General features: G+C 38.2%; 1 protein-coding gene and 1 pseudogene across 1 annotated transcript; both read right to left on the bottom strand.

Moving 5' to 3' along the window:
- Positions 1 to 45,136: 45,136 nt before the first annotated feature.
- On the bottom strand, positions 45,137 to 46,267 carry LOC127137912 (secreted RxLR effector protein 161-like). Its single transcript, XM_051064319.1, has 2 exons — positions 45,712 to 46,267; positions 45,137 to 45,237 (listed from the first exon to the last, which is right to left on the bottom strand). The coding sequence occupies exons 1-2, from the start codon at positions 46,265 to 46,267 to the stop codon at positions 45,137 to 45,139; spliced, it is 657 nt and encodes a 218-aa protein (XP_050920276.1).
- Positions 46,268 to 56,158: 9,891 nt separating this feature from the next.
- Positions 56,159 to 56,258, bottom strand: LOC127077269 (uncharacterized; annotated as a pseudogene).
- Between the last annotated feature and the right edge of the window lie 15,831 nt (positions 56,259 to 72,089).

Raw genomic sequence — 72,089 nt, 5'->3', positions numbered from 1 at the left:
ATTAGGACCTAAATTGCTAAGGGCCCATGAAGCCTTTTCTGAGATCTTTCCTCCTTATTTTCTAGGATCTTCTATCACAAGTGACCCTGGCATAGAGTCCCCTCAAGTCAGTTTTGACTCTGAAGGTGGTGACAAGGTTCAGAAGGCTAATGAAGATGTTGAGATGGTGGCTGAAATACCAATGAATAAACAAGGCATTTAGGAATTTTCATTAACTTCTAGTGATGATTGATCAACTATCTTGTATGTTTTGGAACTATAAGGGACATGACAACAAAGTTTTCTTTCGTATGTGCAACGTATACGTAAAAGATAATATTTTTGATATTCTTGTTATCATGGAGATCTAGGTTTGATCCTAGTAAACTCCAAGATTCATTTGGTCGTATGGATTTTAATGGCTTTTCCAACATTGAAGTTAGAGGTTATGATGGTGGCATTGCGATGGGGATGGAAAGAGGATATGGTGCATTTTCACATCCTGAAGCTTCATTTCCAATATATTCACGTTGTTGTCCGAACTAAGGATGAGCTTAACTGGAATTTAACAGCGGTTTATTCCAGCCCTAGGGAGGATAATAAAAAATGCTTATGGAAAAATCTTGCTAATATTGGCCATAACATGTCTAATGGGTGCCTTGTGGCACGTGATTTCAACGATATTTTACACATATCAGAGAAGCGCGTGAGAGGGAGGGGGATGTTGATGCTACTAGACGCAATTATAGAAATTTCCAAGATAGAATTAACGCTTGCTCTCATATGGATCTTGGGTCCATAAGTTAAAAATATACTTGGCGTGGCCTGATTGATTGGGGAGGTAGAATAGTTTTTGATAAGCTTGATAGATGTCTTACAACGACATTTGTAAAAACCATGTTTCTTGATGCTCATATTAAAGGGCTTCATCGGCTTGATTACTCTGGTCACTATCTCATCTTCATTCATCTTCTGGATAAAGATCTTAGCAGGAAGAATAGAGACTTCAGGTTTGAAAGTGTCTAGATGGTGGACAAGTCCTTTGATATTTTGCTCAAGGCGGATTGGAATAATAGTGTTAAGCTTAGTGAAAATCTGAAGACCCTTAAGGAGCAATATGCTGAGTGGAATTTGCACAATTTTAAAATCATTAACAAGGAGAGAATAGGCTTTTGGAGAAAACCAAAGGGACTCAAAAAAATATCAAGGAGGAAGTGACCAAGATGAGCTGAGGAAATTGGAGAGGATTATCCAAAATAAGCTTGACAAGTTGTTGTACCAAGAAGAGCTTATATGGTTCTAACACACCAAAGTGAAATGGATGGTTGATGGTTATAGGAACACTAAAATTTTACCATGCTAAAGCTTTTCAGAGGCGTAAAAAAAAGGTGGTCAACATGATTAAGGATGATGAGGGAAGGTGGATTAAGAATAGGGAAAGAATAATAGAATTTTTCAAAACCAATTTTCAAAATCTCTATACCACCTTAAGATCTTGAATGGGAAAACACAAAGAGCTCCTTGAGGCGGACCTCTAGAATTTGGAGATCAAGCAAGCTTTTTTTAGTATAGTGGCTTGGAAATTCCCTGGGCCCCAACGGCTTCCTAGAAAGGTTCTATTAACGTACATGGAATATAACAGGGGATAGTATATGTTGTTTCCTCAAGAGTTGTGGTTGAAAGAATCTAGTATTACTAAGATTAATTTTACACATATTTGTCTGATTCCAAAAACTTATTGTCCCCAAATGGTTAATCACTTTAGGCCTATTGCTATGTGTAACTCTGCCTACAAGTTTTTTACAATAGTGATTGTGAATAGGATGAAGCCTATTATAGACAGTGTGATTACTCCTAATCAAATTGGTTTTATTCATAAGAGAAAATTTTATGAAAACATGGTGGTGGCGCAAGAGATTCTTCATAACATGTGTAGAATCAAAGGAAAAAAAGGTTACTTCGCCATAAAGATTGACTTCGCTAAAGCCTATGATAACCTCAACTGGTTCTTTGTGGAGCATATTTTAATTGAAGCTAGTATCCATGAGATTTTGAGAGATCACATCATGGAAGTTATCTCTACTAACAAAATGCGTGCCCAGTGGAAAGGGGAAAAATGTGAGTATTTTGATGCTAAAAAAGGGCTTAGACGAGGAAATCCCTTGTCTCCTTATCTTTTTGTTATATGCATTGTGATCGGTCACCATTTTACTTGATTTTCATCATGTTCTCGGCCAAAATTCATCAATGTGGTAACCCTTTATGTTGAGTTTTAGTGTTTGAATTTTAAGTATTTCATAGTTGAGTAGTTTTATGCTTATTCTGCTTTTGGTGTTAATTTAAGTTTTTAGATGCGTTTGATGTCGTTTCCATGGTATTGTGCATGTTTCAGAAGTAGTTGAAGAGTCGGAAGTGCCAAGGCAACAATGGAAGAGTGAAAGAAAAAGAAATAAAAAATAGAAGGAAATTCCTGGAGCCAAACACGGCCCGTGTCTCCTGACACGGCCCGTGCTGCAAGAAGACCTTCGTCCCATACAAAAACCAGGGGGCTGACACGGCCGGCCGTGTTGCTTGGCACGGCCCGTGTCAGCAAGTCTGAAGGAAAATCAAAAATAAAATAATTGAAGAGCCAACACGGCCGGCCGTGTTGCCTGGCACGGCCCGTGTTGGCAGATGCGCTGAAGTTTCTGATTTTTGTGTTTTCACTCATGTAAGTGATCCCGGAGGGCATTTTTGACTTTTTGGCTTGGTTGTAATGTGTACTACACTATTTAGACCTAATGGAAAGAAGAACCGAGAGGACGGAACAAAGGGAACGAGAGAATCAAGATTATTGGAGAACGGAGATCATCAAGCGCGGAAGCAATTGAAGATCGAAGCTATCTAATCTCTTGTAATGTCTAATCTTATATTTGTTCTTTCTTTAACTATTATGATGAGCTAAACCCCCCAATGCTAGGGGGGTGTCCCTGAATTGCTTTTGTAATGAACCTTTTTCCTACAATGTTATGAATGTCTATGTTTTTATGAAATCAATTTGTTATAACACGAGTGTAATGCTTGCCGTATTGGAAAATTAGGTATTGAATTGGAGGTAAAGGAGGTCTGACAAATCCCTTTATCACTATGTGTATAACAACATCGCTAATTTCTCTTAGGAATGAGGATCTAATAGTGATGATGGGAAATTCTTGATATTCATACATGGGATTAATATTCTTTTGAATGACTAAGGAATTGGGATTTAAAATTGAATGTTAATGGTTTCTGGCTAAGGAATTAGGGGAAACTACTCTTGAGAACCATATTGAATCATTCGAACATAGATATTATAAAATAAGGATTAAGTTTATTTCAGAGCAATTCATACACCCTTGATCTAGCATGTTTAACTTTTCTGCATTCAAAAATCTCTATTTTGCCTTTATATTTTACAAAGCAAATTCACTCTTCACTTACCAACCAAAGGTTATTTTGTTTAATTGAATCATTATCAACACTGATAGTTCCTACGCAGTCCTCGAGATTGATACTCAGGATAATTCCTTTTATTACTACATCGGTAAAATAGTACACTTGCTATTTTCCCGATCAAGTTTTTGGCGCCGTTGCCGGGGACTGCCAAACTATCAGTTAATAATTATTCAATTGGAATTTTGTTGCTCTGCAACTAAAATTTTACTTTATTTTATTTTATTTGTTTCTTTTCCTTTGCTTATCCTACCAATCGTCTAATATTTTTATGCGAGGTAAGGCCTCAGCTGAATTTCTTTTTGACGCAGAACCAGAACGATCGTTGCGAGCACAAATCAGAAAAGCCAGACACGACAGACTGGAAGTGACAGAAGAACCGCTGATAGTTTCTGATTTTGAGAAAGAGGGAACCGTTTCAATTCATTCGGAACACTCTGATTCTGGAAATTCTGATACCGAGCCTGAAACTATGGCAGATGACCCACCTCTTGTGGAGAGACTATTAGGTGATTACGGGGGAGCAAATGCCCCGCCTGGAAGGATGACAATCGTGAATCAACCAGTCAATGTTGCCCACTTTCAACTTCACCCCTCAACGATACGGCAACTAGAAAGGAGACCTTTCGCAGGAAAAATTAACGAAGATGCCAACAAGCATTTGCAAAGGTTTCTGACTATGACTACGTCGTTAAAGATTGAGGGACATTCTGAGGAAGCTAAGAAGTTGGTCATGTTTCCGTTTACATTGTCAGAAGATGCTGAAGAGTGGTTCTACTCTTTACCTGCTGGAAGCATCACAACTTGGCAACAGATGGAGACAACTTTTCTCAACGAGTACTTTCCGGCCTCTGTGTACATCCGAAAGAGGTACGACATAGTGAATTTTAAACAGAAGGAAGGAGAGTCACTTGGAGATGCGTATAAGAGGTTCAAACGATTGTTGGTTGCATGTCCTACTCATAATATGGATGCAACGGAGCAAATGCAGAATTTTGTAAATGGTCTTCGGCTGAAGACTAAGCAACTCATTGACACAGCAGCTGGTGGCTCAACGAATTTTACAACAGCAACTGGTATTAAAAAGATTATCGAAGCCATTGCAGCCAATGAGCACCTGGAGTTGTATGACCGCAGTGTTAGTCAACCCGAAGGGATAATTGACCTGAAATTGGCAAACCAAGTGGTGAAGATGGAAGATCAAATAGCAGCTGAAGTAGAAAGGAGACTGAAGAAGATGGCTATTGATACCCAAACTGTTGCTCAGGTTCAACAGGTTCAACCAACTCACACTAGTAATTGCGAAATTTGTGGAGGACCTCATCTTACCATACATTGCGTTGCTACCGCACAACAAATTGAGGAGATCAAGTTTCTTAGGCAGAACAACCCTTATTCAAACACATACAATCTGGGTTGGAAAAACCATCCTAATTTCTCATGGAAGGATCAACAAGGAAATGTGCAACAACAACCGCATCAACAACAGTTTCAGCAACAGGTACCAAGAAAAGCTGATTGGGAGCTTGCCATTGAGAAGATGGCCGCTCAAAGCTCTCAATTTCAAGAAGAGACTCGGAGTAATTTAAAGAACACAAGTGCTTCAATTAAGAATCTTGAAATCCAGATGAGTCAGATAGCCCAACAACTAGCGGGCTCTCCACAACAGGGAGTTTTACCAAGTTCTACGGTTACTAATCCAAGAGAAAATTATCATGTGAATGCGGTGACCACCAGGAATGGTAAGTCAAAAGAAATACCTGAGAAGAATTCTGAAGAAGAAGACTTATTGCTTGAAGTTGATCTAGAGATAAAAGAAAATGAGGTTGCAAATAAAGAGGTCACTCATGATGAACGAGTGGTTAAAGATAAAGTGATTGATAAAAAACCAGCCGTCAAACTGCCATTCCCAACAAGAAATAAGAAGAAAGGGCAGCATGAGAAAAACTTTGAGAAGTTCTTGGAAATGTTTAAAAAGCTTGAGCTAAACATTCCTTTCTTGGAGGCGCTTGAGCAAATGCCTACCTACGCGAAGTTCATGAAAGACATCATCTCGAAGAAGCGGACCATAGAAACTAATCCGATTATTCTAACGGAAACTTGTAATGCCATTTTGCAGGGTATGAAGGTTCCGGTGAAAAAGAAGGATCGAGGTTCTCTGACCATTCCGTGTGCCATTGGAGATAGATCCTTCAAGAAAGCTCTAATTGATTTGGGAGCGAGTGTAAGTCTGATGCCGCTGTCTATCTATAAGAAGTTAGGGATAGGTAAAATTCAAGATACGAGAATGACACTCCAGTTTGCTGACCGCTCTGTGAAGAGACCCTATGGGATAGTAGAAGACGTGCTAGTAAAGATCGACAAGTTTGTGTTTTCGGTGGATTTTGTCATTTTGGAAATGCCGGAAGATGAAGAGATACCAATCATTTTGGGGAGACCATTGTTAGAGACCGGGAGATGTTTGATCGACATAGAAGAAGGCACGATGACTTTGAAAGTGTATGATGAAGAGTTAAAAATTGATGTGCGAAACACCATGAAGTACAAGGATGATGTTGCCACTAGTCAACATATTGAGATAATTGATCAAATATGTGAGAAGAAAAATTGCTTGACAACACAAAAATTACCTTTGGAAAGAGTGTTGAGTTTATCAATTTTTAACGAAGAGGAAATAGTTGACGAGAAAGATATGGAAGTAGTAGCCATGATGGAAGCATCACCACCTTTCAAAGGTTATCGACACAACCAGTGGGAAGATTTAAGGCAACCCTTAGTGGAAGAAAAGAAAGATGAACAAAAGAAGGGGACCGAATTGAAACAACTACCGGAAAGCCTCAAATATGTATTCCTAGACACAGAGAGTAAGTGCCCGGCCATCATAAGTTCACATCTAGAAGTTCTTCAGGAAAATAAGCTTGTCAAAGTTTTAAAAAAACATAAGAGTGCTATTGGCTGGTCTATTGAAGATTTGAAGGGAATAAACCCTACAATATGCATGCACAAAATTCTCATGGAAGATGATCACAAGCCGGTTGTCCAACCTCAACAACGACTTAACCCAGCAATGAAGGAAGTAGTCAGAAAAGAGGTGCAACACGGCCGGCCGTGTGAGTTAGCACGGGCCGTGTTGCTCAATTTTCAGAAGCCAATACATTTTCCAGAGGAGCAACACGGCCGGCCGTGTGGTCTAGCACGGGCCGTGTTGCAGTGCGTAACTCAGAATTTTTTTTTAAATTTAGAGACGTTGGAGTGGGGCCCACATGTTTTTAAATACCTTTTACCTCTCCCCCACTCACTTTTCAGCCACTTCATCTCCTCCAACCCTATTTTTCTCTCAAACCTCTCTAACTCCATAACCACCTTCACTTTAAACCTCAACTTTCATCATCATCCAACCAAATTTTTTCAAAGTCCCTTCACAAAAGTTGGGCCGTTTCTCGCACTCTACACCGTGACGGTATTATTTTTCTCTATCTCCACTATTTTTTTCCGCTAACTTTTCAAGTGACCATTATGCCCCCGAAAAGAGCCGACCGAGGAAAGGCCGTGGTAGAGACCTCAAGACCGAGACAAAGGTCCCGGAGGATGCCAAATGCACACGGAATCATTTTTGAGGATGATGATCATGTTGAAAGGTACAAGACACACCTTAAAAGGAAGCTTGTACCTACAAGGTATGTTTGTGATGATACTATGAGTGCGTTAGGAATTCTAGATGATGTATCCCAAATGTTCCACAATTTAGGTATTTTTGAATTTATGCATGCTGATGTGCCTACCTATGAACGCATCACTCTAGAGTTCCTAAGCACTGTTAAATTTAAATTGGAAAAAAATTGGACTGGTCATGTCTATGAATATTTTGGTACTATGAGTTTCCGACTTTATAACGAAGATTACTCGATGTCGGTTATTCAGCTTGGGCAATGCCTCCGGTTACCATTGGTAGGATCCGGGGCAGTGCCAAATGACTTTTCTGCAGGTTCCTTTTGGTCCTCTATTATAGGTTTACCACAGTACGAACCCCGGAGTGCAAAGGCATCATGGATTCAAAACCCGTGCTTCCGATATGCTCAAAAAGGGTTAGCGTTCACCTTGTTCGGACACGGAGATAGTACAGGTGTAGCGGCAAAGCGGGAATTATATTTGATGCATGCCATGGTTAATGAGGAACCAGTGAATGTGGCGGCATTCGCCGCCGACCATTTAGGTACCATGGGGCGTGCCAGCTCAGGAGCCATTTCCGTGGGTGGTATGATAACACAAATTGCTGACTAGTGTGGGTGTAGGCCGGTGTTGGACGGAGAGACCCCGATGCAGGCGTTGGGTAAGCTTGACCTCAATGTCCTGTGCACGCAAGGCATGCTCGAACAAAGCCGTCATGGGTATGTGTTGGTAAGCCGAACACACCGGCTGTTCCGCTTACCGAACACTGATAAAACTAATGTTGATAACAGTGAGAATTGGTTGTATACCTCTGTTAACCCCGAAGAGGCGGGAGAAGATGATTTTCTTGCAGGTGATACGAGGGAGGAAGATGCATCGGCAAGGGAGATGGGTGTTCCTCACCCTCACACCTCTCACCACAGAGGTATGGGAGCCTCCTCTGCTGGATGGACACCCATGGACATGGATCAGTTCCGTGTCGAGCAGGCTCGCCAGGGAGCGGAGATTGATCGGATCGTGACAGAGCAGCTCCGTCAAGGGGCTGCCATTGATGATATTCAAAGGATGATGCAACATATGATGTTGCAATTTCCACAGCACCCTCCTCCGCAGTAAGCACTGTAAGTCCCTCTTGCATTTGGGTTTAAACATTGAGGTCAATGTTTAGTTCAAGTGTGGGGGGGTTCCTTTCATTGTTTTAATTTATTTTCCGTTATGGTTTTTCATTTTTTTAAGTTAATGTTTCTTTGATTTCTTTTATTTTCAACTGTTTGGATGTTGGGTTATAGATTGATGGATAAAAACCAGAGGCGTGATGGAAGGATGGTTAGTGGATGAAAGACACAACCCGAACTTACGCTCCCGAGGCACCCTGGAAATTTATGCAGTCGAAGAAAAACTAGTGTTGGACACAGTGGGATGAAAACTGGATTGAGATAGAAGTATGGTACACCTGAACCAAAAAGAAGCTACATTACACAGAGAGTGCTTTGGAACCTGCAAGTTTACCCACATGGTGAGATTACAAAAAAGCCAAATACTAAGAGATCATCATGAGAGTTAATCCAGGTATGACTCTATCGCTCTGGTTTTGCGTACGTTCTACTGACATAGCACTGCATTATGACACACACTGAGGCACATTTTTGTTGTTTAACCTTGAGCCTTTCCAGCCACCCTTGTACGTTTTATCCGTTGCGAACCCCTTTGAGCCTTTAACCATTTTGTTTGTTTGTAAACCGTTTATGTTACCCTATGGCCAGAAAAAGAAAAAATATATAATAATCTCTTCTACCCTTGCTCGGCATAAATGTTGTGGATTTTGGAAACTATGTCAATTCTAAGTTTGGGGTGGTAAATCTAATATAAAAGGGACAAGTGTGCGAAAAATTGTTACAAGAAAAGAGAAAAGAAAAATTGGAGGCTCTTTGAATGCTCCGGAAAAAGAAGAAAAAAAAAGAGAAAAGAAAAATAGAACTCATCAAAACGCACTTGTCCCAATTAAACGACTTGATTACATTTGAAATACTCAATCAGTTGAGTAAAGTTAAATAGTCGATGTCGAACACCTGTATATCAAAATAAGCACAGGTACAAGAAACATAACAGGAGTGCCGAGCCCAAAAACCCCTTGTGTATCCGTTTGTTGTTTATCCCACCTGTCCTAAGCCCCGTTACAACCCTAAGTCCTCCTAAAGTGTGTGAATTATGTTTGTGCAATAGAAGTAGAATTTATTCAAAAACTAAGAGTCGATATTGCATATACTGAGTCTTTAGTGCTAACCCTGAGAGATTGTGTGAGATGTATGAAAAGCTTGCAGGTAAAGAGGTGCTGGACTGTGAGGTGTAGCGGATAGTTCGGATCGGGTGGCCAACGTCTTGACCATGAAGGTAGGAAACTCGGTGCGAATAACATCGGCTGTATAGTGGTGAAAAAGGAATTTTGGGGTGACCTCTGTTTGTTGTCTCTTGCATCACTTGAGGACAAGCAATGAGATAAGTTTGGGGTTGTGATCGGTCACCATTTTACTTGATTTTCATCATGTTCTCGGCCAAAATTCATCAATGTGGTAACCCTTTATGTTGAGTTTTAGTGTTTGAATTTTAAGTATTTCATAGTTGAGTAGTTTTATGCGTATTCTGCTTTTGGTGTTAATTTAAGTTTTTAGATGCGTTTAATGTCGTTTCCATGGTATTGTGCATGTTTCAGAAGTAGTTGAAGAGTCGGAAGTGCCAAGGAAACAATGGAAGAGTGAAAGAAAAAGAAATAAAAAATAGAAGGAAATTCCTGGAGCCAAACACGGCCCGTGTCTCCTGACACGACCCGTGCTGCAAGAAGACCTTCTTCCCATACAAAAACCAGGGGGCTGACACGGCCGACCGTGTTGCTTGGCACGGCCCGTGTCAGGAAGTCTGAAGAAAAATCAAAAGTAAAATAATTGAAGAGCCAACACGGCCGGCCGTGTTGCCTGGCACGGCCCGTGTTGGCAGATGCGCTGAAGTTTCTGATTTTTGTGTTTTCACTCATGTAAGTGATCCCGGAGGGCATTTTTGACTTTTTGGCTTGGCTGTAATGTGTACTACACTATTTAGACCTAATGGAAAGAAGAACCGAGAGGACGGAACAGAGGGAACGAGAGAATCAAGATTATTGGAGAACAGAGATCATCAAGCGCGGAAGCAATTGAAGATCGAAGCTATCTAATCTCTTGTAATGTCTAATCTTATATTTGTACTTTCTTTAACTATTATGATGAGCTAAACCCCCCAATGATAGGGGGTGTCCCTGAATTGCTTTTGTAATGAACCTTTTTCCTACAATGTTATGAATGTCTATGTTTTTATGAAATCAATTTGTTATAACACGAGTGTAATGCTTGCCGTATTGGAAAATTAGGTATTGAATTGGTAAAGGAGGTCTGACAAATCCCTTTATCACTATGTGTATAACAACATCGCTAATTTCTCTTAGGAATGAGGATCTAATAGTGATGATGGGAAATTCTTGATATTCATACATGGGATTAATATTCTTTTGAATGACTAAGGAGTTGGGATTTAAAATTGAATGTTAATGGTTTCTGGCTAAGGAATTAGGGGAAACTACTCTTGAGAACCATATTGAATCATTCGAACATAGATATTATAAAATAAGGATTAAGTTTATTTCAGAGCAATTCATACACCCTTGATCTAGCATGTTTAACTTTTCTGCATTCAAAAATCTCTATTTTGCCTTTATATTTTACAAAGCAAATTCACTCTTCACTTACCAACCAAAGGTTATTTTGTTTAATTGAATAATTATCAACACTGATAGTTCCTACGCAGTCCTCGAGATCGATACTCAGGATAATTCCTTTTATTACTACATCGGTAAAATAGTACACTTGCTATTTTCCCGATCACATTGACAAACTTTCTCACCTGATTTTGGATTCCGTTGAGGCCAACCAATGGGATTATTTGAAGATTGTTAAGGGAGATCCTAAAGTTTTCCATCTCATTTTCCTGAAGAATTAATTCTCTTTGGAGCGGAAACGGAAAAGCAAAATTATATTTGGTTTGTAAGACCCCAATTTTGACACTAAGATCCCTCATTCCATCTCATCATTTGCATTTGCTTTGGGGTCATACCTTTGCATCCTCCTCACCCTTAATTCATTGGGTTTGAATTGTGAGAGATCACCAAGCATTTGCGATTGTATCATACTTTATTTTTTCTTTATTTACTAACCAAAATACCAAAAATATGTCTAGTGTAGTGTTATTTCTTTTGTAGGTAGTGTGTGCATCCACCCATGCCTCATCAAGCTCACATCTAGGGCTTGAGACCCTTAGTGAAAGATATCAATCAAAGAAAGGTTCAAATTGGTTAAAAGCATAATATATGGATCACATTGTTCTTTATTTGTCACTTTGATCAAGAATTCATCAAGAATGTGAAACTTGTTTGTCATGGAAGCCCTAATTCATTTGGGTATCTTGTGTGCCTTCCTCAGCAAGTTTTCTTAACAATTGGTCAAGTACATCAAGGTATACTCCATTTTACTCCATAATAAGAATATATGATCCTCCATGAGACCCAAAGATCAAAATAACTTCAAGTTTGCAAGTTGGTTCAAGGAAGGTTGACTAGAGAAGTCAACTGGTCAAATCTAGGGTTCCCTAGACCCTATCTTCTACAATATTTGTCATATGAAAATGATTCCAAGATAAACGTTACCCTTTATGACATCCCAAACAACTTTCATGTTGGCATCAAGAGCTAATTTTTCTTGGAAAGTCATTTTTTATGGTGAAAGATTATAGGTTATTTTGTTTGTGCCCTAGATAGAAGGTTAACTTCCAAGAACCATACCTTTCGCAATTTGTATGATATGAAGATCATACAAGTTTCATGATCAATTTAAAGATGTATTATTCAACTTTTCTTATTTGAGAAAGGTCAAATTCCACTTGAAAAGGCATGTACTAAGAGGAAACATTTATAGGTCCATTTGGGTCCTTATCATTGAACAAACAATTTTCCTCAACTTCTAAAATCCATAAATCCATCACGCTAGCTCCAAATGGTGTCAAATTTGTTAATAAATTGAAGAGTATTGAAAGAGATATAAGTTTGAAGAAGGAACCAAAGTCATTTAAAGCTCATACCAAAAGTTATTCAAGGTGGGAAAAGGGGTCATTTGACTTTTAACTTAGAAAATTTTCAAATATGTTTGATTCCTCCAACTTCCACACCAAAATTCATCATGATCCAAGCTCCAAATGGAAAATGTTCCAACATAAAATTATTCATGCTAGCTTTCCAAAGTGTCTAAGATCATGACATTTGGATTACAATTGAGGGGCTTGCGCATGGTTCCTTTGCATGACCCTATTTGGTAACTTTTGAACTCAATTTTCAAACAACTTTGCATGGCTTCATGAAGTGATCTCCACATTAATTGTGCACGAATTTGGACATATTTCAATCATCATTTGGGCCTAAATTCATGCTCATATACCCATGCACATGACTTGCTATTTTTAGATTAAATTTGCAATGGTGTGATTATCACTTTGCATTGCCTATATAATGAGCTCATTGGCCTCAGAATGAAGGAAGGCCCTTGCCCAAGCTTTAATCAACAATCCCAAACCTCCATTGAAAGAATACCTTGAAGGTTTCACTTGAAATAGAGCTTCTAGTTCTCTTTCTGTTTTTGAACTAGAACTCCAAGGATTCAAAGTCATTTGTGTTCTAATCATCTCCTGCGAGCAAGAGGAAGCAAGTCCAGTTCAATTTACATCGAGATCCAGCTTAGAATTCATCACCCAAAAGTGAAATTTCTCAAACTTCAAGTCTCTGTTTCTTTTTCATTTCTCCATAATTTTGCTTGATTTGTGGTTGGCTGAAGTCCTACCAATGTAGACAACAAGATTGAGTTGTTTTGAGGTTAAATTGAAGCAACTCAGTTTCCATACCTCGTTTTTCAATTCCACATATCTTTTTATATAGTGAGACTAGGAATAAATAGAGGTCAGATTCGAGTTCCCCTTGATTTTCTCTTCAAAGCCATATATGATCCATCCATTTTGGTGATGCTTTGGTCCTGATAGTCCAACGAGGTTGACCGGAGAAGATGACCGCAGCTAGGGCTCTAGTGATGCGCTGGCTTTTCCCAGGCCATTTGATCTGGTCCCCAGCTTCTAATCTTAGCCATCCAATCTGATTACCTTGTTTGCTACGCATTGACTCGTGACCAGGGTGGACTTGATGCCCATGGCCATCAGATCTGCCACCTTAATTAATGAGCGAGATCTGATGGCGCTCCTTTTTTCTGATTATTTGATTTTTCGTTTTAGTATTTTAAATAGCTTCTTCTTATTAAATTCATATTAATTTCAATTTTAATCCAAAAAATATGGGACTTTCACCAAAAATCTTTAAATGATGTCTTCTTTCATATTTTGAATTAAAATAATTTTTTGGGTTGGATTTGATATTTTATGTGAATTTAATATTTTTTACTTATTTTTAATTAATTTTAAATACTTCTGACTTTCCAAATATTTCCAAAAATTTTGTCTAAGGTCCTTTGGCCTTGTTTGACCTAAGGTAAATCCCTTGGTCATTTATTTGGTGATTTGAAGAGATTTTAGTTTTTTACTCTTTTAAAATGCATTTTTATTCATTTAAAAATTAATTTTAGTTTGATTAATGGTTTAAATATTATGTTGAGCTATTTGGTTGACCTTGTGTTCTTTCATCTTCTGTTTTGCCTTGGTCATGGTTGATTTGAACTTCCATTTGATCAATACTATTGGATTTTGGGGGTTGATGAAGTGTAAACTTCATCCCTCAAGATGAATGGATAATATTGAAATTCCTCCCTTGATCAAGTTGGGATTCTAGTTCACTTCATCTCTTCATCTTCATATCCTTATTCCCCAATCCATCATTGACCAATGACTTCTCAAATATTCAAATGCTAGTTTATTCATCAATGACCTTATGTCAGATGAATCAACATGAGCCTGATTGAGATAGGTCCATCCCATTTTTATTTTTGTGTGTGGTATGCTTTAGGAGCTTGGTCACATTACCATGTATGCATTAACACCAATATTTTTATTGCCCGACCTCAGATAGTTGTGACTTCTACATAAGTCCAATTATGATTGCTTAACATAGAGCTAAATTTGTTCCAAAGGCATAACATTTTTGTAAGTGAGATTGTAAGTCTACCATTCCTCATGGTATTGTGTGAAGACTTAACCTTTTTTCCATTTGTGAGAGCTAGTGGCATACTTGTTAATTTATCCAAGTTTGAGCCCTTCTCATGGATGATGTCTTGGTTCATGTCTTCATGCTTGTGAGTGGATGGTTGAGTGTTCTCCAAAGAATGACTTAAACGATTTTCTTCTCCCACTAACATTTGACTAACTTCTCTTTATTATTTCTTTACTTTCAATGTCATTTACTTAATGAAATTTAAATTTTAGCACCTTTATCATTCATTATTATTTACATTCATATAACTTGTTTATGTTTCAGTCATTTTTACTTTCCTCACTTGAGTCATATCTTGTGTTTGTATATATTTTGTGTGCCTGTGATTTTGTTTTGTTTGTGGTCTTAGGACATTAAAATACCTAATAACAACAAAAACCCTAAAAAATATATTGGTGGACTGTTGGACCTCTGTCAAAGGCTTGATCTGAAGTTTTGGACTTAGAGTAGGCAACATCCCTGAGCTGTGAAAGGACTTGGCCAATGCCATTATTTGAGACTGAGTTATCTTGGACAATGTCATTCATCTGATACAAGCCTTGAGAGCCATATTGGTTTATCTGTTACTTTGCCTCTGTGTTTAAGTTATTATCTTGATCTTATTATCTTATGATTGTTTCTATGAGTTTGCTACAAGGAATATTTCATCTAATACATTTGAAGACATTAAAGACTGCTTACTTTTGGAGTTCTTGCTTGGATGTTTTAGCTATCTTTATTTGATGCCTTTGGTCTTCATATAAATTGCTTGGATGGTTATGATTGTTGCTTGCTTATTGGTCCAAAGGAAATGGGTTTCTATCTGACATTCTTGTTTTGTGGATTGCATCCCATTGGTCATATATTTTCAACTTTAAACTTTTAAATTTTGTCTATGATAGTCGCTTCATCTCCTCATTTCCTTCTTAAATTTCAAAATCTCTCCCTCATTTTAAAACATTCTTTGTTTGTGTTTTCAACTTAAACTTGTTTTAATGAGTAGAAAATTTGGCCTTATGCCATTGATTTTCAAAATATTTTGTTACTCAAACTTGTGAATAAACTTAATCATATTGACTTTAATTTCAAAAAGATAAAAAGAACTAACAACCTCATATAATCCTTTTGGCTATTTTGTGCCTTTTTCTTTTAAGCTTTTGAAAAATAAAATATTTAGATTTAAGTTATCTTTGGTTGAGATATAATTCTCCCATCCATGATATATTGATTGTAAGTCTTTCCATTTATTAGAGGTTAGTGACATACTTGTTGAGTGAATCCAAGTCGGAGACCTCCCTCGTAAATGTTGTAAATCTCTCATTATCGGTGGATGTTTGGTTGAGTATTCTCCCATTGATAACAATAGATCTTTAAGCTTTTGTTAAAATCAATCCACCAATCTTTGAAATTTTTACCATGAACTACGAAATTATGATCCCTCATTTTTATGTTGGTACGTAGGCATAAGACTGAAAGTCCTGTCAAACACAAAAAATATAAATAATGAATTCTTTTCTCATCCCCCCATTTTAATTTTTATCAAACATCATTTTCAACTAAAACACTTGCACACAAAAAGGGCTCCCTAGGAGTACCTAGCCTAATTTTTGTGTGTATGATATTTGTTGATATTTGATGTTTGTTATTGTGTGATACTCTCTATCTGTTGTGTTTGGTGATCTCTGTGTGGTGAGATAAGTTCTAACCCGAATTTGGCTGCAATTAAGATAGGAGGATGGTATATTCATGTTCGAATCGTGTGAGTAGTTCTTAACGAGTTGGCTTGAGATCCATTAACTCAGTGGAGACTCATTTGGAATTAATGATGTCACACAAGTAAGTCGTGTATAGATATTACTTTTTCTGACTTGGGAGTCCGAGAAGCTGAAGACCGTAGAACATCTAACCCAACTTGGCCTATTTAGAATGTAGTGCGGACACTGTTCAAGTTTAGACTTGATAACAGTTGTTACGCGATACTAAACTCAGACGAGTTTCTCTTGAGAATACTATGGGTTGATAAGTCAGTCATCCTAACCTATAGTATCCATTAGATGGGATCACGACTCTGTGAACTTTTTAGAACATGGTCCACATGTTTTTATTCTTAGTACACTCCTTTGGGATGGTTCTTAACCTGACTTCATGCTTGTGACTCACAACAAACCCTTTGATTCTCGGTTAATTCGATCGGTTATCGTTAAAATCAATGGAACTTGGGTGTTGATAAGGTGAAAACCATAATCCACCAAAATGGATGATTGATCTTGATGACGATTTGATTCATCCTGTGACCTTTGTTTATGTTTGCCTTGTGTGTGATCCCTTGTGTGTGATTGTTGAATTCATGCATACATGCACACCATAACATTCATCACGCAATAATATTTTCAAGGAACTAAGGTCATATTTGCAAATATTTTAAGACCATGGATTGTGGACAAAGGAAGACTAAAAAGTAAAATTTCAGATGTCCCGACTTGAAATAGCTAAGGAAGCTATCATCCTTTATATTAGATCCCTTGGATTTCAAGTAACGTCATAGGAAGCTTTTACCTGTGTTGTCTACTGAAGTCGTGGAATGACTCTTGACTGTCTTGGTCCAGTTCTATGGTCCTTTTTATCGGTGTTTCACTTTTCCTGATTATCAGCTCATGCCGACGTTGGAAGAGTATGCCCATCTCTTGGGTGTACCCGTATCTAACAAGGTGCATTTTAGTGGATTAGAGGAGATTCCGAGATCCCAGGTCATAACTGATGCCCTTCATTTAAAGAAATTCGAGATTGATGCTAATATGACGAAGAAATGAGGGATTCGAGGGTAAATTTTGAGTTTCTCATTGGTAGAGCTACTACTTTTGCTCAAGTTGGTAGCATGGATGCTTTTGAAGTCATCTTTGTCTTGCTCATCTATAGTTTAGCTTTGTTCCCTAACATTGACAACTTTGTTGATGTTAACTCCATTAGGATCTTCTTGATTAGGAATCCTGTTCTGACTTTGTTGGGTGACACATATTTCTCTTTGCATTTAAGAAATTATAAGGGTGGTGGAACCGTTGTGTGTTGCGTTCTTCTTTTGTACAAGTGGTTTATTTCGCACTTGCGACATACACCAGTCTTTTTGGAGAACAAGCAATGTCTACGATGGTCTCACTAATGATGATATTGTTTGTATGATTCTGCATTTGATGGCTTGGATATTATTTATATTTGTGGTGAGTTCTGTAATGTTCCTCTTATTGGTACACAAGGAGGAATAAACTACAACTCTGCTTTGGCTCGTTGTCAGCTTGGGTTCCCCTTGAAAGATAAACCTAATAACATTCAGTTAGAAGGTCTATTCTATAAAGAGGGTAAAGATCCTCAAAATTTGATGAGTAGAATGGTGCATGCTTGGCATAATATTCATAGAAAGGGAAGAGCCGAGCTTGGTCTGTGCAATTGTGTGGCTTTGGAAGTTTACACTACTTAGGTGAAGAAGAGAGCTTTGGAGCTTAAGATGTCATACGCTTACAAAAGACCTATGTCTATGGTTGTGGCTGAGCCATCAACTCTCCCTAACCAAGATGTAGAGATGTTGGAAGATGAACTCGCCAAGATGAAGCAAGAGAGAGACCTTATTACAATCCATCATATGGATCATTTCCAACTCTTGCTTCTAAACATATGTAATCTTATTATAATTTTTTTAGTTAAGTTTACCCATTATTTTAGCAATTGGATATTAAAAATATCCCATCGCACCTTACTCATATAGAACATGCACCTCGCGTAGGCAAAACCTACATTATTCGATACTAGTCTTGATGACTGCTAAAACTTAGAAAGCATAACCTTAATATTTAATTTGAGGGAATTTGTAATTATTTTGATCTCACCGGCTTATTTATCATATAAATTTCCTCTCGCATGCATCAACCTACATTCACATGCATCAACATACAAACAAAATGAAACAGTTATGTCCACTAGCGCAATTGTTCTCTCAAGCCAACAAGAGAACCTACGCTAACATAATAACGATATAAGTTTCTCCAAGCAAGATCTTCAAGGTTGTCCTCCTTTGATATTGTATTCTTCTCTTTCTTCACAACATTACATTATATAAAATAAACTCGTTTTACATACGAGGGAGTGAGATGAGAAAATAAGTTACATAAAGAGATTAAAAGAGAGGCACGATACGCAAGCCGTATTTTAAAATCCCAAAAACAAAAAAAAAAGGAAAATTAAGGTCATAACTGATCACCACCAGACAATAATAATAATAAAATTATTATTATTAATTTAAATTATGTTAATTAAATAAACCAAATTAAATTTCGGCGATTGATCATACTACGCATAATTAGTCGGGGGTTCCGTTGTCCGGTCAGCGGACGGTGGTTTCGCTGACCCTTCACCGTTCAACAGACGGGGGTCAAGGGGACAGTGCCTCCTGCGGGGTTGTTAGGGGAAGCGCCCCGATTTTTTTTAATGAACAATTCATTTGAAACCGACGTCGTTTTTCACATAAATACTTGATACTTTAAAGCACAATTCTTGTGCAGTCACAACCCTAATTGCATAACTCTTTGACAACACAACCCTTGTACTGTTATGAACCCTAATGCAACAATTTCATACCGTCAAACACACCTCGATTGATAATTCAGTATGATTGATCAACATGTCATTGCTTCACCATACTAATATCGGATTCCGAAGCAAATGACCATTGATCGCTAAAAGGAATATCAATCATTAAGTGTTTAAATGAATTAAATAGAAATAATATATTTATATATACCATATTTTACATCAGAATTACTTATATCATATATATAAATTGATCGATCTCATTTATGTAACCTATGGACGATCGATGTATCGCTGCTTCGCCATACTAACGTCGGATTCCGAAGCATAGTCAACATCAATCATCCAAATCGTATACACATGATGCCAAATTTAATTACTCATTTATTATTTAATTCATTATGTCTTTTAATCGTATTAATACAGAAAATATATAAAATAAATAGATATCAGATGCATGGTTTCGTAAGTGGCTCTGATACCACTAAAGGAAAATTGTGATCCAAGACGCAGCAGAAATAAAAAAAATCCTTTAGTGATCCTTACGAATGAGCATGATTAGTGATAGAAATCATTACCTCTTTTGGCGATTGAAACCTTTGATGTAGATCTAAGGAGTGATCATGAGCATTGAATGGTGACAACGCCTCTACTCAGTCCACACGAACAATTCCTTCAGTCTCAGTGCTAGCTGCCACGAATGAGGGCTTTGAGTGTGAGAGAGAAACGAAATTTCATCAAGTTAAATGCTTCTACATAAGGGTTCTATTATTAGAACCACTTGTGTGGGTTGTAAGCTAAAAATCCCACTTAAGTTTAAGTGGCCCATATCTTATGGTATACCGAAAATCACTTAAGCGCGTGGTACCTCACCATATTTCGTATTCTACTTAAGTGCTCTGTACCTTACGATGTTATACAATTCACTTAAGTGCACTATACCTTACATTGTTCCTTATTTACTATATCTCTCATCAATCCGTCCTTTTGTATGTGACCCTGTAGGTTTTCGCGACATTGCCAATTATATTAAATCACGTATTTAATATAATAAATAGTGAGTGGTATCTAGCAACATGTCACTTCTACCCAAGACACGAAAATGTCATGTGATATGACAAATACTTTTTGTGATAATACTTGTGTGTAAATTTACCCTTTTTTCCCTTATGTCAATATTGAACACAAGGCATAGACCGAGTCATCCTTGTCAAGTTCAATATTGGACCCTTAGGCATTTATCCTGTTATGCAGGATGGGAAAATTCCATCTAGGTCACTCATGTCCCACCACATGCTTCATGGAGTACCTATCAACTGTCTTTATGGTCATCCAGTTATGGATGATGTTTGATCAGCAATAAAGCACTCGACTCTACATCTAGGGTCCATAATGATTTCAGGTCGAAGGGTGGTATACACCACTATCACCATGAGAATAACTTATGACACTTTGCATAACATTCTATGTAGTATTCTCATAGTAGGTCAATCCAGTATAAATATTACTCCTAATATTCATACCTATGTTTAAGACTTGATAACTCCTTATCCATGATCCATGAGATGTGATCATCAGTCTATATACATAATAGTCTTAATGCTTTAATGGTATCCCACTTCACAACAAAGCTCAACTATAGATACTTTAAGAATAGTGTCCTTTTGTTTAATTGGATCTCATGATTACGTCACACTTGATACATTAAACAGACTAGTTATTCCAGGTACTTTATTAAACAAACATAATATAGAAAAATCTTTTTATTATTAATAAATAATTCGATCCAAATACCAAAAGTATTGGCCTGTAGGGCTTACACCATCAAGATCTCTCCTTATGAAATATTAAAGAAAAGACAACCAAACTTACCTTATATAAGAACTTGGGGCTGCGTGGCTTATGTCGTAAAAGTCTGTATCAGAAGCGAGTTAAACTCGCTAGTAGAGCCTATGAATGTGATTCATTTTGTATGCAACAAACAATAAGGTATATCGGTGTTATGACCTAAATGCTAAAGTGATCAAATAATTGAATTATGTTGAATTCTATGAAGATAAATTTCCTTTCAAATCGAGAAATAGTGGGGCACAGAATCGAATCATATTCCTGTGATAAGAAGCATTGAAAGCAACAACGAAGTAGAAACATAACTTCGAAAAAGTAAACGAGCACGAGTTTCTAGAGACTATGAGCCCAATTATGCGGCCTATAAAGTAGAGTAAGATCCATCAAATCTTCAAGAAGCCTTATCATCTTTGGATGCAGATTTATGGCAAGAATCTATTAACAATGATATGAATTCTCTAGAATCTAGCAGGACCTGGCACTTAGTAGACTTGGCTCCTGGTTGCAAATTAATCAGATGTAAATGAGTTTTGAAAAAGAAACTAAAACCTACTAGAATTGTTGATAAGTGCAAGGCTTGCCTTGTAGCCAAAGGTTTTATGCAATCAGAAAATATAGATTTCTTCGACACTTTTTCTCAAGTCACTAGAATTACATCCATTAGGGTACTAATTTCAATTGCTTCTATTTATAACTTAATAGTACACCAAATGGATGTCAAGACAACTTTTTTAAATGGTGACTTAGAAGAAGAAGTCTATATGGACCAACCAGATTTTTTTTAATTCATGAGCAAGAAAATACGGCTTGTAAGTTAGATAAAACTATGTATGGTCTAAAACATGATCCTAAGCAATGACATGAAGAGTTTGATAACTTAATGATATCAAATGGGTAGAAAGTGGATGAAAGTGAAAAATGTGTTTATTACAAATATGAGAATAACATTTGCACTATCATATGTCTCTATGTAGACGATCTACTCATATTTGGATCAAAAACTCAGGTCGTTAATAATGTGAAATCATTTTTTAGCAACAACTTTGATATGAAAGACCTCAAAGAAGCGAGTGTGATTCTTGAAATCAAGATCACTATATCCAAAAAAAGGAATTTCTTTGGATCAATCTCATTATATAGATAAGATCTTAAAGAAATATAAATACTTTTATTGTAAACACGCTTGTACACCATATGATCCAAGTGAAAAATTGTTTAACAACACATGTGATAGTGTCAGACAAATAGAATATGTGAGCATCATTGGCAGTCTCAAGTATGCCACTAATTATACTTGACCTGACATTGCATATGTCATAGGATTGTTGTGCAGGTTTACTAATAAATCGAGTAATAAGCATTGGTAAGCTATTAAGTGAGTCATGTAGTACCTTTAAAGGACCAGGAATATCAGTTTGCACTATCAGAGATTTCCTACTATACTTGAAGGATACAATGATGTAAATTGGAATATCTTATTAGATGATTCGAAAGTAACTAGCGTCTATATATTTAGTATAAATGGAGGATATGTATCTTGGAAATTGATAACGCGAAAACGTATCGTATTTTTGGCTTCATGTGCATTGTTGTTTACTTGATTAACACTTATTATTACGTAGTATTTTATGTTTATTGCAGGTATTTATCAATTAAAAGGTTTACAAGCAAGCAAAATGGAAAATAGCAAAAAGGAAAGAAAAAGAGAAGAAAATGGAGAGAAATATAGAGAATGGGCCACCACGCCTAATGGGCTTGTGGCGCCCATCATCTAGGGTGTGTGGCGCCCGCCAGATGACGCAAAAAGGATGGTGGCGCCCGTCACAAAGAATGGATATTGGTGGCGCTCGTCACGGAGTCAAAGACTAGGGTTGTGGCAACCGCCACAACCTGGTCTTCCCTATTATTTCTCCAAGTTTTTAGCCACGAATCCACTCACCTTTAGCTACAAATTAGGGATGTGGAAAATATATAGGGAGGGAAGTTTCTACACGCCGTCTCTCTCTTCTCCCAGTTTTCAATCTACGGATTATTTTTAGTCAGAATTATTTTCTTTTAGTTTCCTAGGAAGTTTTTCCTACTTTGTAACACTGATAGTTTCTCCACATCGGGGACTATTGCGATTTATTATTTACGCATTTGAATTCAATTGTAACCGTTACGCATTGCCAAAGCCTGCCGACATTATTTTAATCGAAGAATCAAGATTCAGTTCCAGTTCTCAATTCGTAATCCAGGTTTTATTTTGATTGCTATTTTATTTATTTATGCCTTATTGCATGTTTGATTTTCCAAATACCATGTCTGTTACCAGATCCATGCCCGAATAAACCCTTAGGTATCGGTATGTAAAGACTGTCGAAACAACGGGATTCGTAGAAAATTTGTGTTAGTTTTTATAAAACTTATTTTTCCAGTTTTTAGTTTCTTATTTTAATCAAATTGTTTTTCGTACGAGAGTACAAAACAACTAAGGTTACTGAAATTCTAGTTATCATACTTTAGATGTCACACGGGTTGTTATGACATCCAATTCTGCACAGACAGGAATTATGCAGAACTTAAACGTAAGTGCAGTAAATAACACAAGTAATTGTTTACCCAGTTCAGTCCAACATGACCTACATCTGGGGGCTACCAAGCCAGGGAGGAAATCCACTATTAGTAGCATCAATTCAAAGCTAAACTCACCCGTTTACAACTTATCACTTAATCCCTACCAAATGCAATTTCAATCTTAACCTAAGATCAGAGTTCCTACTCACTCCCCCTCAATCACCTCAGTGATTACTATCTTTAAACAATATTAAAGACAAGTTGAAGTCACACTTCAAACAACTCTTGATTGTGCTTCACAGCTTTAATTAAGATACACAACACTCATGCTTAAAAGATTTGAGTGACACAACACTTACAACTCAATGAACACCCTATACCAAAACAATCATCAGCGTGATAATGGCTTGGCTTACAAGATACGTCTAATACAAGACTCACAAAAATACAGCAGTGAAGTATGATGGACACACAAAATCTTCACGCCTCAAAATCCCCGAAACTGAATGAAGGAACGCCTTCCTTTTTATATTGCAGTACCTGAGCTTTTGCACCTGTATTCTCCTGAATTTAAGGTCACACGAGTTCCCATAAATTCAACATTTAGGTTACTAACAAATAGGCTATTTGTTAGGTTCATTAAATGTAACTTGGTTGTTGGTTTCCTGGTTTTTCTCTAAGTTGTTGACTTCCTGAAGAATAGCCCAAGAAAAGCTGAAACAGAAAACTGAACAACCTACAATATAGCATATGCTGTCAGGAATGAATGTCACGACATTCAGCTTGACATCAAGGTCCATATGCTGAGTCTGTTTTCCAGAAAACAGACTGTACAATTTTGCTGACCTGTACATGATCAAAATGACCGTACTACAGTAACAGCTTACATTAATAAATGTTAAAGTGTCCAACTTAACATTTACACATTTGGCCTTAAGTTAGTTCTGTTATTCTCTTGAAGAACAAACTAAGTTACATGTTGAAGTATAGCAGAACACCACTCTGTCTAATGTTCAGTAGCTGCTGTTAATGATGAGTGTCATAACATCCAATTTGACATTCAGTCAATAGGCCTTATGCCAGGTCTGGTCTTTCCTTGATAACCAGACTGGAAATAAATACTAAGTTCTAACAGAACACCAGCTGTTCTATTCCTTAGTATTTGTTGACAGGTATGAATGTCACAGCATCCAGTTTGACATTCAATAAATCCTGTGTTAGCTAATCCTGTAGTTACTACTCAAGTGTGTCATGACATCAGTCAAGACATCAGAGTACAGTTAGATATTCTAACCTACAATGTAGTCACACATACATACCATGTTATGACATCAGTCAAGACATTTGTAACCAGCTAGTGTTTTACCATATAATGCAGCCAATTAAACACCTACAAACTCCCCCTTTGGCAAATTTTTGGCTAAAACACTTTGATCCCCATAACAGAGTTCATAGCAGCGGAATCACACACCTAGCAGGAAATAATAGCTAATACACTCAGAGTGGCAGCACACTCACACACATGGAAGTTAAATAAAAACTTCACAAAGCAGCACACATACAGAAGTTAAATCTAAGATTCAACACACAGCAGCTGCAGGGGAGGGAATCTGTCATGAGAGTCTGTTGTAGAGACCCACTCTGTTTGTCAGGGGTTATTACTCCCCCTTTTTGTCAAAAATGTTGCCAAAGCCAACACCATAACCAGAGAATAATGACAGAGTTATAGACTTGGTTTTACTTCACAGTTTCAACCAAGTTAGCATCCACTTGATCTTACTTCACAGCTTTGATCAAGTAATCACCCACTTTTGCTTCACAGTAGGTACCACCATATCAGATGCCATGATTTTGTTTCTGACATCCAGAACCACTCCTGCATGAACAGCATCCTTGAACTCCTGCAGGTACATTGGCCTTCTCACAGTAGGGTGTCTCCTTACCCTCTTGTATCCACCCTTGTTGCAAGTAGCATAACTATGATCTGTTGACCAATCATAGCCTAGTACAAATTGTTTAATAGGCAGAGATATTAAACAATTTATCCCAAACATCAGTGGTTGCTATAAGGTCTCAGAGAGACATATTCCCAGTTTGCTCCTTAAGTTTTCAAACTGAGTAGCATCCAGAGCCTTTGTAAATATGTCAGCCAGTTGAAGGTCCGTGGCTACATGTTCCAAAGTGATAACCTTGTCTTCCACCAGATCTCTGATGAAGTGGTGCCTAATGTCAATATGTTTGGTCCGGCTATGTTGGATGGGATTCTTGGAGATATTGATGGCACTGAGATTATCACAGAACAATGTCATTTTGGTGGTTGCATCTACTTCACATTCAGGAGGAGGTTCCTGTACTTCTTCAGACTTGACTTGAATGTCAGTTGAACTGTCAAGGAATGTTTCAACATCCTCTATGACATCGATCCCTTCCTCTTTATCATCCACAATAACATTTATGGATTCCATCAGGACATTGGTCCTGTAGTTGAACACTCTGTAGGCTCTGCTGTTGGTGGAGTATCCTAGAAATATACCCTCATCACTTTTGGGATCCAGCTTCCTTCTCTGTTCACGATCTGTGAGAATGTAGCATTTACTTCCAAAGATATGAAAGTACTTCACAGTGGGTTTTCTGCCTTTCCATATTTCATACAGAGTGGAGGAGGTTCCTTTTCTCAAGGTGACTCTGTTGTGAACATAGCACGCGGTATTCATTGCTTCAGCCCAAAAGTGCATGGGGAGCTTCTTTGCATGAATCATTGCCCTGGCAGATTCTTGAATAGTTCTATTTTTTCTTTCAACTATTCCATTCTGCTGAGGGGTTATAGGGGAGGAGAACTCATGACTTATTCCTTCAGATGAGCAAAACTCATCAAACTTGGAATTCTTGAACTCCGTACCATGATCACTTCTAATCCGGACCACACAACTGGCCTTTTCCCTTTGAAGTCTTATGCACAGGTCTTTGAAGACATCAAATGTATTTGACTTCTCTCTGATGAAGCTTATCCACGTGTATCTGGAATGGTCATCAACCACCACATAGGGATATCTCTTTCCACCAAGACTTTCAACCTGCATAGGTCCCATTAAGTCCATATGCAACAGTTCCAGAACTCTGGAAGTTGTGGGATGTCCCAGCTTTGGATGTGACATCTTGGTTTGCTTGCCCACCTGGCATTCTCCACAGACTCTTCCTTCATCAATAAGCAGCTTTGGGATCCCTCTGACTGCTTCCTTGGAAATGCTCTTCTTCACTCCTTTTACCTGAAGGGAATCAAGTCTTCCATGTCCCATCTTCCCTTCCTGATCACCCTTGGCCAAAGGACACTTGGGAAAGTTGAGAGAGTCATTAGATTTCCATAGATAGCAATTATCTTTGGATCTATCTCCTCTCATCACTTCTTGATTGCACCCATTCAACACCACACATCCTCCCTTGGTAAATTCCACCTTGTATCCTTGGTCACACAGCTGGCTTATGCTTATGAGGTTTACAGTCAGTCCTTTTACTAACAATACATCACTCAATTTTGGAGTTTCTGGACAGTCCAGCTTCCCAACACCCATGACTTCTCTTTTAGTTCCATCACCTAATGTCACAAACTTGGTGTTAGAAGGATGTAGATTCACCACTAGGTTGTTCATCCCAGTCATATGCCTTGAGCAGCCACTATCAAGGTACCAATCTTGTCTGATATGTCCCCTTGAAGAAGTGTGAGCAAGGTTAGCAACACACTGTTGATTCTCAGGAGAGATGTGAATCTTAGATGCCATCTGCTTAGGATTGACCTGAGGTGTCTGCTTAGCCGCCCATGTTTGTTTCTTAATGGGGACATTATGCGTAGACACCTTCTTCTTAGGCCTACCTTGAGAGGTCTGGTTTGGGTAACCATGCAGCCTATAACAGAATGGTTTTATGTGACCGAATCTACCACAGTAATGACATTTCCATCTCTTGAATTTCTTCTTCTGATAATTGTTCATTCTGGTTCCTCGATGTTGTGACTTTGGATGTGACTTTCCTTTGGATTTCTGAACTTTAGCCTTTGGGCGTTTGCGTTCAGCTGAGGATCTTTTCCCAAAGCCTAAACCAGATGTGGTTCCAGACTTCTGTCCTGTCTTCAGGATCTCTTCCAAGGTGTCAGATCCCTTATTCAACATTTTGATGGATTTGGTCATTTGGTCTAGCTTAGAGGTCAGCAAAGAGATCTCACCCTTCAGACCCTCTATGACTTTCAGCTACTCTAGTTTCTCAGCTTCTAGCTCTTTGATGAGTTTCTTATGCTTTTCTCCTTGGATGCAAACTTCTGCACTTTTAACACATAATTCTTTATATGAGGCAGCAAGCTCATCCAAGGTGAGCTCATCTCCACTTGAGTTATCCTCTGAGGCACAAACACTGGTCAGAGCAGTGACATGTTTGGCCGATTCTCCTTCAGATTCACTCTCAGTGTCTTCTTCTGACCAGGTGACAGATAGCCCTTTCCTTTGCCTCATGAGAAAGGTAGGGCAGTCAGCCTTAATATGACCATATCCTTCACATCCATGGCACCGGATTCCCTTGCCTTGGTTGAACTTTTCTTCAGAAGTTGATCTTTTATTTATGTCAGACGAGATGTTCTTGACATTGGGTCTACCCTGTTGATCAAATTTCTTTATGAGCTTGTTGAACTGTCTCCCAAGCATGGCTAAGGCTTCTGATATACTTTCATCACCTCCAGTATATCTTGCTTCTGACTCCTCTTCAGCATTAGATACAAAAGCTATACTTTTGTTCTTCTTCTCAGCATACTCATCCAAGCCCATTTCAAAGGTTTGGAGAGAACCAATGAGCTCATCCACCTTCATTTTGCAGATGTCCTGCACCTCCTCTATGGCTGTGACCTTCATAGCAAATCTCTTAGGCAAGGACTTGAGAATCTTTCTTACAAGTTTCTCTTCAGCCATTTTCTCACCTAGTCCACCAGAGGTGTTTGCAATTTCAAGAATATTCATGTGAAAGTCATGAATAGTCTCATCCTCTTTCATCCTCAAATTTTCAAACTTGGTGGTCAACATCTGATGTTTGGACATCTTCACCTTGGAAGTACCTTCATGAGTTACCTTGAGGGTATCCCAAACTTCCTTAGCTAGTTCACAGTGGTGCACCAGCCTGAAGATGTTCTTATTGATTCCATTGAACAATGCATTCAAGGCCTTGGAATTTCCAAGAGCTAGTGCCTCTTGCTCCTTGTCCCACTCTTCTTCAGGAATCTGCTCACTGCCTCCATCTTCACCTGTCCTCATTGGATGTTCCCATCCTTTGTTGACAGCTCTCCAGACTTTGCTATCTAGAGACCTTAAGAAGGCTATCATACGAGGCTTCCAGTCATCATAATTAGAGCCATCCAACATGGGTGGTCTATTTGAGTGTCCTATATCCTTGTCCATGGTACTAGAAAGTAACTTCCCTAGATCTCACCCAGAAATTCACAGGCAGGGTGCCTGCTCTGATGCCAATTGAAATTCTAGTTATCAGACTTTAGATGTCACACGGGTTGTTATGACATCCAATTCTGCACAGACAGGAATTATGCAGAACTTAAACGTAAGTGCAGTAAATAACACAAGTAATTGTTTACCCAGTTCAGTCCAACATGACCTACATCTGGGGGCTACCAAGCCAGGGAGGAAATCCACTATTAGTAGTATCAATTCAAAGCTAAACTCACCCGTTTACAACTTATCACTTAATCCCTACCCAATGCAATTTCAATCTTAACCTAAGATCAGAGTTCCTACTCACTCCCCCTCAATCACCTCAGTGATTACTATCTTTAAACAATATTAAAGACAAGTTGAAGTCACACTTCAAACAACTCTTGATTGTGCTTCACAGCTTTAATCAAGATACACAGCACTCACGCTTAAAAGCTTTGAGTGACACAACACTTACAACTCAATGAACACCCTATACCAAAACAATCATCAACGTGATAATGGCTTGGCTTACAAGATACGTCTAATACAAGACTCACAAAAATACAGCAGTGAAGTATGATGGACACACAAAATCTTCACGCCTCAAAATCCCCGAAATTGAATGAAGGAACGCCTTCCTTTTTATATTGCAGTACCTGGGCTTTTGCACCTGTATTCTCCTGAATTTAAGGTCATACGAGTTCCCATAAATTCAACATTTAGGTTACTAACAAATAGGCTATTTGTTAGGTTCATTAAATGTAACTTGGTTGTTGGTTTCCTGGTTTTTCTCTAAGCTGTTGACTTCCTGAAGAATAGCCCAAGAAAAGCTGAAACAGAAAACTGAACAACCTACAATATAGCATATGCTGTCAGGAATGAATGTCACGACATTCAGCTTGACATCAAGGTCCATATGCTGAGTCTGTTTTTCCAGAAAATAGACTGTACAATTTTGCTGACCTGTACATGATCAAAATGACCATACTACAGTAACAGCTTACATTAATAAATGTTAAAGTGTCCAACTTAACATTTACACATTTGGCCTTAAGTTAGTTCTGTTATTCTCTTGAAGAACAAACTAAGTTACATGCTGAAGTATAGCAGAACACCACTCTGTCTAATGTTCAGTAGCTGCTGTTAATGATGAATATCATAACATCCAATTTGACATTCAGTCAGTAGGTCTTATGCCAGGTATGGTCTTTCCTTGATAACCAGACTGGAAATAAATACTAAGTTCTAACAGAACACCAGCTGTTCTATTCCTTAGTATTTGTTGACAGGTATGAATGTCACAGCATCCAGTTTGACATTCAATAAATCATGTGTTAGCTAATCCTGCAGTAACTACTCAAGTGTGTCATGACATCAGTCAAGACATCAGAGTACAGTTAGATATTCTAACCTACAATGTAGTCACACATACATACCATGTCATGACATCAGTCAAGACATTTGTAACCAGCTAGTGTTTTACCATATAATGCAGCCAATTAAACACCTACAGTTACGATCAACAAGAACGAGAGTTTGAGATTTTAACCAGATAGCTAAAACTAGGCATTAATCTTAAATACAACGAGAGTGCTTTAGGATTAATTAGACTTTATTCATATTCAAAAATTATTTTTAAATTCAAAATGAGACCGAGAGAGCCAAGCATTATGGTTTAGGAGTATGGTCAGAGTCAATAAAAACGAGAGTGTGAGACTAAGTCCTTTCTATAAATAATTTCTACTGAAGAATAGTTTCACCAATAAGATCACACCAACTATCTATCGGATCCCTGAAGGTTGATGCGTTACATACCGATATCCCCTCTATCTCATATCTTTATTAATATTCTATTTACGTTATATCTATTTCTCTTCATCCCTCAAATCTTAGGACGATCATCAGCCTTAGATTTACATAGTAACATTAGATAACGATACGTTCGATTATTAGTCCTTGTGGGTTCGATAATCTTTAAAACTACGCGATAGGATTGTACACTTGCAGTCACGATTCCCATAGACTTACTAAGTCACGATCAAGTTCTTGGCGTCGTTGCCAGGGACTAATTTAGTCGATATCGTAACTCCAGTATTGCCCAGTATAGACTAAGGCAAACAATTCTTTTTCCCTTTCTACATTTGTCGAGTGTATGCCAAGACATGATGAGGATTTGTCCACATCACTGTCTAGAAGAATGGTTGATCATCTGTACCTTTTTCAACGATCTCTTGTATAATACAAGATTGACAATAGATGCCCCCGCAGGTGGCGCTCTGATGGATAAACCATACAATGAGGCATATCAACTCATCGAAAGCATGGCCCATAATCATTACCAATGGGGAAGCAAAAGAACCTCTGTAGAGAAACCTCAAACGAAGGGTGGCATGTACGAATTAAGAAGTCTTGACCATGTCAACGCCAAGGTAGATGCTCTTACTCAAAAGATAGACAACTTGACCATAACACCAAAACCCACCGTGGCTGCCGTAGCACCAAACTACGAGATATGCGGAGTTCAAGGGTATATTGCCCCGAATGTCAACTCTTGACAGGAACCTCCACAGACCAGGTGAAATATGCTCAAGGAAACCCTTACCCAAACACCTATAACCCAGGTTGGAAGAACCATCCTAACTTTTCGTACAAAAACAATAATGCATTGTATGCACCTAACCAAGCACCTGCTGTACCACCAAGATATCATAAAGTTGTCACAAATACTCTAAATGCTCCTAGGAAATCAAACTTAGAAATAATTATGAAAAACTTCATAGCTACCCAAGCCCAGACAAATAAGGATTCCTAAATCAAAACATACACACTAGTGAGCAAATCAAGCAGTTAGCAAACAAGGTAGACGCATTAGCCACCCATAACAAAATGTTGGAAACACAAATCTCGCAAGTGGCTCAACAATAAGCACCTACTGCTGCTCCTACAGGCACATTTCCTGGACAGCCGCAACCAAACCCGAAAGGTCATGTAAATTCTATTATACTATGAAGTGGGACAGAACTAGATGGACTAATCGACCCTAGAACTCAAAACCCATCCATGCATCCAGACCCCGGTAAGGTAATTGAGAAGGAAGACGAACAAGAGGAAGATAAAAACAAAGAGGCCATAGAGAAAGGAGAACCTTATGTGCCTCCACCACCGTATAAACCCCATATCCCTTATCCTCAAAGACTTGTTAAATCTAAAAGTGTAGGACAATTTAAAAAATTCGTAGAGCTTCTAAAACAATTCAATACCCTTTACATAAGCCATCACTCAAACTCCCTCATATGCTCAATTTCTCAAAGAAATCTTATCTAACAAGAAGAAGATAGAGGATAACGAAACCGTTACACTTACTGCTGAGTGTAGCGCCATAATACAAAATAATATGCCTCCTAAGCTGAAAGACCTAGGTAGTTTCTCCATACCCTGTGTAATCGGAAAGTTTGCCATCAACAAAGCACTATGCGACTTAGGAGCCATTATTAGTTTAATGCCCTTGTCCATATGCGAAAGGCTAAAAATGGGAGAACTAATACCTACGAGGATGTCTGTACAACTTGCAGATCGTTCTGTTAAATTTCCTGTAGGTATGCTAGAAAACATTTTGGTACGCATATGACAATTCTATATTCCTACTGATTTTATAATCATGGATATAAAAGAGGATTCCAACATCCCTATCATATTAGGAAGACCATTCCTAGCTAAAGTCAGAGCTATTATAGATGTTAAGAAAGGCAAGCTAACCTTTGAAGTTGGTGAGGAAAAAGTCGAATTCATTTTGACATAATTCCTAAAGGCACCAGCTATAGATGATACATGTTGTATACTAGATGTCATTGACGAATCCATAAGAGAGATGGATAATGAAAAAACATCATACTCTGAAATACTGAAAACTCCAAAGTTTCCTACTTTTGTAGATGAAAATTTAAGTAAGGAATACCAAGATGACAGCGTAAGCGAATGCCTAGCACTAATCCCCGATCATATGCCTTGCCCAAAGAAACCAACCCTAGAACTTAAGACGTTACCCAAAAATCTAAGGTACGAATTCCTAGACACTGAACGTCAGCAACCTGTAATAGTGAATGCAGACTTAGGGAAGATATAGACCGAAAATCTTCTACATATTTTGAGAAAATACCCCACTGCTTTAGGCTACAATGTCTCAGATCTAAAAGGGATAATCCCTTCCATATGCATGCATCGCATAATGCTAGAGGAAGACAGTAAGACCTCAAGAGAACATCAAAGAAGGATAAATACCATTCTGAGTGATGTAGTAAAGAGAGAAGTGCAAAAAATGTTAGAAGCAAGTATTATCTACCCGATATTTGATAGTCAATGGGTCAGCCTAGTACATGTCGTACCAAAGAAGGGAGGCGTTACAGTTGTGAATAATGAAAAAGGAGAATCTATAGCACAAAGAGTGGTTACTGGAAGTAGAATGTGTATTGGTTATAGAAAATTAAACAAAGCCACTCGGAAGGATCATTTTCCTTTACCGTTTATCGATCAAATGCTTGAAAGATTGGCTAAGCATTCTCACTTCTGCTACCTAGACGATTATTCGGGATTTTTCCAAATTCCTATCCATCCCGACGACCAAGAGAAAACGACCTTCACATGCCCCTATGGCACATTCGCCTACCGACGAATGCCATTCGGACTGCGTAACGCTCCCGCAACATTCCAAAGATGCATGATGTCAATTTTCGCTGATTTCATAGATGACATCATGGAAGTCTTCATGGATGATTTCTCTGCATGCGGACAGAGCTTTGAAGATTGCTTATCGAATCTTGAAATGGTACTAAAAAGATGCGTAAAAGTGAACCTCGTGCTAAACTGGGAAAAATGCCATTTCATGGTCCGAGAAGGAATCGTGCTCGGACACATAGTATCCGACAAGGGGATTGAAGTCGACAAGGCCAAAATAGAAGTTATAGAAAACCTCAAGCCTCTGAAAACCGTAAGATAAATACGAAGCTTCTTAGGACACGCCGGTTTCTACCGGCGATTCATTAAAGATTTCTCAAAAATCACCAAATCACTGACTGGCTAATTGACGAAAGACGCCGAATTCATCTTTGACGACAAATGCCTAGCGGCGTTTGAAGAAATGAAAATAACTCTTATTACCGCACCTATCATGCAACTGCCCGATTGGAGATTACCTTTTGAAATCATGTGTGACGCTAGTGACTATGCTATAGGCGCAGTCTTAGGACAAAGAAGGGATAAGAAAATTCATGCAATATACTATGCAAGTAGAACCCTAGACCCTGCACAAATGAACTATGCCACCATAAAAAAGGAACTTTTAGCCGTAGTGTTCGCTCTGGATAAATTTCGTTCCTACCTAGTAGGAGCAAAGATAATTATATATATTGATCATGCTGCAATTAGGTACCTGTTAAACAAAAAGGATGCCAAACCAAGACTCCTAAGGTGGATCTTACTATTACAAGAGTTTGACCTAGAAATCAAGGATAAAATGGGCACTGAAAACGTCGTGGCTGATCACTTGTAAAGAATGGAAGGTAAAGAACCTGAACGAGTGCCTATAAACGATGATTTTCCATACGAAATACTCATAACCCAACTGGAAAGCAATACAGCTAAAGATGCATTAACCCATAAGGATACCAAAACAAACGAGGTAGTGGAAGCAATTTACACCAAAACCACACTACCATGGTACGCTGACTTCGTCAACTACTTAGCAGCTAGGGTGCTTCCGCCAGACTTGACCTACCAACAAAAGAAATAATTATTCCACGATCTTAAACATTACTATTGGGATGAGCCTCTACTTTTCAAAAGAGACGCCGATGGCATTTTCCGTCGATGTGTCCCCAAGGATGAGGTAGAAAACATAATCTCCCACTGTCATTCTGCTCCCTATGGAGGACATGCAAGCACCTCGAAGACTTGCGCTAAGATCTTGCAAGCCGGTCTCTTTTGGCCCACTTTGTGGAAAGATGTCCACATCGCGATCACAAATTGCGACCGGTGTCAACGCACTAGCAACATATCTAGACGCGACGAAATGCCGCTTAAAGGCATTTTGGAAGTAGAAGTCTTCGATGTTTGGGGAATCGATTTTATAGGACCTTTCCCATCTTATTTTGGTAACAAGTATATCCTTGTTGCGGTCGATTACATGTCAAAATGGATTGAGGCCATAAGCTCTCCAACGAATGACACACGAGTTGTAATTAGACTCTTTAAGCGTATAATCTTCCCTAGATTTGGAGTGCCGAGACTTGTCAACAGTGATGGTGGCTCCCATTTTATTTCAAGGATTTTTGAAAAGCTATTACTGAAATATGGAGTCCGGCACCGCGTAGCAACACCCTATCACCCACAGACGAGTGGGCAAGTAGAAGTCTCAAACCGAGAAATTAAACAAATCTTAGAAAAGACGGTTGCCACCTCTAGGAAAGATTGGTCCTCAAAATTACCATACACCCTGTAGGCATATAGGATAACTTATAATACCCCAATAGGAACCATACCTTTTAAGCTAGTTTATGGAAAATCATGTCATTTTCCGGTAGAATTAGAACATAAAGCATATTGGTCCATTAAGACCCTTAATCTTGATTATACTGCCGCAGGCGAAAAAAGAATATTAGATATCCACGAACTAGAAGAAATTATACTAGATGTGTATAAGAATGCCCGAATCTATAAAGAAAGAACAAAAAAATGGCACGTCAATCGCATATCAAGGAAAGAGTTTAAGGAAGGCGACTAAGTACTTCTGTTTAACTCCCGCCTCACACTCTTTCCCAAAAAACTTCGTTCTAGATGGTCCGGTCCCTTCGAAATTACCAATATCTTTCCAAATGGAGCAATAGAGATAAAAGGAAAAACGAGCAAACCATTCATAGTAAACGGCCAACGTTTGAAACATTACCACAACATTGATAACAATAATTTCATTGCAAATCTAAAGCTTGTAGAGCTTCGCGCTCATTCAAAAGAATAACACCTATCCTATTTCTGTCGAGCTTACGACAATAAACAAAGCGCTTGGTGGGAGACAACCCACACTCTATCTTTAACTAGTTAATTTCATTACCCAAATTTACAATTATTACTACTGCTTATTTTTCATTTCTTCTTTCTTTCTTATTTCCCATAAAGTTAATTGGTACCTTTCTTTATTATTGATCATTACTAACTTAATAATGTTATCTACTTGATTTTATCTAGCTACTGACTATCATAATGCAACACGTAGATTACATGGATATAGTCTTCAGAGGCAGAGCTCAAAGGAGACGTTTTGAGGCTCTAGCTCAGAGAGAAATGACACTAACCTTATACCCAGATGGACGCACCATGACCAAATTAGGTATAAGAGACAATGTTATGTTCCTAATTAACCAACTAGGCTGGGACACCTTTGCTATCAAAAGAAAATTTAGTTCCTACAGTAGGTTGACTTTGTAGCGGGGTATTCGTTACCGTTAGAGATATTGACTAAATCCAAGGTAAACCATACAAGTCGAGTCGCCACCGCACTTCTATTTATCCAAAGGAATGGTTAGAAAGCGAACAAAAACCTAAAAGTTTTATCGAATCAAAAACTAGTAAAAATGTCAGAGATCTGGGTAAGGGGGGTGGTTATGCAATGGGAAGGTTTTAAGCACCCAAAACATTCTAGGTACTCCTAGGGAGCCCTTTTCATAAGTGTTGTTCTAGTCTAAAGGGTGTAGGTATATCTAAAGTACTATTTACTAAAAGGAAGGTTAAAAGAAAATGACTCGCAAGGATGTCGCATCCACTGCCTACGTATCTCGTCTGAGTATGAGAATCAGAGTCTTCGTAGCTCGGCTACCTATGGGTTAAAGAGAAGTGTGCTCGGTAAGACGCCACATCTTATGCCTACGTATCTCATCTGGAATGAGAATTAGAGCAAAACGTAGTTCGGCTAACTATGGGTCAAGGATTGCCATCTGAACATGGACTTACAAAAGAGGACACCAACTGTGTCAAAGGAGGGTGGGCAGTGTGTTCAATGTCCTAGCAGTAGGTGTTGCAGCTCGCTGAATCGAGTCTTAGGCAGTTACCTCTTTGCAATAGAACGGACTGACATGCCACAAGATCGGAGACGCACGGAAGGTCTAAAAGTGGGGAAGCTCTGCTCTAGAGTTGTCATGCAATATGGACCTATGTGTTAGGATTTACAAAGGGGAACATCTACCTAATGTTAGCATGCAAAGAATAGGGGAATTCTACCTATGTTATCATACAAAGGGTTCTACCTAATGGGTGCTACCTAAACGGAACAAGAGTCGACGGATGGAGCGCGGAGAGGAGTTACGGGTAAGGGTAGATGGCGATGCCGGAGGCAATCGACTTACAGGTAGATGGCGTTGCCTGAGGCAATCGACTTACAAGAGGATGGATGAATGCGTGCTGGTTCTGTTAAGTTTTGAAAATGATTACTCGACGTTGGATCGAGCTTTTGATCTTATTTTGAAAAGGTTATCGGATGTTTGTTTTAATTCTTGTATTAACAGGTGACTAAAGAAATAAAGAAATAAATATTATACACTTTATGGGAGAGGGGTACATTTGTTATGAATGGGGATTGTTCATGGCAAACAAACAATAAGAATATATGCCTCATACATCATACAAGTAGGCAACAGTTATCAATCAGATCAGATAAATAAACAATATATAATCAAACCAAAGAATCAAATAATGGAGCATTTAAATAATGCATGGGAGTATGAACATGTTAAATAATCAAGCAATAGAAAGCATGAATGAGAGAAACAAGTATAAAAGATAACAGATGAATCAAACAGATGAAAATATGCACACGAAGGGTCCACTGAATAATTTAATTAGGAAATGAGGTAAGGACCAAATAAAATCAAGGTAAAAGGCCTCTAATACATGGCATATGAGATGAACGAGAGAGGATCAAAAGATCTCTTCAATTTCCATAAGCAATCCCTAAGTCAAACATCGATCATAAAGAAGTCAACTGACAATTCAAGTCAACTTAAAAAATAACAAATAAATAGCAAATTAATCAAGAAAATTATGAAAAAATAAACTAAATAAGGTGGGGTCAGGACATCATCATCCCCCAAAAAGATTTTAAAAATAATGAAAATTGGCACGTGAATTAATTAAAACAAAATATAGGTCAAACCAAAAGTCAATTAATAAGACTAGGTTAGAAATAAATCAAGAATAAATAGTAAATTAATCAAGAAAAATATGAAAAAATAAACTAAATAAGGTGGGGTCAGGATATCATCATACCCAAAAAAGATTTTAAAAATAATGAAAATTGGCACGTGAATTAATTAAAACAATACATAGGTCAAACCAAAAGTCAATTAATAAGACTAGGTTAGAAATAAATCAAGAATAAATAGTAAATTAATCAAGAAAATTATGAAAAATTAAACTAAATAATTTGGGGTCAGGACATCATCATCCCCCAATTTTTTTTAAAAATAATGAAAATTGGCACGTGAATTAATTAAAAAAAAACATAAGTCAAATTAAAAGTCAACCAACCAAACTAGGTCAAAAATAAATCCAAAATAAATTGAAAATGTGAAATAAAATTCCAAGAAAAGGTCAGGTTGATTATGAGGCAGTGGTTAACCTTCATCCTAAAAATCAAATGCTAACAATAATTTTAAGTCATAAAAATAAAATCAATAAAAAAAACAGTGTGTTAAAATGGACCATTTAGAATAAATAATTAAAATAAAATATTAATATTAAAAAAATACGAAAAAAAAAATATATAAAATTAAGTAAAACGTTAAGAAAAGTGAGAAATATTTTTGGGTAATTTTATGGACGAAGAAAATATTTTAAATAAGAAAAAGAAATACGAAAATGGAAGGATTAATGGTGATGAACATGGTAAGCAAGCGTAGATATATCAAAACATGACCATGGAAGAGATGATTACCTAATGGAAAATAGAAGTGGAATGGAATCTGATATGTGATGAAGCTTTGCCTCCTTGCCACAAAATTTCAATGCTCCTTTAGGGTTAGGGTTTCAACTTCTTAAATAGGGTGGATTAGGTGTTCTCATGGGCTTTTTAATAAGTGATTTATCCATAAGAATAAAAGTGTGAAGTGAGGTGTAAAATATTGTTATTTTGGGCCAAACTTAAGTGAGTGGATGTCTAATGCATGGCCAAAAGAGGTAAAAAAACGTGACTGGTTTGTGCAACATGCTTAGGAAATCTGATTGGGCCAGCCAGAACAAAAATCTGCCTAGAAAATCAAGTCATGGTGCCCACTTTAAATGAATGTATCTCTCAAAAACCATGGATCCAAATGAGATGATTCCAAAAGGATGTGAAAGAGGACATGTCAAGGTACAATTGTTGTGAAGAAATTATTTTCAAATAATGCCTTGAAGTGCAAGAAAACTGGCCAAGAAGTCTTGACAAATTTTGAAGATTTTGGACTTAGACATTTTTCTAAGTGTCCTAAAAACATGTCTCACTTTGACTAAGCACAACTTTCTCAATTCTAATCCAAATGGAGCAAACTTTATATCTCTAGAAATCTTGGAACAAGAGGAACAACTTTCATGTTGGAGAAAGTTTCAAATGGAGATATTATCTTGATGAAAAATGGGCTTAAAGTGAGTGCAACGATCATGAAAATTTGCCCTAAATGGAAAGTCAACCATTTCCAAATTAAGTAACTTTTCCAATTCCTGATTAAATGATGAATCCATGATCCAACCTTGATCAAATTTCACATGTAGGATCCCCTAGGCATGGATTTTGAGATTCCACTCTCAAAATGTCAGGAGTTGACTTTTCTGGCCCCACAGTTGACTTTTCCCAAACTGTCTAATTCCCGATTCCATTGATCAATTGAAGCACTTCTAGCTCAAATAAAGAGCTGATTTTTTGTATGTAGACCCTTGTGGACATATGGAGGGCCATGGAAAAGATTTTCATCCAAAGAATCAGAAATAAACTGATTTTATACCAAACCCTAGTTTTAGGGCAAAATGATCAAGAACTGATTGCACTGATTGCCAATGGATCTTTCTGAGATAATTGTGAATCTTCCTAGGCCAAGATACCTTTCTAATCATGACATGGATGAGCTCCTTTACTTCCAACCAAACATTGCCTGTTGCAGGTAGCCATGAAACCCTAATTTCTGATTAAATCCAAATGAACACTCTGATAGCTTTGAATCCTTCACTGATGAACTGAGGACCATAACAAGATACTTGGACCCCCCTGAGACCCTTGAGACTTGTATACTTAGAAAATGAAGTCCAAATCTCAATCTTGCTTTGTGTGGGCTCCTTTTGTTAAGGAGTGATCGATCAAAACCTGATCTCCATGTCACTAATGCAGTATGCAATGAGTATGACCTAATATGATGCTAATGAAGTGTAAAACATAATCCTATGCTTCCAGGAAAAATGAAGGGTAAATTTTGGGGTATTACAGACTTTAGAATTTGTAAGATCCCTAGTGTACCTGTCAAACCATGGTATGGGATTTAACAAAGGCCTAATCACCTTTAGGTTGTTTGATAATGACTACCGTTACACCCATAAAGAAATGGATGAACTCCTAGGATGCCCTAATGGCCCCGATACCTTTACCATTACCCAGGAAGACAGACTTGTAGACCATAAATTAGATCTCTTATGGGGTAGCATCACAGGAAACGACCATCCCGAGCCAGACCTTATGCATTCAGAGAACATCCATAACCCTGCCATTCGTTACTTTCATAAGATCCTAGCTCACACCTTATTTAGAAAGGAACAGCACAGAACCTTTGTGTCCAAAGACGAACTCTTTATAATGTATTGTGCATCACAGGCCCGACCTGTTAACGCTGTTACCTTCATGATAGCTAATTTGTACCGTATAGCACAGGAAGACCATGGACCAATCTCAGTGGGAGGCTTAGTGACCATGATAGAAAATGCCATGGGACTGGAATACCACTCGTCAGGGTTATACGAACTATGAAGATACGATTTTGTGTAAACACCGGGATCATTAGGAACCTAGGTCCCGATGTGTTCGAATTTCTAATTAACAGCCAAGTAGTACACCTGTTTACCCTGCCAGACCCTAGGACGAGTGTACATGATAGGAACAACTGAATCTATGATTTGGATGGACCACCAGATGCACCACTTTCTCCTCCAGAGACACCCCAAATTTATGATCACTATGACAATTATCTCTCTGAAGCTGAATGACACGCCCTAGTTATACCTGCTGCACCTCTCACCGATCATGTTGTTGCCATCGAAGTTGTTTAGACAGGCATCGCCAACCTGAGAGGCGAGTTGAGCACTCTGCGTGTGGAATTCGACGGCTTTATGGATGTAGTGACAGAGAACCTGGATCACATTTACCAACACTTCTACTCGTTCGCTCCTCCTACCCGCAGTTGCCGTAATGGCTAATTTATTGGAGTATTATTGATTTACTGACTTTTATTTTATTTTCTTGTTATTTGATTTTACACATTGGGAATTTATTTAACTACTTAGTTTCTTTTTATTCGAGTAGACAAATTATATCATCTTTTCCCGTCTACTCCATTCTTTTATTCGTCAATTTTGAGATTTAATTTTATTTAACTATATCATGTTTATTATTCCTACCTACATATTATGTTGGCTCTCTTCTAACAAGTTATTCAACCACTATTCCATGCTGGTAAACTAAAATTCAATTGAAAATTATGGTCAAAGTAACTATAAAGGCACACATATGGGGAAGATCACACTGCATGTGGCGCCCATGTGAGGGATGTGGCGCCCACCACAAGCCTTTAGTGGTGCCCGCCACGAACATTAAAAGTGGTGCCAGCCACTACACAAGCCTTCACGCGCACGTTATTGTATTTTTGTCACATTGAATCACTTAATGGTTTTGTCCCTTGCATGCTTGACAATGCCTTAAAGCCTTTTCAACCATTTTCAAAATTCTTTGACCAAGGCATTGAATACCGTAAATGAAATTTATTTCATCAATAAATTTCCAACCACCATCACCTTTATATAAACCACCAACATAAACTCAACAAATCACACCTCTCCTAAGCATAATTCTCCTCTCTCTTGCTATATACTTACCACATTACACAAGAAGTGTAAAATTCATCATGGCATAGATGAGGGAATACGAAATAGTGTTCAGAAACGGCGGGCCAAGTGAATTACTAGAAGATACGTACACATCTCTAAGCGCAAGAAAGATCGAATCAACAAGGTACGCCGATGAACCCTGTTTATTTTCCTTAGGAATTTTAGACAGTGTTAACTATATGCTAGACACTTTAAATTTTAATTATTTTCTATCTCTTAAGGACTCTGTCTATGCTCAATTAACACTAGAAGTCCTAAGCTCGTTAATTTTTAGTCACACACCCAACACAAACTTCTCCAGTGAGACTGTCCAGTTTTGTTTATTCAACATCGAATATGCCCTTACATTTTACCAACTAGCGGGTCTACTACATTTCCCCCACGGGGATGGCGTAGTAAGTGAGGTCCCAGATACTGAGGGTTGAAAGCGCACCTTCCAACCATTTTGGAGGGCAATAATCGGTACAGTAACCCATAGTTTAAGGGAAACAGAGCCACTTTAATTCACAACTCGGCTATTCGATATTTCCGCCAAATATTGGCGTCCACCATTTTTGGCCGAGCAAATTCTAACAAGGTGAACGAAAAAGAACTCTTTTATTTGTTCGCCATATTTTTGCCACAAAAGGTGAATACCGTTCCTTTTATGTTATCTCACATGCAGGCCATTGTCAATGCGAATCGAGGGACGATTATTTTTGGAGGTTTAATAACCTCCATAGCCAGAGTCGTAGGACTCGAAGAAAAATTCTCCAGACTAACCCCGCTCCCGCATCATGCCATTGACATAGACATGGCACGGAGCATGAAATTAATAAAACGAAGGCCAGACGGAAAATTCAATTTAATAATTACAAATAATGTCCTACAAGATTTCATCCTCCCAAATCCAAATCGCACAGATGTGCGTAACCCGAATAATTATTGTTATACTAATGATCGGGTGCCTAACCAAGTCCCCGCGCATATTCCTGAGAATGTAGCTGCTGGCGAGGACACCGATGAGGATCACATTCCGGAGCAAACTGCTTCCGCTACTGACCCACACACCACACACATGTCATTTGAAAATGTTGCAGGTATATCCTCCAGTCAAAGACCTAGAAGAAAAAATGTGGCACCAGCCACTCTTGATGAGATCTATGCTGAACTGCTACGGCATAGCGAATTAGACGCTCAACGCGACCTACAAATCCAGAACACGGAAGCTCAGCAAACTGAAATGTAGTAAATCATTCGCCAAATACAGCATGATCAGCATGACTATGCTTTCAGAACCGAACAAAACATGTATGGCTTGATCGATGAAATGGTAACATTGATAATGCGTGTGGAAGATCTCCAAGACTACATGCCACCTCACCAGCCAAGAAACTGTTAGTTGAGTAGCGCCTAAGAGGGGGGTGAATTAGGATCTTTGAACACTTTTTCCGGTTTATGAAAAAAGTTATTCTTTCTTTTCTGGTTATGTTAAGCGATGAATGATAAAGTGCGGAAAGGTAAAGAACACGAAGAAATATCTTGGTTCCCCTCACAAATCGAGAGTACTCCAGTCCCCTTTCAACATGAAAGAGATTTCACTATCTGTTATGGCTAGTACACGACAGACGCAATCACCAAGAACAACCTCTTGTGATTTACCAAGTTGATATGAGAACAATCCTCTCAAACTCAACTCTCTTGCTTCCAACAACCCTGGACAACAAGCTGTTTACAAAACACACAATCTTATTTTTCAACAACTCTAAAAAATAAGATATGGATTACAACAATGGATTGAATGTAAAGTTTGTAGTATAATGATCACTCAAAGTGATATATCAATTTGCTTGATCTTCTCTTCCAACGAAAATAATTCACAACCCAAAGATATTAGATTGTTCAAGAATTTTCTGTTTTGAATGATATGAAAATATGTAGAAAATATCTTAAATGAAGGTTTAAAACAATAAGTGTGAATTATGAAAATTCTAAGAGATTGATTGGAAGAGGTGAAATTTGAATTTGAAAGATCATGTATTTATATGCACATAACACCTCAAATGAAACATGGTAATGTTCTGAAAGAATCATGAACAATTGTCAAAGATGAATTGAAAATATTCCATGAAATGGTGCATGAAGAGGTGTATGAACAACCACTGATTTTTCAGAAATGCACAGTGGTAAATCAATTTACATAATGGGTAAATCGATTACCCTGTTGCAACGTTAAAAAAATTTCAAAATCTTTCAGTGGTAAATCGATTTCCCTAAGAGGTAAATTGATTTACCTAGTTAAAAAACTTAAAATTTCGCTTCTGGAAAAGTAATGCTCCAGTGGTAAATCGATTTCCCTAAGTGGTAAATCGATTTACCTAAGTGAAAAAATTATTCTTTGCTTTTAAAAAATATGTAAGCTTGAGTGGTAAATCGATTTCCCTTATAGGTAAATCAATTTACCTAGTTTGAAAATGAAAAATATGTTTCTAAGACATTCCCCATGCACTATGAAAAGTTATGCAATAGCCATATGAATACTTGAGCATCTAAGACTTTAGTGAAGGTAATTATTTTCATTATACCTTCTTGAAGTGAAAAGCTTAACTTCTTGAATCAAGATGCTTTATCATTGAATAAAATCTTTGCCTTCTTGTTGCTTGGAGTTTTGTATTCATAAAAAAGATTCATCATAGAGAAGCTTGATTTCACATTCTCCCCCTTTTTGATGATGACAAATAATCCTCTTTGATGCGTGCGATTTTTGGAAACAAAAATTTCTCCCCCTGAGATGTATAACTCCCCCTAAATTTGAGAAGCTTATGATCATCTTGACTTGATCATCTTGAAGGAGATTTGTATCATTTGTACCTTAGGAAATTCACAAGCATACAAGCATAATTCATAACACCTTTCTCCCCCTTTGACATTATCAAAAAGAAGGAAAAGATGGGTGAAAGATAATCACATGACAAATATAAAATAGAGTATACAACATAACTTGTAAAAATACCCTCAAGAGGTTAGAAAGCACAAAAAGAGAAAAGTTTCAGGGGTAAATCGATTTACATCATGGGTAAATCGATTTACCTAGTTTAAAATATGCCAAACACGAAAAAAAACAATGCTACTGTTTTATGGGTAAATCGATTTACAGCATGGGTAAATCGATCTACTCAGTGCCAAATATGCCAAATACAAAAACTAGTGCTACTGTTTTATGGGTAAATCGATTTATATCATGGGTAAATCGATTTACTCGGTGCAAAAAAGCTAAAAAAACACATTTTTAACAAAGATTCATGCAAGAGACACCCATTGGATCATGTAAAAGAAAGGAGTAGAAGTAGAGATCCATGAAATAAATTGCAAATGTAAATAGATGAGTTGGAAATGTATGTGCACCTTTGATTATTGATATGTTTTTGACAAATTATATGTCACATTCATCTAGAATCCCAAGTTCCCTTCGAATTTTGTAAAATGGTTCTCACGCCAAAGGTTTTGTGAAGATGTCGGCAAGTTGACTATGAGTATCCACAAATGTGACTTCGACATCTCCTTGAAGCACGTGGTCATGAATAAAGTGATGCCGAGTGTCAATATGTTTGGTTCTTGAGTGCATGACCGGATTCTTTGTAATGTTTATCGCACTTGTGTTATCACAACGAAGAGGAATGCATCCAAGATCGAGTCCGTAGTCACGAAGTTGTTGCTTAAGCCAAAGTATTTGAGCGCAACAGCTACCTGCAACTATGTATTCTGCTTCGGCAGTGCTTAGAGCAACACATGCTTGTTTCTTGCAAGCCCACAAAACTAATGCATTTCCAAGGATGTGACATGTACCACTAGTACTTTTTTGATCAGTTTTATATCCTGCATAGTCAGCGTCAGAATAACCAACTAAATTGCAAATACTAACTTTAGGATACCATAGGCCGACATTTGTTGTTCCCTTGAGATATTTCTTGATTCTCTTAACAGCGGTGAGATGTGATTCTTTTGGATTGGCTTGAAAACGAGCACAAAGACACACACTGAACATAATATCAGGACGGCTTACCGTCAAATAAAGTAAGGAACCAATCATACCTCGATACTTTGTTATATCAATCGAAACACCTGATTCATCTTGATCAACATAAGATCCGGATCCCATCGAAGTAGACATTGCCTTGCAACTATCCATGTCGAATCTTTTTAAAAACTCTTTGTAGTACTTTGATTGGTTGATGAAGATGCCATCCTTCAGTTTCTTAATTTGAAGTCCAATAAAATAATTTATCTTACCCATCATGGACATCTCGAATTCTCCTTGCATCATTGATGAAAATTCTTCACACATTTGTTTGTTTGTTGAGCTGAATATGATGTCGTCAACATAGACTTGAACCAATAAAGTGTTATCTTTTATTTTCTTAATAAATAAGGTTTTGTCAATTTTACCTTTTTCAAATCCCTTTTCACAAAGAAAGTTGCTGAGACGATCATACCATGCTCTAGGTGCTAGCTTTAGGCCATAAAGAGCTTTCCTCAACTTGAAAACATGTGAAGGATTTTTGAAGTCTTCAAAGCCCGAGGGATGTTTGACATAGACTTCTTCATTGATGTAGACACTCAAGAATGTGCTCTTGACTTCCATTTGAAATAATTGAAAATTTAATGAACATGCATAAGCAAGTAATAAACAAATAGCTTCTAACCTTGTAACTGGAGCGAACGTTTCTTCAAAATCAATGCCTTCCTCTTGATTGTATCCTTGGGCCACCAATCTAGCTTTGTTTCGAACAATTATACCATTCTCATCAAGCTTGTTCTTAAACACCCATCTGGTACCTGTTAGATGCCCAAAAGTGCTTATTTGAGCTATCAAATGTGGGCATCTTTCACTCCTTTTTGTAGAAAAAGTGTTCGAAACCGCCATTGCTTTTGATGATTTGCAATACAATGTGAAATGATCTTGGTACCCTTAATTTGTGTGTTATTGTGCAGGAATTAGGCATGAAAGAGTAGAAAACAAAGACGCAAGAAAGTTGGCAAAGGAACCAAGAAAGGAAGCATTCATCAGCATGCTCCCTAGGCGAGTGATGCAGCGAAGTGCTCGCTAGGCGAGCACCTAGCGAGCTTCCAGCGAACATTCCCAGAATTTTACAGTAGCAAAATCAGCAAACTCGCTGTGGCGAAGGAAGTAGCGAACACTCCCAGACTTGGACAAAACCATAGCTAGCACTTACTCGCTAGGCGAGCCACTAGCGAGCTTCCAGCGAGCAATTCCAGTAGCAAAACCATCTAAACTCGCTGGAGCGAAGGAGGAAGCGTGGGCTTCGCCTAGCGAAGGATTCTTCGCCTAGCGAACACATGAAATTTGGACTTAGATATTTCTCTGGGCGCAGGTGCTTCTGGTGGCTTATTTTGGGGCTCGCTAGGCAAACCATTCTGCTCGCCTAGCGAGCATGACAGCTCAGGAACCAGTACTATAAGTAGCAGGAGCCACTTTTTGGAAAGGACACAACTTTAGAACTTAGATATTTTTCAGCATTTCTTGGGATCATATTTTTGTAACCTAGAAACCCATTTTTCTCATATTTCTTCATCTCTTAACAATATTCCACAAAAAGAAGGTGGATTCCCATCCAATCTCGATTCTTCGACTCGGATGTTGATCAACCTTCAACCGAAACTTGTTGTACAAGCTACCAAGAAAATGAGTAGCTAAGTCCTTCATTTTGTCAATGTTAGATGTAGATGATCATAAGCTTTGTATGTATATGGGATGATCTTCATTTGTAAACTCTTTGATGATGAATATATGGTGAAAACTTTGTTTTATAGATAACTCTTTGTGTTGGTTTATGATCGAGAGATATTTTCCAACTCTTTACCTAGGTTTTCATCCAATCTTGTTTGTTAGCTAGAGATAGTAATGAATGATTTTGTTCACCATAAAGTTGAACCAAAAAGTTGTCATTTTGATAGATTGTGTGAGAGATCAACAATGGATCAAAATGGGAAAACCCACAATGTGTGTTAGAGATAAACACATTGGGAGGACTTTGTGAAATAGTTTATCATCTAGAAGGAGTTTATGAGTTTTATTGATCGAACATATGCATGCAAAGTGATCGTCGAACCCTAACTTTGACAATATTTCTCAAATCTTAAAACCAAAACTTTAACCGCAATTTCTTACTCTTTTATGCAAGCTACCGTTACCAAAAACCAAAACCCCTTATTACTACGAGTTAAGAACTTAACAACTGTCGAATGGCGGCGATATCTCACAATCCCTGTGAAGACGATTACAAAAACCCGACACTCTGAACACTAACCAACAAAATGGCGCCGTTGCCGGGGATTGTGAATTGATATTGCGAGCATCGCAATAGTTGCTTAATTTTTAACTTTTGAATTTTTGACTTGTGCTTGTTAATTTGTTTGGTTTCGTGTGCAGCTTTCGTTTTATGCGAGGGCAGGTTCCTGAGGACCAACTTCTTTTTGATCCCGAGATCGAAAGAACCGCAAGGAGACTGAATAGCATAACGAGACGAAGGAGGCAACAAGCTAGACAACGACAAGAACAAGGAGAAAGTTCTTCTACAACACATCCACCACCTTTCATACCTATCATGGATCCACCACCACAATCACCGCCCATTTCCACACCATGTGTCAACAGTCCAAGGAATACAGCTCAATTTGCCAACCACACGGGAAGGCAAGCCGAGATGAAAACGGGAACTCTTAACTTACTATACGGAAGTCCATTCACCGCAATGGACCATGAAGACCCCTTTGCTTTTCTCACCAAATTTTACAAGATAGCATTGGCAGCCGGAGTTGATCAAGCTCAAGAGCTACCATTGTTCAAAAGATCATTTCCTCATGCTTTGCTCGGCAAAGCCAAAGATTGGTACTTGGATCAAACACCTGCAGTCATGACGGATTGGAACGTGTTGGAAGAGAAGTTCATTGAACGATTTTTCTCCCATAACCGGTTCATGGAATCCAAAACGGCTATCTCCGTGTTTTCGCAAGGAACCAACGAATCATTGAATGAGGCATGGGAAAGATTTAAATCCATGTTTCGAAAGTGCAAAGGGCATGGTTTTGACGAATTGACGCAAATCTACATTTTCAAGAATGGCCTTCAACCTAATTGCAAGACTTTGTTGGATGCTACCTCAGGTGGTTCTTTGTTGTCTAAAAGCGCCGAAGAAGCTACTGATATCATTAACCGAATGGCTCTAAATGACCTCCAAAGTCAAAGTAGAGGCAAATCTTTGAAGAAATCGGGAGTGCTTGAACTTGGAACGAATGATGCTATTCTTGCCCAAAATAAACTCATTTCACAACAAGTTGAACTCTTAATCAACAAATAAAAGAGTTGAGAGAACCTTCAAAAGCTAAACAAATAGCTTGTTGTGAGCTTTGCAAAGGTGATCATGACACCGGGTTTTGTCCACCTCCCGGGTTCGAAGAAGTGAATTACATGGCGAACCAACGAGACTACCAACCGAGGCAACAACAACAACAACCGTATCAACAACATCCTCAAAATCAACAACAACACTTTCAAGGAAATCAAGGGTTCCAACCAAGGGGTAACTATCACCATAGCCAAGGTTATGGGGGTGGTACTTCTAGCCGTCAAAACCCTCCCCAAAATCCTTAGCAACCTCAACAACCGTCGGTTGTGACTTCAAAGTTAGAAGAGACATTGACACAATTTATGCAAATGTCGATGGCTAATCAAAAGAGCAGCGATGCGGAAATCAAGAATCTCGAAACTCAAGTCGGTCAACTTGCTAAACAACTAGCGGAACAACAACCCGGACCATCTTTTTCGGCGAACACGCAAACGAATCCAAAAGAGCATTGTAAAGCGATAACGACGAGAAGTGGAAGGGAGTTGATTAGTGAGAGTGAAAAAGAGACTAGAGTGAAAAAAGAGTGGATGAAAAAAAAGATGAGGAGAAAATAATAGAGGATAGTATTGATGGTGAAGTTGGGGAGTGGAGTGAGGAAGAAGTTGAAAAGGACGAAAAAAATGGTGAAGTAGAAAATAAAGGAAGTGTGGAAGTCGAAAAAAATAAGAGTGATGAAGTGATGGTGGAGGGAGTGAAAAAGAAAAGAGAGAGGAATTCTAGAGTTGCTAAAGGAAAGGAGGTAGTGAGCGCTACTCCAATCCAAAACCTTCCGTATCCACATGCTCCATCTAAGAGGGAGAATGAACGGCATTACGCCCGGTTCATGGATATATTCAAACAACTGAAAGTGAACATTCTGTTTGCCGAAGCATTGGAGAAAATGCCTAAGTATGCAAAATTCATGAAAGTCATACTTACTAAAAAGCGGAGGTACATGGAACCCGAGACAATCTTGCTTGATGCACGATGTAGTGCCATCATTCAAAAAACTCTCCCAAGGAAGGAATCCGATCCGGGCCGAGTCGCTTTACCGGTAACTATTGGAGACACCTACACGGGTAATGGCTTGATTGACTTAGGATCTAGCATCAATTTAATTCCCCTATCCATTGTTAAAAGATTGGGAAACGTTGAGATCAAATCTACAAAGATGACTTTACAACTAGCTGATAAGTCTACCACTTCACCATATGGAGTTGCTCAAGACATGTTAGTGAAGGTTGACAAATTCTTCTTCCCGGTTGATTTCATTGTGATTGATATGGAAGAGGATGATGATGCTCTGCTTATTCTTGGCCGACCATTCATGAAAACCGCACGCATGATGATTGACGTTGACAACGGTTTGATGAAAGTAAGGGTCCAAAATGAAGAGGTAGCCTTCCATCTTTTTGAAGCCAAAAAGCATCCTAATGAGAAGCATGATTCTTTCTGAATCGATGCCACCAAGGAGAAACTAGTGGAGGTCGCAAACCAGGTTCATGTTTCTAATCCTTCAGAAAGATCTCTTATCGGAGTCTACAAAGTTTCGACCAAAAATAAAGGAAAAGAGGTGGAAGCATTGTTGCATGAATTAGAGGCTTGTGGATAACTTGTTTATCATGAAGAGACAAGCAAAGGCGTGGATATGACAAAGAGAGTAGAGGAGCCAAAACTAGAGCCACATTTGAAGTATGTGTTCCTTGGTGATAACTGTACTAAACCGGTGATCATTAGCAATACTTTGTCCATAAAAGAGGAGAATCAATTGATACGAGTGCTGAAAAAGAAGGAAGTTGTCAAGCTAGTAGAGGCCGAGATGAATTGTTCTATCTCCGATGGTGAATGGGTGAGTGTTGTGCAAATAGTTCCGAAAAAGGGTGGTATCAGGTTTTATCGAAGGTTCATCAAGAACCTCTTGAAGACAACAAAGCCCTTGAGGAAGTTGCTCAACAAAGGCGGATCGTGAAGACCGTCGAACCGTCGAGCTTATCCGACATTAAACAAGCGCTTGTTGGGAGGCACCCCAACATTGTAAGTATTTACAGCTTTCTGTTGTGTGGAATTGGTATTCAAATTGTTGGAAACTTGCTGAGAGGTGTTTTGCATGCTGTTTTGAAAAAACAAAATACTGTCATGCTCGCTAGCTGCTCGCTTAGCGAAGCAGTAGCGAGCTGATTCGCTAGCTGCTCACTAGGCGAAGGCAGTGGCGAGCGTAGCATGAAAGAACTTTAATTTTGTTTCACAGGGCCACTCATTTGGTCAAAAACCTGTTATTTTGTTTTAAGTCTGAATATAAGGATCAGACTTACTCTCACTTGCACAAAATCACCTCTATCAATTCCATGTAAGCCCAAGAACTTCAGGAGTAGTGCAGCTGCTGATGATACCGGGGCTTCTGATGGTCCTGGTGCTTTTGCTCAAGGATTTGATCCTTTCCAGCAGGCTGTCTACAACTATAATTGGGATTGGATGGCGGCGACTCAGCGCGCCATGATTGATATTCACGATTCTATGCAGTTGTTACAGTTGCAGGTACGTGACCCTTCCGGAGAGCATCCGATGATGACGCGTGAGCAGTTCTTGCAGCACGCTAGCTGGCCTGTGGACATGCCTGTTTTCGAAGAGGGGGCGGGTGCAGGTGCTTCTGGTGTTGATACTTCTGGTGGTGCTGATGACGATGATGATGATAGTGATGATGGTTCCGGTTCTGAGGTCGGTAGTGATGAGAATTCTGAGTCCTATGAGGGCTAAGTTTGTTTTATTTTTCATGTTATGTTTTATTTTATTGTATTTTCAGATATGTAGTATTTTGGTTTTGGTTATGTACTTTTTGGGTGTTTTGTCCCCCACGCACATTTTAAAATTTTGAAGTAATAGTTTTTTTTATGTTTTAAATTATTGTGTTTGGTTTAATTTCTTTTGTTTAATAAATTTTTGGTTGTTGAGTGTCAAACCTTCTAGATTGGTTGCTCCTCAAAGAAGTATCCAATGAAGGTGCATCCGAGCTTGGATGGCAATGATAAAAATAAACAAGCGAATAATGCTAAGGTACATGGTTACCTCCGGTTAGAATTTTAGAATGCATTAAGAACTTTACTCTTTTTGTAATTGAATATTGTTCTTTTTGCAACATAATTGAATGAATGATTCATCTAGGACTTAAAACCACAAACTGTGAGGAAACCTCCATGGTACACTAAAATGATGGATTCTAATAAACTTTGTTGATTCATTTGATTCATGCTTTGTCTTTTATTATTGTGAATTTGTGGAAGCAATTAGAAATGGTCAAGGCGCTTGTTTTCTTTCGAGCACAACCAGTTCCAAATACAACTTACCCGTGAGCAGAGAGAGTATTCGTTAACCCCTTTGAGCTTAAACAGTTGAATCTCAGCTTGAAATAAGGCGAGATGTCAAAATCTTTTTTCTTGAAACACGGAAATTTTGTATAAATGTTCTTTTGCCGTAAAAAGTCAAGAGCATTCACTTAGGGTGAGTAAAAGATAAGTTAGGGAGAACGAAAAAGAGAATCGGTAAGTGCCACAACTCTTGAAAAACCGAGCAAGCATTGAAAAAAAAATTAGAAAAGAGAAACATTGTTTTGTGAATACGATGTGAAAAGAAAGAAAAAAAATAGAGAAAATGAAAATGAATGCTTGCTTGGAAGAAAAATAATGAAAAACAAATTTGAGTTGTGAAATAAGAGTTGTGAAGGTTTCAAATGAGAAACAAATGGAACAAAGTTGAGATGTGTGAATAGCTTGTACAGTGAATGTCTCTTTTGCATCGGCAAGTTCGTTTTCAATGGCCTTAGATATGACCCTTGTTTGTAAACCTAACCAAGCTACAACCGGAAAAGACCTTAGTGATCTTCGTGCTTCCGCATTTCCATTTATAATTGTTAGACATTGTATGAATTGAATTGATTTCTGCATTGTTTGTTGGAGAGTGAAATTGTCCCCGCGGTTTCAAACGCGTAATTTCTTCAATCCTTATTCGAAGAGGAGAGATAGGGTGATTCATTCAGGATAACATTGTTGTGGATTGTTACATGTTTTGCATTGCTACAAAGTTTTAGTTCTTGTGTATTACGTTATTCTAACCATTGGGAACTTGTGTCTGGTTGATTCTCTTGTGTTTGAGCCATTTTATCCGATTTCGGAGAAACCTTTTTCTTTAAGCAAATCCTCTTGTCCTTCAAGAGGCATACTTTGCTTGAGGGCAAGCAAGAATCTAGTTGGGGAGAGTTGTTAGATGCCCAAAAGTGCTTATTTGAGCTATCAAATGTGGGCATCTTTCACTCCTTTTTGTAGAAAAAGTGTTCGAAACCGCCCTTGCTTTTGATGATTTGCAATACAATGTGAAATGATCTTGGTACCCTTTGATAACACGAAATTATATCACATTTTAAGACTTAATTCAATTAGATTATATTATCATTTACTTTAGTTTATCTCATTTTATCAGATATTATGCAGTATTTCCTTGCTATTTATGTCAGGTATCCATTTTGAAGCAAAAGTGAAAAAGGGAAGAAAAGGAGGTGTAGAAAGGAGTAAAAAGGAAACAAATATCAAAGACCAAGCCCAGCCCAAAGAAAGCGCACGTTGTGCCTGTGACGGGCGTCACAAGGGTTGTGACGAGCGTCACACTAAAAGCACCCCTGTGACGAGCGTCACACCATTCCACTAGCTTTTTGGCGCAAGTCACGCCCTCAGAAGAATTGAAGAGACGTTGAGAGAGTTCGTGTCCTATGCCCACGCCGTGTATTTAGCCATGCTGAAGACTCGTGGGAAACAAAAAGCAGTTAGAAGCACTACTATAAATAGCTACATTAGAAACCTAAAAGGGGTCCGCTTCCTCTCCCCTCTTTTGCCGTCTACTCTGCCGAAGCTTTTCAAACCTTCTGTTTTAGCTTTTGCTTATTTTTCTTTTCCAGCATTGTTTATTTTATTTATTTCTTTTGCAAGCTTTACATTCTTTTTCCCTTGCAAATTTACCTTTCCCGTTTTAGCTTTTAGATATTTTTCGCATAATAGTTTCTACACCGGAAACTATTGTGCAACTTTATACCAGATTTAACCTTACGTTATATTCCAGTTTTATTTCCTTGATTTAATTTACTGTTTAATTGAAGAATCCAAGAACAAATCCTACCGGCTTGTGGTGGAGTGTTCAAGACTATTGTATTACGCATTCAGGTTCTTTAATCATTATTTAATATTTTGTTTTATTATTTATCTATATTATCTGCCTGGAATGAGTCTGTTTATGCATGATATAAATTCTTATTTATCTAGCATGTCTGGCTAATTTGCCTAGGTATCGGTATGTAAAGTAAGCAGAATAAGGGATCAAGACTGAGTCGGTCTATCTAAACTTAAAATCAAAATCAATCTTTTTACGGTCTCAACTTACAGGTTTAATAACAAGATTTTTTACAAAAGGTAAAAGACATAAAGAAGTTAAAATCAATAGAGCGAGAGTTTGAGATTTTAACTGGACAGTGTAAGTTAGGCATTAATTCTAGATCAGGGCGAGAGCAAGTTTTAGAGTTAATTAAATTCTGACCTTTTCCAAAAAGTATTTTTAAAGATTGAATGTGAGGACGAGAGTTAAGCATTTGGATTTGATTATATAACCTAAGTCAACAGAGCGAGAGTTTGAGATAAGGGTGTTTAAAACGGTCAGTATTTTCTTAAAAGGAGTTTCTGCAACTTTATTGTTTTCAAAATATGGTTTTTGACTTAATTATAAGTGACAGCTACATTAATATAAAATCATGGTTTATTCAACAGAGCGAGAGTTTGAGATAAAACCTTTAACCAATAAAGTTAACCGAAACGATTCATTTTAAAACCAAGAGACCGACAAAGACTTGATTCCCTAGTTTTGACGAACTACATACCGATATCCGTTTCATTAATATTTAATCTAGATATTAGTTTAGCTCTTAGTTTTTCCCCAAACAATCAAACATTTTCACCTTAGATTTACGTAGTAACCTTAGATAACGGTATATCGATTCATAAGTCCCTGTGGGATCGATATCTTTTAAAACTACGCGATAGAACTGTGCACTTGCAGTTTGTATCCCATTCTCGACTCACCCAGTCGAGCGATCAAGTTTTTGGCGCCGTTGCCGGGGACTTTTATTCAATCGATATCGTAACTCTTCCGTTACGCTGTAGAGACTAAGGTTTCTTTTTCTTCTATTTTCTTTCTTTCGTTGATTTGTATGCCACGCACTCGCTCACAAGGCGAACCGCTCTATTTACGAATCAACGATATCGAACTATATCTCCGAGTCTTACGACGAATTCGGGAATATCGTGCTGCGAACAATCTCCCTCCTGTAGACCTTCCTGATTTCAAAAACATTTTTCCTTCGATACCCGAGATGGCAGAACCAGCTCGTGCTCTTAGAGATTACGCCGCTCCATCGCAAGATGAACCGCATTCAAGTATTGCTCCGCCCGCAATCGAAGCAAACAACTTTGAACTTAAACCTTCGCTGTTGCAGGCTGTGCAACAAAACCAATTCTCTGGAAATCTTACCGAAGATCCAAACCTTCATTTATCCGTATTTGTCCAATACGCTGATACTGTTAAAGCTAATGGTGTCACTTCAGAGGCAATTCGACTTCGTCTTTTTCCTTTCTCATTAAGAGATAGCGCTAGAAGATGGCTTCAATCACTTCCTTCCAACTCAGTCACCACATGGAACGAGTTGAAGAAAGTTTTTCTTGCCCGATATTTTCCGCCAAGCAAAACAGCTATGTTAAGAGCCCAGATAAACGGATTTAAACAGAAAGACAACGAGTCTCTTTTCGAAGCATGGGAAAGATACAAAGACATGATGAGACTTTGCCCACACCATGGTTTGGAAGACTGGTTAGTAATTCACACATTTTATAATGGTCTCTTATACAATACAAGGTTAACAATAGACGCCGCTGCAGGTGGTGCACTAATGAACAAACCCTATGCTGATGCTTACCAGCTTATCGAGAGCATGGCCCAAAACCACTATCAGTGGGGAACCGAACGAACAACGGTGGAAAAACCTCAACCGAAAACTGGCATGTACGAGATAAGTAACCTTGATCACGTCAATGCAAAAGTGGATGCTTTGGTCCAGAAAATTGAAAGTTTAAATGTATCACCTCCAGCCGCCGTGGTTGCTATAACTCAGAATTGCGAGGTCTGTGGAATCCAAGGCCACACTCCTGCGGAATGTCAACTCTTGACTGGAATCCAAGCAGAGCAAGTAAACTATGCTCAAGGAAGCCCCTATTTGAATACCTATAACCCAAATTGGAAGAACCATCCAAACTTTTCATATAAGAGTAATAATGCTTTATACGCACCTGGACAGTCTCCAAATCAAGCCCCATCTATACCTCCGGGATATCAGAAACAGAATCCTAACAATAATACCCCTAGAAAATCCAACTTGGAAATCATGATGGAAAACTTTATAGCTTCCCAACAACAAACCAATAAAGATTTCTTAAACCAGAACATACACACTGGCGAACAACTTAAACAACTAGCAAGCAAAGTAGATGCCTTGGCTACCCATAACAAAATGCTAGAAACACAAATATCTCAAGTAGCTCAACAACAAGCACCTACTGCTGCCCCAACTGGTACATTCCCTGGACAGCCCCAACCCAATCCGAGAAGCCAAGCTCATGCAATTATATTAAGAAGTGGAACGGAAGTGGAAGGACCGTCTGACCCAAGGATAGAAAACCAAAACCCTAAGAAATCTACTGAGGAAAGTGAACCTAAGGAAAAGGAAGAGAGTAATAAGGAAACCCTAGAAAAGAAGGAACCTTATGTACCTCCACCACCTTACAAACCACCTATACCTTACCCTCAAAGGCTTGTTAAAACCAAAGATGTAGGCCAATTTAGAAAATTTGTTGATCTCCTTAAGCAATTAAACGTTACAATTCCGTTTACCGAAGCTATTACGCAGATGCCCTCATATGCTAAATTCTTAAAAGAAATCCTTTCTAATAAGAGGAAACTTGAGGATAGCGAAACCGTTACACTCCCTGCCGAATGTAGCGCTATAATCCAAAACATGCCCCCTAAACTCAAGGATCCGGGTAGTTTCTCTATACCCTGTCACATAGGAAAATTTGTCATCGACAAAGCCTTATGCGATTTAGGAGCCGGAATTAGCGTTATGCCTTTATCCATATGTAAGAAACTGGAAATGGGAGAATTAAGACCGACCAAAATGTCTGTGCAATTAGCAGATCGTTCCATCAAATATCCTGTAGGAATCCTTGAAAACGTTCCCGTACGCATAGGTCAGTTTTACATTCCCACTGACTTCACAATTATGGACATTAGAGAAGATGATACTACACCTATTATACTAGGAAGACCATTCTTAGCAACTGCCGGTGCCATCATAGACGTAAAACGAGGACGACTCACCTTCGAAGTAGGTGAAGAGAAAATTGAATTCATTCTTTCCCAATTCTTGAAAGCACCTGCAATAGAAGATACATGTTACTTCATGGATATCATCGATGAATGCATAAAAGAAGCAAAGTCAGGAGAAGACAAATCATCAGACTATCTTTTAGAGGACAAATCTAACCAATGTTTAGCAATAACACCGGACCCTACGCAGTGTCTTAACAAACCAACCCCTGATTTGAAAACACTTCCCAAAAATCTGAGATATGAATTCCTGGACTTAGAACTTGAACGACCTGTGATAGTTAATGCCGATCTAGGAAGACTCGAAACAGAAAAACTCCTACATATCTTAAGAAAATACCCAACCGCACTAGGATACCACATAACCGATCTTAAAGGAATAAGCCCTTCTATTTGTATGCACCGCATCATGTTAGAAGAAGACTGTAAAACCTCTAGGGAACACCAGAGAAGACTAAATCCGATCCTAAGTGAGGTAGTAAAGAAAGAAATAACCAAGTTATTGGAAGCAGGTATTATATATCCTATATCTGATAGCAAATGGGTTAGTCCTGTACACGTTGTACCAAAGAAAGGAGGCATAACCGTTATTGAAAACGAAAAAGGAGAAACTATAACTAAACGAATCGAATCGGGATGGAGAATGTGCATTGATTATAGGAAACTAAACAAAGCAACCCGAAAAGATCATTTCCCTTTACCATTCATTGACCAAATGTTAGAACGATTAGCTAAACATTCACATTTCTGTTATTTAGACGGTTATTCAGGCTTCTTTCAAATACCAATTCACCCTGATGACCAAGAAAAGACAACATTCACATGCCCTTTTGGTACCTTCGCTTATAGACGAATGCCGTTTGGTCTGTGTAATGCCCCTGCAACTTTTCAAAGATGCATGATGGCGATTTTCGCCGACTTTCTCGAAAACATCATGGAAGTATTTATGGATGACTTTTCTGTATACGGACAAAGTTTCGAAGAATGCCTTGAAAACCTGGAAAGAGTTCTTGAGCGATGTGTAAAAGTAAACTTAGTACTTAATTGGGAAAAGTGCCACTTTATGGTACAAGAAGGAATTGTTTTAGGACACATCATCTCGAACAGAGGAATTGAAGTAGACAAAGCCAAAATAGAGGTAATCGAAAATCTTCAACCCCCAAGAACCGTGAGAGAAGTACGAAGCTTTTTAGGATACGCCGGTTTTTACCGACGATTCATCAAAGACTTCTCTAAGATAACTAAACCCTTAACCGGACTGTTGATGAAAGATGCTGAATTCATATTCGACGATAACTGTTTAAAAGCATTTCAAACTCTTAAACAAGCATTGATCTCCGCACCCATTATGCAGACACCAGACTGGAATGAACCATTCGAAATAATGTGCGATGCCAGTGATTATGCTGTAGGTGCTGTTCTAGGACAAAGAAAGGATAAAAAGCTTCACGTTATATATTACGCTAGCAGAACCCTGGATGAAGCACAGATGAATTATGCCACAACCGAGAAAGAACTCCTAGCAGTGGTATTTGCGCTAGATAAATTTCGTTCTTACTTGGTAGGAGCCAAAATAATAGTTTACACCGATCACGCTGCTATCAGGTACCTTTTAACAAAAAAAGATGCTAAACCTAGACTCCTAAGATGGATCTTGTTACTACAAGAATTCGACTTAGAAATCAAGGACAAGAAAGGAACTGAAAACGTAGTAGCAGACCACCTCTCTAGACTTGAGAACCTTGAACCGGAAAGAACATCCATTAATGATGATTTCTCGTATGACAAACTCATAGCTACTTTGGAAGAGAACAACTCCGACATGCAAGTAGAAACCACCTTAGCTATATCTGTCACACCATGGTACGCTGATCTAGTCAATTATTTAGCTGCCGGAATAGTTCCACCTACTTTATCTTACCAGCAGAAGAAACGATTCTTCCACGACATAAAACACTATTACTGGGATGATCCCTTACTTTTCAAAAGAGGCCCCGATGGTATTTTCCGTCGATGTATACCCGAAGAAGAGGTAGAAAATATAATCCAACACTGTCACTCCGCTCCTTATGGTGGACACACAAGTACATCCAAGACCTGCTCTAAAATCCTACAAGCTGGCTTTTATTGGCCAACTATTTGGAAGGACGTGCATACGGCTATTAAGGAGTGTGACAGATGTCAACGCACGGGAAACATATCTAGACGTGACGAGATGCCACAAAAAGGTATTTTGGAAGTAGAGATTTTTGACGTGTGGGGGATAGACTTCATGGGACCTTTCCCATCCTCTTTCGGTAACAAATACATACTTGTGGCAGTTGACTACGTATCAAAGTGGATCGAAGCTATAGCTCCTCCAACAAATGACACCTGAGTAGTAACTAGACTCTTTAAAAATATAATATTTCCGAGATTTGGCATCCCAAGAATAGTAGTCAGTGATGGTGGATCGCACTTTATATCCAAGGTACTCGAAAAACTACTACTTAAATATGGAGTGAGACATAGGATAGCAACACCTTACCACCCTCAAACCAGTGGACAAGTGGAAGTGTCTAACAGAGAAATCAAGCAAATACTAGAAAAAACGGTCGCCACTTCAAGGAAAGATTGGTCATTGAAATTACCAGAAGCTTTGTGGGCATACCGAACTGCTTATAAAACCCCCATAGGGACGACCCCATTTAAGCTCATTTATGGAAAATCCTGTCACCTCCCGGTAGAATTAGAACATAAAGCCTATTGGGCTATTAGAAATTTAAATTTGAATTATAAAGCCGCCGGTGAAAAGAGAATCCTTGACATAAACGAATTAGAGGAACTCAGAAGAGACGCCTATGAAAATGCCAAAATCTATAAAGAAAGAACAAAACAATGGCATGACAAGCGTATATCAAGGAAAATCTTCAAGCAAGGCGACGCAGTACTTTTATTTAACTCTAGACTAAAGTTATTCCCGGGAAAACTACGATCCAGATGGTCAGGACCTTTTCATATCACTAAAATCTTTCCCAGTGGAGCGGTAGAAATAAAAGGACAATCTACAGAACCGTTCACCGTAAACGGGCAACGTCTGAAACATTATCACTATGCGGAAACCAACGAGGATTCGCAAATTCTACACTTAGACGAAACGCCCCCAGGACCCATCAATTATATTTAACAGTTTCTTTGTCGAGCTTGCGACGTGTAAACAAAGCGCTTGGTGGGAGACAACCCACTAATTAGTTTGCTATTTTCTTATTCTATTATTATCATTTCACTATTTTCTTTCTTAATTATTCTTTTAATTTTTTGTTTAGTATTCATTCTTTATTTATTCAAAAATATAAAAAAATATAATAATAATAATTTTTCTTTCTTTCGGCATTTGGCCAAATCCTGACTTAAACTCATGTCTTCTTTTTCTCTAGCTAGCACTAACCAGATGGGACATATTGATCGTATGGGTATCAAGTTCAGAGGAATGGCTCAGAAACAAAAGTTTGAAGAACTAGCCACTAGGGAGATGCTACCTAGTCTTTATGCTGATGATTGGGCGATGACTGCCCTTGGATTGAGACAGAGTGTCCTGTATCTGCTGAATCAGATAGGATGGGAGACATCCCCTATCCTAAGACATTTCACCACCTACCGGAGGCTCACACTAGAATTCCTTAGTTCATTAATCTATCTACCTAGCCGTGGAAAAGGAATTAGCAGAGGTTTTATTCAGTTCAGAATGTTCAACATGGAGTACCAATTTAATATTAGAGACTTTACCAACCTTTTGGGTTTTCCTACCTCCCTTGATACATTCACTGTAAGCCAGGAAGAACTTTTTGAATATAGAGAACTTGAACACTTTTGGGGTAAGCTGACTGGAAATGATGAGCCCGAAGAACATGAGTTTCTCTCTGGAAACATACATAACCCGGCTTTTCGCTATTTCCATAAGATCCTGACCCACACTTTATTTGGGAAGAAGCCAAATAGTACTTCAGTTTCACGTGATGAACTCTTCATCATATTTTGTGCTTCCCAGAACCGTCCAGTAAACGACGCTACTTTTATGTTAGCTAATTTGGACCACCTTATCCAGGATGAGCGAGCACCCATTAGAATAGGCGGTTTGATAACCATGATAGGTAATGCTATTGGATTGCGTCAGCCTATGCTTGACCTGAACCCTTTTTGTGGCATTACTACTATGAGTATACCCTTCCTCTTCAACACTATGTTCATAGCGAACTTAGGGTCTGATGAGTTTGAGCTTATGATTGATAACCAGGTTCTTTGCTTATTCACCATGCCCGATCCTAGGACTAGCGTTCATAACAGCAGTAACTGGCTTTACAACCTGAACGAAACCCCTACTCCTGCTAGATCCACTGAATCCATCCAGGACTATGAGATTTGTGATGACTATGAGCACTATGTTGACCATATCTCTCATGCTGAATCTGACCCTCAGACACCTTCCGGCTACTATGATATTGATCCTCCTCCTCAGCCTGTCCTGACCGAAGAATCAGCCATGCCTGATCTCCGACATCATATGCCAGGAACAGATATTAAAACCGTCATTGAAGCCTTGATGTCAGAGCATCACGCCCTCAGGGAAGATTTCCACAACTTGAGGCATGAAGTCCTAGAATACATGAGCAGCACGGCAAGTCAGTTACGTATGTTGCGGCATCGTGTTAACTCTTTTGCTCCTCCGGCCAGAGATCCGAAGATAGATGGGATTTAGTTATTTCTTTCTAAGTTATTTAGTTTTAGGCTAGATTTTTCATTAATGTTATTTGAATTCATGTTCGCATTTATTTTCCTTTCATTTCATTGTTTTCCCTTCCTGTATTACATTGTGTTAATTTTATTAAAGCTTTTATTTAATTTATGCAATGGCTATGTTCTCTACTGTTCTACTGTTACTCAGAATGAATTATTATTATTATGTGAAATAGAATAGCATGCAACACAAATTAATTAGCTAAATTAAATAGAACAATCTAAAAACCAAATAAAACAAAATAATCAAAATAAATTCATCTCCAGATTAATTATGTGAAGCGCTGCTGAATGCCCTGCCAAAAAGAACTGTGTGACGAGCGTCACACACTCCATGACGAACGGCACGCATAACTCCTGTTACGAACGTCACACCCTTGTGACGAGCGTAACGCCCCTCAGACATGTGAACGTTAGGGAGCCGTTGGAGACGAACGTTACACCCCTTACCTTTTTACATTCCCCATTCACTTTTCATTTAACCACACTTAATTACTCTTCAACCACTTTTTCTTTCTATCTTCCAATCCTTCTCCTATAAATACCTACCAAAACCTCCTTCATTCACCACAAACAATTCTCTCATATCAAATATACAATTCTTTTCCACTCCAAATCACTCCTTCAAAATTCATCACAATGGCGGGAAATCAAAATTTCAGAAATATCATCTTCCGATCCGGAGATGACAACTATCAGCAAGAGCAATTCGAGCGCTTCTAGCAGCGAGGCGTCGTTTCCACCAGGTACCCCGATTTACCTTGCTTGCAACAATTAGGCTTACTCCAAGGTATCGAGTGGATGCTCCGTAAAGCCGATTTAACCTTCCTTTGCACTCATAACCAACCCACCTACCCTTCCCTAACCTTAGAATTCCTAAGTTCTTACGACTACACCACTCCCGCCGGTGAGGATGAATTTCTGACCGGTACCGCAACCTTCCGTATGTTGAACACCGAGTACTCCTTAACCCAACGCCAATTAAGTACCATGCTACATTTTCCCACAGAAGGTCTGCTTCATGCCAGAATCCCTCCAACCTCAAACTGGAACACAGTTGGCGTTTTTGGCCTTTTTAAGAAAATTTCCGGTATCGAGACCTACAACTGGGAAGAACTCCTTCTCTCCCATATACATAACCCCACCATCCGTTATTTTCTCCGTATCCTGCAAAACACACTTTTTGGAAGACCAAACAACAGTAAGGTCAACTCAAAGGAGTTATTTTTCCTCCAGTGCGTTTTCGAACCGGATACTCAGGTAAACGCCGCCTCTTTTCTCTTTCATCATATCCGCACCTTATGTGCTAGAGGCCGGCAACCCTTTATAATTGGTGGATTAATAACATCCATAGCACTTGGCCTGAACCTAGGGGATAAACTCCAAACTTTAGAATCCCTACCTCCCCTGTCTATGGATATCAGCTATTGCCGCTCCAGCCGCCTGATTAAAAACAGAGTAGGCGGAGGATATTATCTTATGGTGAACAACCAGGCAGTCCCAAGGGTTGTTCTACCAAATACTGGCCTCACTGATGTCACAAACCCCGACCGCCACCTCTATGATCTAAACGCTCCTGAAACCACCGAGCCTTTACAAACAAACCCACAAACAGATGAGTTTGAAGAAATGGAACAAGGTGATCATCCGCCTACACAACAGTCAGTCCCGCTCAACCCTTCCGGCAATACAACTGGCCCATCCTCCCAACGTCGTCGACGAAGAAGGCCTGCAACCAACGACGACATTATGGATGCTATCGATGGTATGCAGGCACAGAATGCAGAGATGATGCAGATGATGCGTCAAATGCAACAGCAACAGGATGCTCGGAATGCCATAACCGACCAGCGGTTTACTGAGTTGTTTAGCAGGTTCGACAACTTAGACATACGTCAAAGATCACCAGGTCCAAGAACCAGAGGCGGAAGGCAGCCTTAGTTGTTATTTTCTTTACATTTCCATTTCGTATTTCTTTCCCTTAAAACATTGAGGACAATGTTTAGTTTAAGTATGGGGGGGGGGGGGAAACAATATTCTTCCTATTTCCATTTTTCAAGTATGTTACCTTCCCTTTCATTGTTATTTCCCTTTCTTATTATGAAAAAAAAAAAAAAAAAAAAATTATTTTAAGTTAAGTCCCTAGTGTGAAATATTTCTATTATCTATTCCCTCAATTTTCTTGAGCCATATCAAAAAACAAAAAAAAATTTTAACACACCCAATAAGTATAAAGGTCGCTTACTTTATAAAATTTGAGTGAAATCAAAACAAAATCATTACCATAACAACGCTCTGAGAACCTCAATATGTTAGATCAGGATAAGTACCTATTATACCGATTCCTTGAACTTTTAGTTCTATGGCAACCCCAAGTAGTTTATACAGAAGTCAGCACCATCTTAATAGCAAACTACGTGGAGAGCCGATGAATATAAGTGAATGATCCCCAAAGTAACCTAAGATATATAAATATATCAAGAAATGCACTAATTAAATTAGGTGATCCTTACCAGATCATTTAATCTAAAGGTTGCAGATCATGCAAAAGCACAATACGAAAGATCCATTATGAGTTGGTTCAGTAGGAATCTGGTACTGAACTTGGTAGGGCGGACTACGGTTCGATCCCCCGCAATTTGCAATGGACTGAATAATGAAGTTATCCGACTTATGTACCAGAACTTCTAGCTAAAAGCGGATCATAATCACTAACCGGTTACTCCACTACGTGCGCGAAAAGATAAAGGGCTTAATGTGATTTCGCTAGAATGAAAACGGGTAAAATAAGACTAAAGGAACCAGGATAGCTATCATAGGGTACTTGAACTGATTTGCATAAGGTAGGGTTATCTAAGTTGTAACGGTAGTTGTTGATGTCAAGATTAAACTCAAGTCCTCCTAAACAAAAATCCATTTGCAACCTAGTACGAATTGATGTGTGCTTTGAAATTTCATCTGGCTAAAACTTTTAACAAGTTCTATACTGAATTTTGCTTGAGGACAAGCAAAGATTTAAGTATGGGGGAGTTTGATAACACGAAATTATATCACATTTTAAGACTTAATTCAATTAGATTATATTATCATTTACTTTAGTTTATCTCATTTTATCAGATATTATGCAGTATTTCCTTGCTATTTATGTCAGGTATCCATTTTGAAGCAAAAGTGAAAAAGGGAAGAAAAGGAGGTGTAGAAAGGAGTAAAAAGGAAACAAATATCAAAGACCAAGCCCAGCCCAAAGAAAGCGCACGTTGTGCCTGTGACGGGCGTCACAAGGGTTGTGACGAGCGTCACACTAAAAGCACCCCTGTGACGAGCGTCACACATGGTGTGACGAGCGTCACACCATTCCACTAGCTTTTTGGCGCAAGTCACGCCCTCAGAAGAATTGAAGAGACGTTGAGAGAGTTCGTGTCCTATGCCCACGCCGTGTATTTAGCCATGCTGAAGACTCGTGGGAAACAAAAAGCAGTTAGAAGCACTACTATAAATAGCTACATTAGAAACCTAAAAGGGGTCCGCTTCCTCTCCCCTCTTTTGCCGTCTACTCTGCCGAAGCTTTTCAAACCTTCTGTTTTAGCTTTTGCTTATTTTTCTTTTCCAGCATTGTTTATTTTATTTATTTCTTTTGCAAGCTTTACATTCTTTTTCCCTTGCAAATTTACCTTTCCCGTTTTAGCTTTTAGATATTTTTCGCATAATAGTTTCTACACCGGAAACTATTGTGCAACTTTATACCAGATTTAACCTTACGTTATATTCCAGTTTTATTTCCTTGATTTAATTTACTGTTTAATTGAAGAATCCAAGAACAAATCCTACCGGCTTGTGGTGGAGTGTTCAAGACTATTGTATTACGCATTCAGGTTCTTTAATCATTATTTAATATTTTGTTTTATTATTTATCTATATTATCTGCCTGGAATGAGTCTGTTTATGCATGATATAAATTCTTATTTATCTAGCATGTCTGGCTAATTTGCCTAGGTATCGGTATGTAAAGTAAGCAGAATAAGGGATCAAGACTGAGTCGGTCTATCTAAACTTAAAATCAAAATCAATCTTTTTACGGTCTCAACTTACAGGTTTAATAACAAGATTTTTTACAAAAGGTAAAAGACATAAAGAAGTTAAAATCAATAGAGCGAGAGTTTGAGATTTTAACTGGACAGTGTAAGTTAGGCATTAATTCTAGATCAGGGCGAGAGCAAGTTTTAGAGTTAATTAAATTCTGACCTTTTCCAAAAAGTATTTTTAAAGATTGAATGTGAGGACGAGAGTTAAGCATTTGGATTTGATTATATAACCTAAGTCAACAGAGCGAGAGTTTGAGATAAGGGTGTTTAAAACGGTCAGTATTTTCTTAAAAGGAGTTTCTGCAACTTTATTGTTTTCAAAATATGGTTTTTGACTTAATTATAAGTGACAGCTACATTAATATAAAATCATGGTTTATTCAACAGAGCGAGAGTTTGAGATAAAACCTTTAACCAATAAAGTTAACCGAAACGATTCATTTTAAAACCAAGAGACCGACAAAGACTTGATTCCCTAGTTTTGACGAACTACATACCGATATCCGTTTCATTAATATTTAATCTAGATATTAGTTTAGCTCTTAGTTTTTCCCCAAACAATCAAACATTTTCACCTTAGATTTACGTAGTAACCTTAGATAACGGTATATCGATTCATAAGTCCCTGTGGGATCGATATCTTTTAAAACTACGCGATAGAACTGTGCACTTGCAGTTTGTATCCCATTCTCGACTCACCCAGTCGAGCGATCACCCTTAATTTGTGTGTTATTGTGCAGGAATTAGGCATGAAAGAGTAGAAAACAAAGACACAAGAAAGTTGGCAAAGGAACCAAGAAAGGAAGCATTCATCAGCATACTCGCTAGGAGAGTGATGCAGCGAAGTGCTCGCTAAGCGAGCACCCAGCGAGCTGCCAACGAACATTCCCAGAATTTTACAGTAGCAAAATCAGCAAACTCGCTGTGGCGAAGGAAGTAGCGAACACTCCCAGACTTGGACAAAACCATAGCTAGCACTTACTCGCTAGGCGAGCCACTAGCGAGCTTCCAGCGAGCAATTCCAGTAGCAAAACCATCTAAACTCGCTGGAGCGAAGGAGGAAGCGTGGGCTTCTCCTAGCGAAGGATTCTTCGCCTAGCGAACACATGAAATCTGGACTTAGATATTTCTCTGGGCGCAGGTGCTTTTGGTGGCTTATTTTGGGGCTCGCTAGGCGAACCATTCTGTTCGCCTAGCGAGCATGACAGCTCAGGAACCAGTACTATAAGTAGCAGGAGCTACTCTTTGGAAAGGACACAACTTTAGAACTTAGATATTTTTCAGCATTTCTTGGGATCATATTTTTGTAACCTAGAAACCCATTTTTCTCATATTTCTTCATCTCTTAACAATATTCCACAAAAAGAAGGTGGATTCCCATCCAATCTCGATTCTTCGACTCGGATGTTGATCAACCTTCAACCGAAACTTGTTGTACAAGCTACCATGAAAATGAGTAGCTAAGTCCTTCATTTTGTCAAGGTTAGATGTAGATGATCATAAGCTTTGTATGTATATGGGGTGATCTTCATTTGTAAACTCTTTGATGATGAATATATGGTGAAAACTTTGTTTTATTGATAACTCTTTGTGTTGGTTTATGATCGAGAGATGTTTTCCAACTCTTTACCTAGGTTTTCATCCAATCTTGTTTGTTAGCTAGAGATAGTAATGAATGATTTTGTTCACCATAAAGTTGAACCAAAAAGTTGTCATTTTGATAGATTGTGTGAGAGATCAACAATGGATCAAAATGGGAAAACCCACAATGTGTGTTAGAGATAAACACATTGGGAGGACTTTGTGAAATAGTTTATCATCTAAAGGAGTTTATGAGTTTTGTTGATCGAACATATGCATGCAAAGTGATCGTCGAACCCTAACTTTGACAATATTTCTCAAATCTTAAAACCAAAACTTTAACCGCAATTTCTTACTCTTTTATGCAAGCTACCGTTACCAAAAACCAAAACCCCTTGTTACTACGAGTTAAGAACTTAACAACTGTCGAACGGCGGCGATATCTCACAATCCCTATGGAGACGATAACAAAAACCCGACACTCTGAACACTAACCAACAGTACCTATGATGTGTTTATCACTTGGCCTAGGGACAAGTTCCCAAACTTGATTCCTTTTGAATTGGTTTAACTCTTCTTGCATAGCAATTATCCATTGGTCGTCACCTAAGGCTTCATCAACTTTGGAAGGTTCAATTTGTGAGACAAAATCCATATTTAAGCATGCATCTTTGAGATTTAATCTTGTTGCAACGCCTTGACTAATATCACCAATGACTTTATCAATTGGATGATCCCGATGAGTTCTCCATTCCTTAGGTAGATCATTATCATTTGTTTTTTTCTCATCTTGATGTTTTGGTTGATCACCATTATTTCCACTTGAAGTATCTATTAGAGGAACTTCTACAATATCATCATCATCATCACACAAAACAATATCCTCCTTGGAGGGGTTAGATTCATCGAAAGTAACATGCATAGATTCTTCAATTTTTAAAGTTCTTTTATTATATATATTCTAAAAGCTTTACTAGTAAGAGAGTATCCAAGAAATATACATTCGTCGGACTTCTCGTCGAACTTACCTAAATTGCCTTTGTCATTGTTGAGGACAAAGCATTTGCACCAAAAATTGTGAAAGTAAGATATGTTTGATTTCCTTCCTTTGAAGAGTTCATAAGGAGTCTTTTTCAGGATAGGTCTAATGATAATTCTATTACTTATATAGCATGTCGTGCTTACCGCATCCGCCCAAAAATACTTTGGAAGATTTGAGTCGTTTAGCATCGTTCGTGCAAGTTCCATAAGTGACCTATTATTTCTCTCCACCACTCCATTTTGTTGAGGAGTCCTTGGTGCCGAGAAATTATGAAAGATTCCATGTTCTTCGCAAAACTCTTCGAAGGAGGCATTTTGGAATTCTCCACCATGGTCGCTTCTTATGGAGGCAATAGTTAGTGATTTCTCATTTTGGATTTGCTTCGCATATTTCTTGAATGCCTTGAATGTATCATTTTTCTGCACTAAGAAGAAAGTCCAAGTTTATCTAGAGAAATCATCAACAATAACTAAAGCATATACATTACCTTCGAAGCTTCTTGTTCTTGATGGACCAAATAAGTCCATATGCAACAATTGTAGTGGCCTTGTAGTGGACACCATATTCTTTGATGTGAAAGTTGATTTGGTTTGTTTCCCTTTTTGACATGCATCACAAAGTCTATCTTTGAAGAATTTTATCTTAGGAAAACCAATGACAAGATCATGCTTTATAAGTTTATTCAAATGTTCCATATGAATATGTGCGAATCTTTTATGCCACAACCATGACTCATTATTGTTTACCATAAGACATTTTACCCTCAAAGATAAATCATCAAGGGAAATCATAAAAATATTATTAATTCTTGTACCTTTGAGTTTTACCTCATGCGAGACTTCATCTTCAATCAAGAATTCATCTTTGGTGAACTTGATTTTGAAGTCCTTATCGCAAAGTTGGCTAATGCTTAGAAGATTTGCTTTAGTCCTTCAACATAAAGAACATCTTCAATGGATGTGAAATGTGGTACTCCAACTTTGTTTGTGCCAAGAATTCTCCCTTTGTTGTTATCACCATATGTGACATAACCCTTGGCCTTCAATGCTAGATTTGAAAATTTGTTTATGTCTCCCGTCATATGCTTGGAACACCCACTATCAAGATACCAAAGATTTGATGTGGTTTTCAAGCATACCTACAAAACAAAGTTGTGTTTTGTTAGGTACCCAAATTGCTTTGGGTCCTTCATAATTAGTTTCTTTCTTTACCCATACGTAATGCCCACTTGCTACGCTAAAGTTTCTAACATAGCATGCATTAGGTGTATGGCCAATTATTCCACAATAAAAACAATTGGTTCAAAATTGATTCTATATATAGGAACATAAGATTTCTTTTTAGAAAATCTTTTTCTTTTAGGATAGTGATGAACATTTTTTGCCTTGTTCACTTTCTCTTTGGTTGGTTGGTCATTAGCCTTAACAAAGATAGTTTTGCTTGAACTTGGCTTGGAAAATTTTGAATAACCAAGTCCACTTTTGTCATTGGAATATCTTTGTTGGCTAAGGACACCTTGCAACCCAATTTGTCCTTTTTCATACCTTTCAAGAACTCTTTTTAATTGGACAATTTGGAAAGAAAGTGATTCACAATTTTTACATACAAAATTCTATTTTTCATTAATCATCTTTTGTTTTTCATCGTTGACATCTTTTTCAATTGTCACGATTTTTTCTTCTAAAGATAAAATTGTTTTCTTTTGAAATGATATAGTTTTATACAGAATTTTGCATTCTTCAAGAAGTTCATTTATAGCACCTTGTGCATCACTATCGAAAAGAGAAAACTCATTACTAACCTCATCTTCTTCACCGTCGGAATGGTGTGAGGCCATTAATGCTAGATTTGCACATTCGTCGCTTTCTGATTCAGATGAAGAACTTATATCATTATCTTCCCATGCAACATATGCCTTTTTATTCTTGAAATCCTTCTTGCCTTTAAAATCCACCTTTCTTTGAGAGTCTCGGACAATCCGACTTTATATGACCTTGCTTTCCACATTCATAACATGTGATTTCTTGCGTAGATGTGGAAGCCTCCCTTTTCCTGAAATATTTATTTCTTTTTGCATTAAAGGGTTTGTCATTTTTACTAAAAAACTTACCAAGCCTTTTAACAAGGAGCATGCCATTTTCATCTTCCTCCGATACGCCATCATTTCTATCTTCCATTGAATCTACTTTTAAAGCAATTCCTTTGGATTTCTTCTCTTGACTTTCATGCTTTTCGAGTCTTCCAAGTTCATTCATGTTCTTGGAGTTTTCCAAATAATGATGCAGACGTCATAGTGGAAAGACTTTTCTTATCTGAGATGGCTGTTACTTTTGGTTGCCATTCTCTAGTCAAGGATCTTAGCACTTTAAGGTTGAGATCATCATTTGTGAATGTTTTTCCAAGAGCAATTAAATGGTTCGTCAAGTGAACAAATATTTTTTGTAATGCCACAATGGATTCTCCGGGATGCATTCTGAACATTTCATATTCTTGACTCAATGTGTTTAATCTGGATCTTTTAACTTCAGCGGTTCCTTCGTGAGTCTCCACCAAAGTGTCCCAAATTTCTTTTGCCGATTTACATTGAGATATGCGGAAGAACTCATCCATACTTAATGCACTTTGAAGAATATTTATTGCTTTCTTTTCATTAAGTATTTTTTCTTATCGTCTTCATCATATGAACTTTTTGTTGGTGTAAGCCCTAGAGGCCAATACTTTTGGTACTTGTATCGAATTATTTATTAATAATAAAAGGCATTTTCTTTATTA

The sequence above is a fragment of the Lathyrus oleraceus genome, chromosome 4, assembly GCF_024323335.1.
Source record: "Lathyrus oleraceus cultivar Zhongwan6 chromosome 4, CAAS_Psat_ZW6_1.0, whole genome shotgun sequence".
In the NCBI taxonomy this organism is placed as follows: domain Eukaryota; kingdom Viridiplantae; phylum Streptophyta; class Magnoliopsida; order Fabales; family Fabaceae; genus Lathyrus; species Lathyrus oleraceus.
The sequence above is the reverse complement of the archived record's forward strand: the minus strand, read 5'-3'. Positions and strand labels throughout refer to the sequence as shown.

Coding starts and splice junctions, on each gene's coding strand:
- LOC127137912 (XM_051064319.1), bottom strand. CDS start 46,267: ATGTCCATGATGGGTAAGATAAATTATTTTATTGGACTTCAAATTAAG. Junction 45,238..45,711: donor AGCAGAATACATAGTTGCAG/GTAGCTGTTGCG, acceptor GTGTTTTTTTAG/CTTTTTTGCACCGAGTAAAT.